Here is a 55,162-nt window from a genome sequence, read left to right as displayed (position 1 = left end):
ACCAAAAAGACCAAATTTTGACATTATCTCCCTTTGAAATTCTTGAACATTACCTTTGTCTTTTTGATACACCCACACCTTTCTTTGAGTCAATAAGATCACACCATTGTCTTTTTAGACTCAAAATTGACATTTTTACACCATTAAAGCCCACAGCATCGAGTTGTTCATTTAAACATGAGCATTCTTCTAAGACATAACTTGAGGCATCTCGCAGGGAGCTTGAACATTAAGACATCTGGGGGGAAAAAGGAGAAGAATTCATCCGAAATAATTCTATCATGCATTAATTACACTGTTTTCATGTAAATAGAATTAATCCTGAAAATCTATCCCCCTGGGGATACCTCTTCTGTGAGGACTTCTATGTATGAAATGATGAACGACTTTCTTTCTTTATCCCTTCACAATAGGAGAAAAAATATATCCCTTGTGTCCCCTTTTGAGCCTATAGTATTTTTCTTTTGATTCAACCCTAACCAAGGATCACCCTCCACACTGGGGGGCAAGGTGGAAGAAATCTGCTCACATGAGTGAAGACATCAATCCAAAGGAAATACCAAAAGGTGGGCCAAATACTAAGTGCGAAGATTCAATCAAGAATAAAAAAGAAAAGAAGAAAAAAAAAGAAAAAACAAGAACAAAAAAGAAAAGAAGCAAAAATCAAAAGGAAAAGGGACAAAAAGCACATGCAAAGATTCCCTAAAGACAAATGGCACATCAAGCTTTAAACTATGAGATTGATCAAGCACAATCATTCTTGAATCACTGAATCACTTCACTCGAAGATCATAGAGCATCAGAAGAAAGAGACATTTTGAGCAAGACAAGATCGAGGGCATCAGAATGAATTGATCCTTGGTTCAATACCCTGAAACACTTATTTGGGTCTATTTATCATTTTCTTTCATAACCATGAGCCCTGGCCTACATTACGTGCCTTAAAAGTCCATTCTAATCATACATGGATTTCTAAACAGAAGAGATTATCTTCAGATTTTATCCCGCCCATCAGGATTAATTTGCAAAAAAACAATGTAATTAATATATGGTAGAGAAAAATGACAAAGGGGGTTCAAGACGTAAATCCTGAATAACGTCTTGAAACCAAAGGAGGGTTCGAATTGAAAACCTAAAAAGGCGGCTCGAATTAAAAATTATGCAACTGAGGCGATCACACAAATTCCTTGATAAGGCATCGCACAATCCGAGTGTGACAACGAAGGTTGGGAGTCAGAGAACACTTCCAGCAGAGAAACATGCAAGCTACCCCATCAATCCTTTGATCATAAAATGCCAAACCTTTGACCAAACACGATAATCTGAGACTTTTTTATCCGTTCCTTACTTAACCATTTCCCAAAGATAGCTTTGATCTTGACACTTGTCAAATAGCTATAATTTATTGAAGGATTAACATTGTAATTAATTCTTTGATATCCGATGAACTCTAGTTTTATGATTCGTCTCAATTGTAAAACCGTGAAAGTGACAATATTTTCAAAACTTTTGGTTAAACATTTTTCGAAACTCTTTTATTTGATATTTTTCATAACTTTGAAAATAAAAGAGAAAGAAAAACATTTTTTTTCAAACAAGACAGTCTCTCTAGAGTGGATCTTGGTAAATGACATATGACTCTTAGACACAAAGCTCTTGCTCAGAATCAATGCTGAAGCAAGAAATGAGGAACATTTGGGGCATCTTTGAAGATTCAACATCAAATATTGGTGCATTTTTGGATATTGGGGCATCTTTGGGGATTCAACATCCTAATGCGAATTATCAGACCTTCTGAAGGCATTTCCTCCACATGCAGGAACAAGCAGGCAGAAATGAGGCTCTATCCAAGAGATAAATGACATTAATTCATGTTGCATGCATCTTAGACATGCATACATAATTTTTGCAGCTTTAGAGTCAAGTTTCAACTTCAATGCGAAAGATACCTGATTCAAAAGAGTTTGTAAAAATCGATAGTAGTTGCTTAACTCGGTAGCAAGGAGCTACACCTCAACTAATTTGATATATTGAAAGATTGACAGATTTTAGAATCAACTTCAGACGAGTTCGAGAGCTAATTCAGAACCGATCCAGTTCGCATTTTTAAGTTGGATTTCAACTTCACGACGAAGGATATCCAATTTCTGGCTCAACTTCACGGCGAAGGGGCCACCCACGGTTTCAACTTCACGACGAAGGGAATCGTGCTCACCATTGTCTCTCTTGAGACAGTTTCCTTTGAAACAAACTTTGTCTCTCTTGAGACAGTTTCCCTTGGAAAAAAACCTTTGAAATTGTTTCTCTTGAAACACAAAAACCTTTGAAACATAAACATTGAAAACATTTCCCTTGAAATAAATTTTGTCTCTCTTGAGACAGTTTCCCTTGAAACAAAATCTTTGAATATGTTTTCCTTGGAACTAATTTCATCTCCCCGTGAGACAATTTCTTTTGGAACTAAGTTTTGTCTCTCTTGAGACAGTTTTTCTTTAAAAAAAATTTTGTCTCCTTTGAGACCGTTTCTCATGAAACAACAGATATCTTTGAGATCGTTTCCCTTGAAACGAATTATGCCTCTTTTGAGACAATTTCTCTTGAAGCATCATCTGAACCGTTACACTCAGCTCAGGCACATACTTGGGATGGTCGAAAGCATTTCTCAAATCAAAAAAATAGAATGTGCACATCAGATTTGAACATTTGAAGAATTCGAGATCAGGGATCAAAACTTGAAGATTCCAGAACTAAGATTCCAGAAAAGCAACCGGAGATCGAGATTTCTCTCCTGAGCCCAAAAATAACATATGTTGAATATGCATTTTAGGCATACCTAAGAGTATTGCATCCATCTCATCACATATATGCATAACTTTTTCAGGTTTTAGCTAGAGTCAATTTCAACTTCGCAGCGAAGGATATTGAGCTCAAAGCTACGCAATCAACTCGAGAGTAGATTTTAACTTCACGACGGATGATATTCAAGTTAAGGCTCAACTTCACGACGAATGGGTCATCCACGATTTCAACTCCATGACGGAGGATATCATTCCCACACATCCACGATTTCAACTCCACAACGGAGGATATTGCGCCACCTGAGACAACACAAGTTCAACTTCACAACGAAGGGACGGCTGGTTGTCAACAAACAACTTCCTAATTTCAGAGCCAATTTCAACTTCACAGCGAAGGATATTGGACTCAAGACAACACAAGTTTAACTTCACAATGAAGGGACGGCTGGTCGTCAACAAATAATTTCCCAATTTTAGAGCCAATTTTAACTTCACAGCGAAGAGAATTGGACTCGAGACAGCACAAGTTCAACTTCACAATGAAGGGATGGCTGGATGTGAACAAACAATTTCCCAATTTCAGAACCAATTTCAACTTCACACGATGAATATTGGACTCGAGGCAACACAAGTTCAACTTCACAACGAAGTGACGACTGGCTGTCAACAAATAATTTCCCAATTTCAGAGCCAATTTCAAACTTCACAGCGAAAGATATTAGACTCGAGTTCACACAAGCAGCATCCAACTCTAGATTGGATTTCAACTTCACGACGAAGGATATCCAACTCAAAGAAGGAGTATCTGTCAATAAAATTTCCAGTTTCAGAGTCAATTTCAGCTTCATAGCGAAGGATATTGGCCGGGAAAACCACGCAACTTGCATTGGATTTCAACTTCACAACGAAGGATATCTAATTCCCACGCTCAACTTCACGACGAAGGGGCCACATATAATTTCAACTTCACCAACAGATTGACCCAACTTCATGACGAATGAATCATCTGTGACACAACAATACTGAAGCCTTCAGGACAAGTTTCACCTTCACGACGAAGTATCTTGAGCCAAAAAACGATTCAGAGGCCACTTGCCAAAAGTTTTGAGCTCGTTTTCAACTTCACGACGAAGGACTTCGTGCTCAGAATTTTCCAGTTTTGACTCAACCTCACTATGAGGGAATCATTTCAAGATTGACAAACCAATCAAATATCGAGTTTCAACTCTACGGCAGAGGATAGTCGATATGGACGAAATCTGTGTCTTTTAATCTTTGCTCTATTTTCGTTATACGACAATGAGCAAAGAGGGGCATCTTAAGACACTGAATTTCGACCAATTGATATTTTATTATATAATATTATTCTTCCATATTATATAATAAATGAACTTTTTATTAATTTGGGTTTGTTTTACATTTACAGGCCCGTTACACGAGGCCCACCCACACATGACCCAAACACGTGAGTTCAAATACATAGGGTTTCTAAAAACCCTAAACTTATACTTCCAGCCACCAAGCACCTTAATCGTTGGATCAAGTTGTGATCCAACGGTCCACGACAGCATGTGACCTAGGGTTCCCAGAACTCTAGCATCCCTCCTCAGCGCCGCAATCTTCAACTGGGAAGAGTCCCCATACTTCACGCTGTCGTTGCCTCTAACAACCCGAGCTCCACGCCGTTTTCCTCAGAACAGTCCAACACGCCAACAAAATACGAAGCATTAGTGTTTTATTAGGATTAAAATACCCAAAAATAGGAGGAGATGAACACTATAAATACGATATAATATATACGTTTTTACACACGATTTTGAGACACGAGTACTGGGCATAGACATTCGGATTATAGAGGGAAATAAGGAGAGAGATTACACACCAGTTATACGCAAAAAATACTAGAAGAAGATGAGCAAATAGTCAGTGATTTCAAAGCAGTTGTAACAAGCTTGAAAAGAAATAAAAAGGTAGCATTTTTTTCTTTTTTACCTTCGTTCGTTTTCTTGTTGTTGCATGTTGAATATTGCTTGAGATTTGGCTTCGAAATCACAAGAAAGAACGTTTTGGCCGATGAACAAAGTGAGGCCTTTATTTTTCGAAACCCATTTCTTAGATATGCGCTTCTTCGAGTTGATTTTTGAAAAACCGCTTGGATTTTCGGACTGTGTGAGAAGGATGCTCTTTAAAAAGACGGGTTTCGTGGTGGATCACCGTCGATGAGCGGCGGCGAGGCGGTGGCCACCATTTTTAGGTGGCGGCGCACGACCCTTGTTCTTGAATATCAAGAACAATCAGGAGAGAAACTAGAGAAAGAATGAGAGCTCTCGTGGGTTTGATAAGAGAAATGAGAAATTATATATATATATATTTTTTAAAAAAAGTTTATAATAAACCCATTTAAACGCCGCCCGACCTGTGTGAAGCTCGTAAAGCCGCGTGTTTTATTGGTCTCGGGAAACAATGTGTTAATTCCTTCCATGCTTAGAATAAATTCAATTTGATATCGTAATTAGCCTTAATTTAAGTCATGTTTCCGTGTAATATAAGGCTTAATGCCTTTAATCCTTGAATTTGCTGAATGTGATTGAATCCATGTATCAGACTTCTTAATAAACTGATTTGATGCATTTTATTTCTTTGTTTGATTTGAAAAGACGTGGCCTCCATTTTGCTTGGTTATGGTAGTTGAATTCCTTTTCTTAAGCTTTGGTTTATATGGCAATAATTAGTATGGTTAAAGATCACCATAAATTCATAATTAGATGCTGCATGAATCCTAATTTACTAACTTGGAGTAAATTTGGTCGTTAATCACCATGGTATTTGACTAATTCGAATATTAATTGTTTTAATAGAGATAGTAATTAAGGGAATTATTTTTAATGTTTGATTAATAAATTGATTCGAATTATTCAAATAATTTGTTATTTGATTAATTCATTTGTTAGGTTAAACAATTAGTATTATTATTTCTTTTATTTTATTAATATTATTTTTAATTAATTTTTACTCGATATTTTTTATTTACAATCTAACATCTTACTTGATTTTTTTAAAGGCACGATTTAAATCTGTTAGAGGTAAATAATTTGGATCACATGTTACCTTTTAAATTTAACTTATAATTTTCTTAATTTAAGACAACTGGAAATTACGTAGTACCGAAAGGGTAGTTCAAGGGTGCTAACCCTTCCTTGACTGTAACCGACTCCCGAATCTGACACATTACTGGTAAGACGCAGATCAGGTAAGAAATATGATATCCGATCAACCCGTTTATTTTTAAATAAATGGTCGGTGGCGACTCCAATCCATATTTTTCAAGTCGAAGCCCAATTCTGTGGCCCAACCGAAAGACGGTTGCGACACATACGATTAAACATAAAAATGCAAGCAACAAAATGGGTTCGGACAACCTCGAACGATTAAGATTTTTGCAACTTTGATGTACAATATTTCATGTGAACTTTCTGATTAAATCCCCCATGCACAATTTTATTTTTAATATGAACTGATGAAAATAAAATCAAATATTACGAATTTAATGAGAAATAAATATTATTTACGTTAGTGTAATGATATGCTTACCTTGAATTACAAATAGCGAGCTGAATTAAAAAAAATCCAAGTAATTATGTGGATTCCCACATCGGTAAATGACTAACATGGCAGTCCGTGCATCAGTTATAAAAAGCGAGCGAATACGGTGAAATGATTATCTTTGCGCTTGGGGCAATGACGCAGCTAGTGAGGTACTAACCGAGGCGCGTCTATTGCTGGTTGAAAACTATTTCCAAACCCCCTCTTAGGCCTGGGTTCAGCCTTGTGCCCTTGAGAATTTTTGGAAGGGCTCCCTTTGGGGTAAAGCCCTACATTCCTTAGTTTCAAAATTTACGACATACTTTATATACTAGCGACTGCTTGTAGTTGTTTGTGTGTGTACTTGATGTTCATGCAACAACAGTTTGAAACAAATAAAGTAAGTTTCCTCGCAAACTTAGTTTTCAAGCTAGGAGTTGCAGCTCACGATTAGGTGAAAGCTTATTATGCATTGATTTTAGTTAATGAAATGATTTGGTGTTCACCTTTTTATTATGCATGAACAATTGATTTTAGTTAATGAAATGATTTGATGAAAGCTTTTAATCTTATATGGTATATTGACAGTTACTTAGATATGAGCTTGTGCTTGTTTCGCTAATGATTAATGTTATCTTCAAGTATGCAACTTTGTGAGGTTATTGCGGGTGGTAGATCATTTGAACGTGATTTGGATTGGAGAATCGGGATGAAGTGCTTGGGTTATCATCTCATTTCCAGTTTAAAGATTCGGTGTTGAGTCAAGACTACGGAGTTAAAAAATAGAGAGACCTGCAAAAAGAGAGGAATTTCGAAAAAAAAAGAAAAAGAAAAAGAGGAGAAAACGAAGAAAAAATCAAAAGAAAATATGAGAAGAAAAATAAGCGCTTGAAGAAAAAAAAGAGTAAGTGACACAAAAGGAGAGGAAAATAAAACTTACACTCTACCAATCGTTTATCAGGAGAAAACTAAAATTGGCTTGATTTCGTCTTATAAGCAAATAGGGATATAAAAGGTTGACCCAACCTGTAAAACTGATTGAAACTGACTCGAGTCAAAACTGTTTGTAATCTGAGTGGTGGTAATCTGAAACCGACTCGAGTCTGAACTTACGTTTACCTGAACCTGTGTTTACCTGAACCTGAGTTGGACCTGGAAATTGTGGATCTGAACCCGACCTGCACTCGATCTGAGAATGATCTAAACCCGTTAAACTGATAATATAACTGAACCCGACCTGCATCTGACTGAAATGAACCCGAAATAGAGATTAACTTGCTAAATAACTATTATTACCCTACCTGTTATCAACCTGACTTTTAATTGACTTAACCTGTAAATGATCTGACTTGTTATTGAACTAATATGATATTTACCTGACTTATAAGTTCCAATTGATGAAGTTGTGAGATTTTGAATTTATAATAAACATGATAACTAATATGATTGCATTTTAAAAGATAAAACAAATTGTTAGTTATGATAATTAAATTAATAAATTTACTTTCTATATTAATTATAATCCTTATATTATAAATCTTAATAATAATAAGTTCTTTAATTTCATTAAATAATTTAATTTTTGAACATGATTTTATTAGATTATATAAAATTAATTTAAATATTTATAAGTTTAATTTATTTTTTATGTAATAATTAAGACTGTTATATTTCTACTAAGAGGAACTTGGGTGTCCTGAATGTTTCCCGAGCGTCAAACAAAGTTAGTTTATGTAATCCTAATTGTTATGTTTCTAATATCCTATGAATTTGGGGTACCTCGGGTCTGATCTAATATCCCTTGGGTTATTTATCCAAAAATTCCTGTCAGTACCGATACTAACCCCCGAGTATCGATGTTGAACCCTTGGTATCGATACCCATATGTTGGTATCGATACCCTTTGTTTGACATAGGCTATCTGGGTAAGGTAGTATCGATACTCCTGGCTGAGTATCGATACTCTGGCTCTGGGGTATCGATACTGAACTGAGTATCGATACCAAATTTAGGTTCGATGTTTCTGAAAAATACCCTCATTATCAATATTACCCTTGGAATATTGATACCCCTGCCTTGGTATCGATACTCTATGTGAGTATCAATACATAAATTGTAATATGGAATGTTAGTCTCGATACCAACCTAATTTGTATCGAAATCGGGACCCTAGATGTTCTATGAGTGAGTATCGATACTACCCTTTGAAAATTGCCTATTTCTAGGCTTGACTGATGAATAACATCGATATTGTTCTTACAGTATAGATACCCTACTACGAAAAGCCCTATTTTGGCTCGAAAGATCCTACCTTTCCACCACAAAATCCCTAATGAGGTCCCCAACTGATGTTTAAGTGTTTTATTTGATATTTGGGATTCAAAAAATACTAAAACACCCACATTATGAAACTATCATGGAAAATGATTCAAGCTTATGCAACCTACCAATTTTCATTTAAATGGCCTACACATTATAGATACGAGTTAGAAATGAGTTACATGAGTATCTAGGCTACTAGAAAAGTTAATGGCTTAACCCAAGGTGAGCTTTTCTTTCCCATAGCTTTGGATATCTCACCAACTTCTCTCTCTAACAAGAAGCAAATCAAGGGTTACTAACTGAATTTAGGGGTTAAGGAAGGTTAAAAAACACTTCTGAATGTCTAAGTTTCTTGAAAATCGGATTGAAACTCAAAGGTTTCTTACATCCTCGCAAAACCCAATTTCTAAAACCATGACCAAACCTTGTGTTTGGGAGCTTGAGATGAAGCTAAAGGTGAAAGAGTGTTGGCTTTTACCTTAACTGGACCCTAAAACACTTGAAAATCTATAAAGTTCCTAGCTTTTAACTTGGTTGAAGAAAGAAGATAAAGAGAGAAAAGAATTAAGCAAGAGTTAGTAAGAAAGGAGAGATAAGGGTTTCAGACGTGAGATAATCCATTTTTAATGGTTTTTAACTTTTAATTGGAATAATGGTGAAATTGTTTCCTTGATCCCTCCAATTCTGACTATAATCTAAAAATATTCTTTTTAATTCTTGTTGGCCTTAAACCAAGCCCAATTCCTCTTATACTTGGGACAAAGCTTTCTACAAGCTGAAGAATTAATCCAAGGCCCATCTCCGGTTATCCCAAAACTCCTAATCTGGGATCCGGGGCGTTACATTATCATCGATATTGGTGTTGAGCACTAGGGTTTTCGCGTGGTTAATGGGGTACGAGAGTTGAGAGAGGGGTGAGGCGGCTGAAGAGTGATTAAAAGGAGGTTTAGTTTAGGTAAAGATAAATTAGATATTTTTATTTATTTTTAGGTCTAATTTTATTTTAGTCCCTATACTTTTAGAACTAATTTACGTTTGGTCACCTGGTTTGTGCTTTTTTTTAAAAAAAAAAATTATTGCGATTTTACTGTCCCAACTATGCAATTTTACATTTTTATATGCTAGTACATTCTAGGTTTATTGAAAATGAAAAAATCATGCTTTAGTCCCTCTAGTTTAGGCTCATTTTTGCACTTATGTCACCGACACAATTCCATTTTTGTTTGTTTAATTTACATTTATTTCAATTTAGCCACTATGCTAGAATTTGCTTGATTTAGTTTAAATTAGACCTTGAACTATTCTGTTTTTTTAAATTTAATCCTTAGATTAATTAACCTTAATTAAGTTGGTATAGTTTTTTCTTTTTTTTTTATTGTTTTAAATTCATGTTTGTTTTATTTTTATCTATTCTCTTTTTAAAAATTGTTAGATTTTAGGGTTACTCTTTTGGTTTAGGTTCCTTTAATATAGTTCATATCAGGGCCTTAGATTTTAGATTTAAACCTTAGATTTAGACTTCTCATATTTAGTCTTTAAATTTAAGGAGTAATTCGATTTGTCTTTCACATTTAGATGCCCAAAGGCTCATTTCCATTACTAGATTCAATAATTGGTTAATTTTAATTAGGTTAATAATTAGAGCATTGACTTTAGATCCTTTTCAATTTAGTCCTTGAACATTTTAATTAGATATTCTTTTAACATAATTAATTAGGTCATTAATTAGAGCATCCATTTAAGGTTAAATTTCAATATAGTCCTTTAATTTAGGGAGTAAACTGAGTTGGCCCTCGCCTAAATGCCCAAGGGACCATCTCGATTATTCGATTTAATAATTGATTAAATTCAACTAAGATTAATATTAGAGACCTAACTTTAGGATTAGTCCTTTAAGATCTTTAATTTTCATAAATGGACACCTTAGGTTAGGAAATCCTTTAATAATCTCACTCATTATAATTAGGTTCGTAAACATATTGATTGATTGCATTTATTTTTTAAACACAAGGCAATGTTGACTTATTAAGGAATTAATGGAATATTTCATGCACTCATGCTATGGGGGCGACTACTGGTAATTCCTGAAGTAGGTCAATATTCTTTTTAAAAACCCTTTCATTTTTGAAATCTCAAGGCAATGTCTGGTTATTGGACACAATAATTGATCTTCCACATTCATGCTAGAGGTGAATATTATTGGCTTTAATAAACGAGCACCCTCTTCAGCTTTGCATCCATAATGATTTCTAAATTAAATATAAATTCGGACTCCAAATTTCCAAAATTTAAAGTAGGGTAATCAACTAGGTATCAATTTCTAGGCGCTGTGGGGGTGCTAACCCTTCATCATTCGTAATCGACTCTCGAACCTATTTTTTGGTTTTCGTAGACCCCAAACTTGATATTTTATTAAAATAATTTTTTTATTAAATTATCCTGTTTTTATGGTGTTCCAATTCCACTTTAAAATGATTGGTAACGACTTCCAACATTTCATAAAATCATTTCAAAAACACTTCAAAACTCCCACCGATACAATTAGTCAGCCTTTTTCCCAAAGGGCCGGTTGCAACACATGTCAAATATTTAGATTTTAGTAACCTTTAAATTATTAACATATGTCAACATATTAATCATTTAACATTACAAATATCTAAATTCTTCACATAAATAATCATCTTCGGTAGAAATTACTTTGAATAAACGAAATAAACGGAAGAAAAGGACAAAACGGGTGAGAAATGAAGTGGTGTTTGGATGGAAATTTAGGGTCTGTTTGTTTGGCTGTAATTGGTTTTCCAGAAAACCAATTCCAGAAAACCAATTACATTTCTGGAAAACCAATTCCAGAAAACCAATTACGCTGTTTGGATGCTGCATTGTAAAATGTTTTACGCTGTTTGGTTAGTTTTCCTGAAAACAATTTATGAAATCTGTTTTTTTGTAAAAAAGTATATATTTTTATATTTTTGTTGTTATTTACATTTTAATTTTTTTAAGTTATTTTATAAAATTGTATTTTATAAAATTTTGAAATGAAATATTTTATTTGTATAAATACATGAAATTAAACTTGTAGAAAACATACTAATTATGTTGATTGTGTTATAAATACACAATTTTATTAGGTTATTTGGTCACTGCCCTCATCCTTTATGGTTATTTAATTCCTATTTCACTTTATGTTTCAATTGAGGTGGTGAAGGTTTCGCAAGCATCCTTTATTAATCAAGACTTTTACTAATGTATGATGAAGATACTACTAAAGCATTTGAGTAATTACGGAGAAGCTGGATTGCATACATTGGCACTGGCTTATAGAAAGCTTGAGGAGTTTGAGCATTCTGCTTGGAACAATGAATTTCAAAAGACAAAAACTACTATTGGATCCGATAGAGACATAATCCTCGAAAGGTGGCAGATATGATGGAGAAAGATTTGATTACAAACATTAAGATAACAATATTATCCAACCATAATAATACAAAGATATTGTCTAATTCATAATTAGTGCTACAACACATCAAACCGACATATGATTAAAGTCTATAAATAGTACAACAACATATTAAAGTTTAAATATTGTCTAAGTCATAATTAGTAGTACTCTACATTAAAAGTTCACATCCTAACTTTGAGGAAACTTTTGAAGCCAAAGTTTCCTATGTTTTGGTTTTTTTGCTAAGAAAACTTTGGCCTCCAACTCATTTTTACCCAAATAATCGAACACCTCACAAAGAAATTCGTCATCAAAGCCTTCTTTCTCCATCGACATAACTTCTTCATACATATGTGGTGTTTGATCCTGTGTAAATTTTTTTAGTGCTTCTGCAATCTCTCCAAGTTTCTCACTTACCAATTTAATATGATCATCCTCGACATTGTCTTGGACATTCTTCCTTTTACGTTTTGATGTACCAGATGAAGATAATTTTGTTTTTTCCTCTTCGATATCTTGAGTATCGATATTTAACGGCATTGAACCTTCATTAACATCATCCAATTCTATATCAGCAAAGGTTTTAGCAAAACTCCCTGTTGCCATATCTTGACCAACAACAAGAGCCATCTCATCATAGAAATCAATTTTTTTGTTCAAATATGGTCCATATTTTGGGTGTGCCTGTTAAATATCATACACAGTTAGCATAAAAAGTAAAATTCAAAAATCATTTATTAAAATAAGTATATAAAGATTACCGTCACTATAGCATCATATGTCACTTCATCGCAAGTTATCATTCTCAGGTTCTCGTCCCACCCTAATCCACTTTCTTCACGAATTGTACATATGGTTTTCCATGTATTTTTTATTGTCCTCAAATGATTTTCCACGTGTTTGGTGGCACATTGGACTTGAAATTTTTCGGAAATAGTTGTAGCAACTCGATTTATAGAAACTGATCTAAATGTATTAGATGGCTTGTTACCTTTTTGGGTCTCCTCTGCAAGTATATCGAGAAATAGACGTTCCATTGGTTTTGTCCACCTAAAATGTTTTGATGTACTCATTTCTACATTAATAATCATAAAAAGTAAGTAATTAGACTACTAACAAACATAAATTATCCAACAATTATGTAGTAATTTGCAATATCAACCCTCAAATATACACCAAGCACCTAATACATAAGACGCCAAGAACTCAACTCCCAAGCATATGTAAATGTCCAACAAACATAAAACATAAAATTTATAAAACCAACAAACTTTAAAATAATAATTTCAACATTCAACAAATTATATATTCAATGTCCAACAATCTAAAAACATTTTCAACTTCAATATCCAACAAACTAAAAACAACAATATCCAACATACGTAACAAAGAAATACTAAACAAAATGTTCTAAATAAAATTAAATGTTTCTATGTATATAATCACTCCACATAGCTTCTGCAATTTCTTCTCTCTTAGTAGCCTATTCTCTAGCTTCTTCCCTCTCTTCTCGTTGTGTAAGAGTTGATGTTATCGAATGAGGATCGTATTCCTCATATAATTCTTCGTTAATTAAATCATTAGGATCAATTCTCATTATATGATTATGGATGATAGTACAAGCCAACACTACATCTACTTGTGTTTGAAAATCCCAAAATGGTTCAGCATCCAACACACGAAAACGTTTCTTTAAAATTCCAAATACTCGCTCAACAGTGGTTCGCAATGATGAATGACGAAGATTAAACAATTCCTTTGCATTTTCTGGACGATGATTGGTGAACTCTTTTAAATGATATCTAACACCACGATATGGAGAAATAATTCCATTTCGGATGCCATATCCAGCATCAGCAAGATAATATTTACCTACAATTTGACAAAATGTTATTATTACTAAATATATTATGAAATTAAGTGAATTATTTTTTATTTTAAAGCTAAGTATTACCTTCTGGAATACTAAATCCTCTTCGACGTGTAAGTGCATCAGTTAAAACACGAGAATCATGTGCACTACCTTCCCAACCAGCTAGAACATAAGTAAATTTCAAATCAAAAGTAATGGCAGCCAATACATTCTGTGTCGTTCCCCCTTTACGACTACGAAATCTTCCTTGAATGTTAGGTGGAACAGATGCACGAATATGAGTTCCATCTAATGCTCCGACACAATCTTTAAAATATGGGTAAAACCTAGAATTGTTTCTTATCTCAAGAGGAGTTGACTCATCGGGTAATCTAATGGCTAATTGATATAATTTCAAAATAGCTTTCAACACAATCCTAAAGTAACGGTGAATTGTTTCAATTGATCTATAATATCTTGATCCAATCACTCGAAATCTTACATTATGACCAATTATATGTAAAAATATGAGAACTTGCTCTTTAACATTCACCGCTCTTGTCGACTGCAACAAATTGTTCCTAGTAAGGATATCACACAGATTAAAAAATGTAACCGGTCGCATCCGTATTATGTCGATACAATTCTGGTCACCTCTATATAAAATACTATTGATGTAGTTTTCTCTTTCACAATCTCGATTCACATGACGTTCATGACTTATTTGTTTTCTAGATTTTAGTCTGTGAATCCAAAGAGCCCCAAAAGCCAATACTGAAGCAGCGACTCCCACTATTGTTTTATGAATAGAATTACGTTCCATCTACAAAAAAATATTGAACATAATATTTATGAATTTGTGAACTTTATAATAAATTATAACCACTATTGTTTTATGAATAAAATTATGTTCAATATTATGTATAATGTTTTTATTTGTTCAAAACAAGTTGGAAAATCAAAATCAGTTATGTGTAACCTACATGATGCCCAAGAGTAACTAATAAGAAACCTCAAAGGTTAATTCGACTGTAAGTTGGGCTGATTATTGCACCACCATATGAGTGGAATTCGATCCTGCAACTTGCATTCAAACTTGCCTAATTTCGCTTGTTGGACTCATCTAGGCTACATATTTAATTGGTTTGATATTCCAACATGTGTCCAATTTTTATGAATATTTATTAATTTTAAGACAAACTTGAACAAATTAATTAAATTTTGATTAGAAACTTGAAGATATTTTACGCTTAAAATTGATATACTACATGCCAAAACTTGATAAAATATCCTAGTTCATAAGTTCAATTCTAAACAATTTTATTTTTCAATTTTATTTCATAAGTATTAAGCTTTTACCTAAAGCTAGAGTTCATATTACCTTTAAGCTTTTACCTAAGCTACAGTGGATGTAATTTATGTCGATATACTTGGATGTATATCTTTAGTTTACCTATTTCAACTTGTATGTTTATTTCAACTTGAGTTTTAATGCCAAATATAGGACATCACAAGATCTTATATTCCTTCTTTTTTTAAAAACAGTTTCACATCTCCATTGTCTCATCCTAAATGTTCCAAATGATAGTTTTATTAGAATTTAGTTAACCTAAAGCTAAAGTTCATATTACGTTTTAGCTTTTACCTAAAGCTAAAGTTCATATTATGTTTAAGCTTTTACCTAAAGCTAAAGTTCATATTACGTTTAAGCTTTTACCTAAGCTAAAGTGGATGTAATTTATGTCGATATACTATTAAGAATTTATGTCATATATCATATATTGAAAAACATACCTCGTTTCCCTTTTGTTATCAATGATATGTCAGGTTCAATGGTCGATCCTCGTAATGGAGAAAATTTTAACCAAATGTACAGGTGGACTCTAGTAAGAAGAACCTGTTAGAAATATTACAACTAATAAGATAAGAACATCATATAATAGAAATATTAATCGATGAGAACAAATTGACAATACGAAATATTAATCGATGAGAACAAATTGACAATACGAAATATTAATTTTTGCGAAAAATCCTGATAACATCAACTTAGCAGAAAATCCAGTGATTCAGAATGTCAAGAACATCGTTCTCGTTTAGTTCTAAACTCAAAAGTCACTTAACATTGTGTTATTCTGTTAGTCAGAGTATAAAACCAAACTCAAAAGCCGAGAGTTAGTAGTTATATATGTGTGTTATGCTTGATTCTAACACGTTGCACTTGCTTTGTTTTTTCCGAAAAGAAATTGTTCATGGAGAGCTAATTTTTATTTAATATTCCTCTTGTTCGAAATGTCTCTGTGGAGTCTTCTTATTTATCTCTGTTCATTGTTTGTGGTGTTTTCCTATCTTTTTCTTTTAATTTCTCATTATGTGGCTACTAATTATTATAAATTTTAACGGTGTTTGATGAGATCACACTATTTTTTACCATCATGTGACATGGGTTCACAGAGTGCTAGTATTTAGCTGTTGAAATGCTTGTGTCTTTAACTCAATCACAGTCAATATTATTGTATATTGTTTTTGGCTTTAGTTTTCAGTAGGACCTTGTATCACTCGTTTGTTTTTGTTTTGTGTGTGTGGGGGGAGGGGGTTGTACTGGTCTATGGGATGTGACCAGGGAAAGTAATTATGGAACTCGTTACATTGTTGAGAGAGTTTACAAACTATAGTTCAGAGCACAAGATGAAACCAACAAAACTAGGGCTTGGTAAAAAAGGAAAAAATAACAACTCCAAGAGTTGTCATGGAAGACTATATAAATCGGCTGCCATGGCCAAAGCCCATGAAAGCTAGACATCAAACTTACTTTGAACTGTCAAAAGCAAAACCACAACTACGATGACTAAAGATTTTCAATCCGCCATTGAAGAATAGGAAAAAAAGACCCAACCATCACTGAACGTACCCATAAACATAGTAGAATTAACAGAAACACATAACTTACAAGTCAGTGATAACAATCGGACTCCGCTTTGCGAGCGAGAAGAAACCGACGAATGGTAATCTGGAAATGGTAATCAGGAAAAGTTGAGTTCGACCTCCTAAATGGTAATATGGAAAGCATATGGACAGTAAACAACGAAAAAGACAAAAAATTCATAAGCATGAATTCTATTATGTTTATGGGTTATAAAAATGGGTTTTAAGAACAAAAAAGATCCGACATGAAATTTCGACCTCTGTGGTTACCGAATCTATCACCACATACAGAGGGAAAATGACAGTGCGATTGGTGCATTTTAAAGAGATTTACCTTTGGAAATCAAAGAGAAAAGCAAAAGGGGAGGAATAACATTAGGGATTCGAAATATTACCTTGGAATCCTAGAGCTCCTCCCTTGATTTTGCTGGAAAAATCTGCTGATTTTGTTGTTGGTGAGAAGGAAGATAGTGATAGTTGATCGGAGAATGAAGGAGATCAAAGGCAAAGAAAAATGGGAGGCAGGTTCGTAAAATGAATTCCCGATTTTTCCATGGTAAGTTGTTTTACGGGCAAAAGGAGTTTATTTTACGTTGACTGTAATTGTTTTTACATTGACCACAAGCTTTTACGGCAACCAAACACGGGAATTGAAGGAAAACCAATTCCCGTAATTGGTTTTCCTGAAAACAAACAGACCCTTATACGCAAAAGAAACTGCTTTGAATAAGACACTTGCATGTCACGCACCGTATTTTGTGATCAGAATTCACCATGTGGCTAAATCATCTTCTTTCTGAATTTTACTTTGTCGACTGTTTTTTTAAACGTCGTCAACTCCGATGGAAAAGCAAAGAGCTAATATAAATAAAATATATATTTACCAAAGACTGATGTCTGAGGTGTGGTATAATGATGTTTGGGGTAGTTCTGCGGTGCGGCGTCTCAAAAACGGTTAATATACGACGTGACCGATTAAATAAGTGACCGGTTAAAATTTAGTCCGGTTATGTTATATTATTTAACCAGAAATATTATCAAGTACAATAACATATTAGGTAACGCTTATATAATGTAATAGATAGCGCTTATATAATAAAATAGGTATTTAACAGGAAATATTATCAAGTACAATAACATATTAGGTAGCGCTTATATAATGTAATAGGTAGCGCTTATATTGACCTATTTTATAAGTAAATCGGTATATTTATAGCGGTAACATTACAAATTTACCTATTACATTATAATTATCGGTTTCGATATTTCATAAAGTGTCGAAACTTTTTATAAAAGTATCGACACTTTATGCTTGCACCTCGTTGGGCATTAATATTTCATTCTGGACAAAAATATCGACACAAACTAAAAAAGTGTCGATACATGATTTAGACCTATTCTCTCATAAAACCGGTATAATTATACCGGTTTCATTGACCATTTACCTATTACATTATACTTATGGGTTTCGATGTTTTAGGGATCGATATTTTTTTAATCAATATATCGACACTTTTTAAGGGTACACCTTTTTTGGCATTCATTCTAGACCGTTTGTATCGACACTTTATGCTTGCACCTCGTTGGTTTTAATATTTCATTATGGACAAAAATATCGACACAAACTAAAAAAGTGTCGATACATGATTTAGACCTATTCTCTCATAAAACCGGTATAATTATACCAGTTTCATTGAACATTATACTTATGGGTTTCGATATTTTAGGGATCGATACTTTTTTAATAAATGTATCGACACTTTAAGGGTACACCTTTTTTGGCATTCATTCTAGACTGTAAGTATCGACACAACTTTAACAAGTGTCGATACTATATGCTGACCTATTTTAGCATAAAATCGGTATATTTATATCGGTTACATTGTAAATTTACCTAATACATTATAATTATTAGTTTCGATGTTTTCGGGATCGATACTTTTAATAAGTGTCGATACTTTATGTTGACCTAATATATTATGCGTGCACCTCGTTTGGGTCGATACTTGTTACATTGTTAATTTACCTATTACATTATAATTATTGGTTTTGATGTTTTTTGGGTCGATACTTGTAGTTATTGTACATACCTAAATATGTACTGCGAATTTAATGTTGTACCCACCCTTTAACTACCACTACTAATACCACATCCTATTCAAAGCAGCACGACTGAAACATGTTCAAAATGAACCTTTGCTTACATCTCCATCAACTCCTGGACCACTGAACTTGCACAACAAAATTTTTTCCATGGATAATACTGATGTAGACAATGTTAAGCCAACCGAGGAATGCCATGAAGTACATAATGTTGATGAATCTGACAGATTGGTTGGTCAGCTCTTCTGTTCACGTGATCAAGCTTGGTACTTTTACAAGGGATTCGCACGGGAACATGGGTTTAGTGCACGTAAGGGAACAACACGGCTTGACGTGGAAGGGAATGTGAAGACATAAGAATTTTGTTGTTCCAAAGAAGGGTTTCGAGTATCAAAAGTCAATACTGTTGATCGTCAACGTGCTCATACGCCAGTCACAAGAACAAGATGTAAGGCTAGAGTCGTAGTTACAACAACAAATACAAACGATCAGTGGGTTATAAGTAAGTCTGATCAGAAACATAATCATGCATTGTGCACACCTACTATGACACCATTTATGCGTTCTAATAGAGCTGTAAGTAAGGCTGATATTGATGAGGCAACAACATTGAAAGAGGTCGGTGTTGGCACGTCACAAGTAATGAACTATTTAACGCAGCAGGCAGGGGGCTATCATAATGTTGGATTTACACATAAAGACCTCTACAATGCACTTCAAAGAGGTAAAACAAAGGAAATCGTCGACGGGGATGTGAATGCGCTTATTGCCTACTTTGATTATAATAAACATGATGATCCCTGGTTTTTTATGACATACTCGGTACACGAGTCGGGGGCATTGTATAATCTTATTTGGTCGGATTCTACATCGAGATCGGATTACATATGCTTCGGTGATGTAATTGCGTTCGACACAACGTACAAAGATAATTTGTATGGTCGACCAATTATGCCTATTGTTGGTGTCAATCATCACCATAACACAATTGTGTTTGCCACTGCCATAATCGCTGACGAGATGTCTCAATCTTTCGAGTGGGTGCTACAGAATTTTTTAGAAGCCATGATGAATAAATCACCTATTTCAGTTGTCACCGATGGGGATAGGGCAATGCAGAGGGCTATCAAATATGTTATCCCTTATGCTAAGCACAGATTATGTTCTTGGCATCTTTCTCGCAATGCACAAGCTAACATTGGTGACCCAAAGTTTACAACAGCATTCTCAAAATGCATGTCTTCCTGGTGGACAACCGAGGAATTTGATATTCAATGGCGTTCGGTTGTTTCAGAATTCAACGTCCAAAAGCATCCATGGGTGATTGAGAAGGGAAATACACGACACTTATGGGCACAAACATATCTAACCGGTCATTTCTTTGCCAATATTCGCTCAACACAAAGGTGCGAGTCTATGAATGCTTCACTAGCTATTGTACTGAAACACAAGAAGACATATTTAGATGTTGTTCGTGTAATTGAAAATGGAATAAGTAGAATGCGTATGAACGAGTTGAAAGCGGATTACTTAAGTTCCCATACGAAGCCCTTCCAGATCACAAAACTGGTCGACCTTGAAAGCCATGCCGCTGCGATTTTTACCCGCGAATCTTTTCGTGTGTTCCAAGATGAACTTATACGGGAGACATTGTACCGGATTGAGGCAGAGATTAAGTCCTTATCAGATGAATGTCAACATTATATTTTGTCAAAGTACGCAGAAAAAAATAGGAAATTTGAAATTAATTTTGATTCTCGTACGAAAACTCTAATTTGCTCCTGCAAAAAATTCGAGACAGTTGGACTTCCGTGTCACCATCAACTTCACATTTTGAAGCACTTGGACTACACATATTTTCCCGGGACTTTGATTCAAAGTAGGTGGACTAATGATGCGAAGGCTTCTGCACCAGTTATGTTGATTTGAATGTGTCTCCAGAAGTGATGCAAATGGCAAGGTTCGCTGCTCTACGTTCAACGTCAAGTAGGTTATGCTACATTGCATCAAAGACATACGAGTCTTTCAAAACCGCAAGAGATGAGATGAAAAAACTAATAGAAGAATTAGAAAACTCGTTTGGTTTGAATGATTCAGTCAACCAGAGTATTGTAGTAAACAACGTTCGTGACCCTCAACGAAAACAGCGCAAGCGAAAAGAAGTGCCGAAGAACAAGGTCGAAAAGAAAATAAGGCGATGTGGGTACTGCAACGGTGAGGGACATAACAAACTAACATGTCCTCAAGTCAAGCTCAGTTTGAGTACAAGCACACAGCCTACATCAACTGATTTTTTCGAAGACGGAATGGAATGACAACGATCTCCATATATCGTAAGTATCAACATGACTCCTATTGTGTATAAGAAACATGTACATATAAATATTTTGAATGAAGGAAGAAAAACCGCGTTACTTAAAATTAGCGACACAGTATTAAAAAGTGTCGATATAGGTTGTAGACCTATTCGCTCATAAAACCGGTATATTTATACCGGTTATATTACAAAATTATCTATTACATTATAATTCTGGGTTCCGATGTGTAAATGGCGACACTTTTTGACAAGGTATCGACACATTTTTCTTCCATTCTGGACATAAAGTACCGACACAATATTAAAAAGTGTCGATATAGGTTGTAGACCTATTCGCTCATAAAACCGGTATATTTATACCGGTTATATTACAAAATTATCTATTACATTATAATTCTGGGTTTCGATGTGTAAACGTCGACACTTTTTGACAAGGTATCGACACATTTTTCTTCCATTCTGAACATAAAGTACCGACACAATATTAAAAAGTGTCGATATAGGTTGTAGACCTATTCGCTCATAAAACCGATATATTTAGACCGATTATATTACAAAATTATCTATTACATTATAATTATGGGTTCCGATGTTTTTTCAATCGACACTTTTTGAAAAGGTATCGACACATTTTTCTTCCATTATGGACATAAAGTACCGACACAATATTAAAAAGTGTGAAAACTTTGTTGTGGATATCATGGAAAACAATGATATAGTAATGTGTTTCGATACATTTGCAAGCAGATGTAAAATACATTAATAACTAGTATTGATATTTCAACAATCCTCAAATGTATATGTATACAAAGAAGCAAATATGGAATAATTAATGAAAAGATACACACAATATAATCATACCAAAATATACATACACAAGAATGTTCAAATAATGTACCGACAAACGAAATTAATCCGATGAAAAAGGGTTATTTCTAAAGAAGTCTGGAACATTAGAGGCCTTTAACAAATTTTCCAAAAACTCTCGTATGTTTCCGTCTTTTTCTGAGGACATACATAAATAATTTCAATTATCAAACTAATGAGGTGCAATTTTACTAACAATAAACTAAATTCGCATAAGCATGAATAAATTTGTGTCATACCTAGAGCATTGTCGTTCGAATGGGTTGAGAAGAGCTTTGAGAAAGACCGCACTTTTGACGCTGACGTTTTAGAGCCATTTTGGTTGAATGCTATTACAATGGAACACAAACACATTCAGGAAAAAAACTCCAATATAGAAATCAATGAAACCCATAAAATATCGATAAATTTACCTGAATATCTGATCGTCACTGTTATGATAACGCTAGTATTCTTCGGAGAGGAAGAGTTATCTTCTGCCTGCTTGCCTTTATGTTTAGGGTTTTTCGATTTAGAGTACTATATATAATGAACGGTGGAAAAAACTTGATATTTAAATTAGTATCGACAAAACATTAAACAGTGTCGATACATATTATATACCAATTCTCCCATAAAACCGGTATACTTATACCGGTTAGATTGAAAAATTACCTAATACATTATACTTTTGGGTTTCGATGTTTATGGGATCGACACTTTTTATATATGGATCGACACTTTATGGTTGCACCCTGTTTCCCATTCATTCTGGACCAAAAATATCGACACAAACTACAAAAGTGTCGACACATTATTTAGACCTATTCTATCATAAAACCGGTATACTTGTATCGGTTAGATTGAAAAATTACCTATTGTATTATACTTATGGGTTTCGATGTTTATGGGATCGACACTTTTTATATATGGATCGACACTTTATTGTTGCACCCTGTTTGCCATTCATTCTGGACCAAAAATATCGACACAAACTACAAAAGTGTCGATACATTATTTAGACCTATTCTCTCATAAAACCGGTATACTTGTACCGGTTAGATTGAAAAATTACCTATTACATTATACTTATGGGTTTCGATGTTTATCGGATCGACACTTTTTATATATGGATCGACACTTTATTGTTGCACCCTGTTTGCCATTCATTCTGGACCAAAAATATCGACACAAACTACAAAAGTGTCGATACATTATTTAGACCTATTCTCTCATAAAACCGGTATACTTGTACCGATTAGATTGAAAAATTACCTATTACATTATACTTTTGGGTTTCGATGTTTATGGGATCGACACTTTTTATATATGGATCGACACTTTATGGTTGCACCATGTTTGCCATATTGTAAATTTGCCTTTTACTTTAAAGTGAATTTTGTAGTTATTGTACATACCCTCAATATATATGGAATGGCCATTCATTCTCGCACATGATGACAATTATGATGACATTTGGTATAATACAGACAACAATCTCCATATATCGTAAGTATCAACATGACCCTTAATGTGTATAAGAAACATGTACAACAACATACTGCTAACTTTTCTCATCTCATTCATAATTATATTCACATACAAAATTATAAATCGTATACAAAATTATAAATCTTATACAAAATTAACCCTACATTTACATCATTGCATCCTTTTGTTATTCTTATGTATCAATGCAGCTTTTGTTATCTCTTGTCTTCATTGATTTTGATTGTGGCTTACGAGATCGTTTAATATTCACGATCGATCCCACTCTCCAACAACCTATATTCAAATTGTCAGAACGTTAAGTATTGTAAACTACATCATTCAATCTACGACTTTTAATAATTTTACCACAAACGAAATTTTCTTTCCACTTACAAAATCACCAGTTGCCCCTGTAGAACCGATCGATTCCATCCACATCATCACATACATGCCGCAATCATGTCTGTTACAAAATTTAAAAACCACACATGTCAATTATGATGAATACTGCATAAATTAAGCTTTCTATTTGTGATAACATCTCATACCCATTCAATTGCTTATTCTTCTTATGCTCCACAAATTTGAAATTTTTCAAGGGATACTTTCCTAGAGATCCACATGATTCAACCCAAATGCGTTTCTTATTATAAAAATCTAATATTTTAATCTGCATTAAAATAGAAGAAGTTATGATCCAAAAAAATTATGCATTATAATTTACATAATGTCCTTTCATACATACATACATACCAATCTCTTAGCATCCTTCACTCTCTGTTTAGCTGCTTCAGTTGTAAACATACTATCATATATTGTTGCAACATGATCTACCATATCCAACACCAACATATACCAATGTGAATTATGGTAGTTTATTGTGATCATGATCTGCAACAAATTTCACACCCAATTTGACAAAATTCAACATTCTATATCCGAAAACATCATTTGTAATTGGTATGGTGTCTTACCTTCTCACAGTCGGTGAATTTCACATAGTTATTCAATATGGGACCCCAGAAGGTAGCAATACTCTCAACACTTTCTTTGTTGTTGGCATCCAACGCCTGCTGCTGCAATTACGCAACAAACATTATTAATTTACCGCCTATAACACTACTTATCTCCATTTATTAATTTAACTCACCGCTAAGTGGTATGGAAGGTAGCCAATCCTCCGGAGTGACTTCTGAGAATCGTAGCATACTGTCCAGGTGAGCAAATCAATAACCTAACAAAATTAATTACACAATCAGAACATATTCAATAAGTTTTAACATTTTCTACTTTCTACTTACCACACCGCCAACCCATTCCGTAGGCTTCAACGTTGCAACGTCGTATACACTAGCGAATTTATTTCCCATTGAGATTACAGAATATCTGTATGAATAATTAGGATTAATATATTGTCATGAAATATTTAAATATAACTCACAAAGCAATATATTTCACTTACTCCGATTCTAACTCACTATTCCATAAATAATCACAAATTGCAGCTTCGATGTCATCAATTCCGCTTGGAATATCCGCTTTTTCAACCTACAATTTTGCATACAAATTTTTGTCACAACAACATAATAAAAATCAAATTAAGTTTTCTTTTATTCAACTTACCTTCTGCTTCTTCTTCTAGGGTGCAGGACATTCCGAATCCAAATCTGCTGCTATAACACTCTCCGGTGTATAAATGACATCGACTTTCTTCCTCCTCATTTCTTCCATCTCTTCTTCTTCCTCCTCCCTCTTTTCTTCTTCATATTTTTTCAGTTCATCGTATTTTTTTTCTAGATAGCTCTTCATCTCTTTTATTTCACCATTCAATTGATCTCCTTCATCCAAGTATTTATCAACCACCCCCTTCACCCCCGTAAGTTCACTCCTCAATTCCACAACCTCCTTCACCACTCCCTCAAATTTTTCACCCGCCACCATCTTAATATCACCCCTTAACACCCCAACTTCTTTCACCACTTCACCCCTCAACACCTCTACTTCTTTCACCACTCCATCTATTTTTCCTTTCACTACCCCCTTATGCCTTTCAAGTGTATCTTCGACTCTCTCAAGTTTCTCTTCGACTCTATCAAGTTTCTCTTCGACTATTGATTGTCTTTGCATGATATCAAATTGGATTTTTTTGATATCAGCCAATTCAGACATCAAAATGTCGAAGTTACTATGTTTTCCCTCACCGTCGTCCCACTCACCGTCATCCCCCAATACAACCATCTCTCCTTTCTTCTCCTCTGCCTCCTCTACATCCTTGCCAATAACCTTCAAAATTAAATTACAATATTAAGACAATGATTATATTCTTAATATTATTTAATTACATTTATTACCCTTTCTTGCTTCTTCGCTCTATCCAACTTCAACTTCATCATCACTCTAACCACCTCTTCCTTCCCCCATGCACAGATGCGTGCCACTCCGGTTCTTTCATAAGCCGGCACTACCTCACAGCCCGACCAAAAATAGAACAGTGCAACCTGCATTTATAATAAAATTTATATTTTTATATAAAAACACAAAAAAGTTCTTCAACTCATTTACCTCTAAGATTGCTATGCACCCTTTGAGGTATCTTTGGCTGCCCTTTTTAAAGGTGATTATTGATTCAATCAATCTCGAATGGATATATTCATCCCAATTGAATTCACCCTTCAAGCCTTCATCGCAAATGAGCTTCATATGTTCCTTGTTCGTTGACGTATGACCCGTTGGACAAAGAAAGATACCGACAAGATATAATAGAACTCTGGCCTTCAGCTCATCCCCAACGTAAGATTCACTTTTTATTTCCTCTTCAATTTCAGAATATGTCACCTTCTGCTTCAAACCATATTTGGAGGCAAGTGCTTTCCAGTCCTTACTCTTACAAACTTCTACAACACTTTTGCCTTCATTTTCTACCACCAATACGGCTGCAGCACATGGGATCCCGAGAGGAAATGAAAAATCACCATACTTAGAAATACATTATTTGACATCAAATTGCGCCATCAAGGATCGACACAATTCCCTCCGAATAGGTCGATCCCTTACTCCTACCAACGATCCAAAACCTATTTCTCCCAGCACATTCAACTGACCATTCTCCTTAAGGTGTTTAATTAATGAATTCACCCTTTTAATGCTGCATCTTTTCGACACTTCCTACATTTTTTAACAATATATAATGTTATAGTTCTTATATATTTTGTATCAACGTATTTACAAGTTTAATGAATACCTTATTTTCATGTGCTTTCCTCTGTTCTTTGTATTCTTTACTATCATTCCTTGACTGTGTGATGTAAGGTTCCTTTTCAGCATCACTCATTGAATTCCATTTGGACCTCACATCTTTTGTCACCTAATATTAAACATAAACGTTTCTTAATCAATACATTAACACTAAATACTACTCAATGTCAATTTCATTTTACACACCGAACCGCTCTGTGTGCCATCTTCCTTCATCCTTTTGCATTCGGCCATACTGTCAACATTTAAAATTTGTAATCAATTTAAAGTTTATCAATACTTTAATCCAATTACCATTTCAACAATAATAACAAAAAGGAATTGATACTTACTAGAAGTACATATATCCACCCTTTGGTTGCTTTCGAGTCTCGGCCTCAATTTCAAAGTCATCTGCGCCACCAACAATTTTCCAACCCATTGACTCCATTTTTCCTTCATATATCAGTTTACGCAAATCAAATTATTTTGTTACATACACTTTATTCAATATACAAATATAAATAACTACTCTTATGGTAAAACGGTTTTCTTCAAAAGAATTTGAATGGCCACTACAAAATGTGTCGGCACATTTATACAACCTATAATATCATTTTCTACCTATAATATTTAATAAAAGTATCGACATTTATATTTTACCTTCAATATCACTTTCTACCTGCAATCGGTCCCAAATGCTTCTTTACTCCAAAACCCCAAACAACACATAAAAACTGTATTCGCGATTACTGTAATAATAAAAAACTAGGGTTTCGACAACATACTTTTCGATTCGACTACATCAACAAACAAACAAACATCGCTTTAGAAACGCCTTCTGAAATGCATCAACAATTACGCTTCGATTTCAAAAACTCGTCCGTTCTATCGATTTTCAGATGATATTTAGATATGGCCTTTATATTTTCATCGGATATGTTATTTATATTTAATCGATACAAATACAAAAGTGTCGATACTTTTATGTCAGGTGTCGATACTTTCGAAAGGATAATTACCTATTTCTTTGAAAGTGTCGATAATTTATTATACGTACTTACGAAAGTATCGACACTTTCAATATATCCGGTATCGTTTTACCGGTTTTATCATTTTTATATCGGTTTTATCATATTTTTACCTGTTATATCATTGTGGATCGATATATTTTTTTTAAAGTATCGACACATTATAGGCACTAAAACTGCTTCTCTTTTAAATTCACAAAGTGTCGATCCTTATATAAAGTATCGACACTTTCAATATATCCGGTAACGTTTTACCGGTTTTATCATTTTGATACCGGTTTTATCATATTTTTACCTGGTATATCGTTTTGGATCGATACATTTTTTAAAAGTATCGACACTTTATAGGATTTAAAACTGCTTCTCTTTTAAATTCACGAAGTGTCGATCCTTATATTAAAGTACCGACACTTTAAATGTATCCGGTAGCGCTTTACCGGTTTTATCATTTCAATACCGGTTTTGTCATAGTTTTACCTGTTATATCGTTTTGGATCGACACATTTTTAATTTGGATCAACACGAACCGACAAGTTAAGTTTGCCGGTTGCACAATTTTTTAATATTTCTTCATGACTTAGACCTACTACATTATTATTAGTCTACATTTCCGGTAGCGCTAAACCGAATTTATTAAATATCTTTTAATGTATCTGGTAACACCGTATATTAACCGTATATTAACCCGCCTTTCCTGAGACAATCCCTGATGTTTGAAATGCCAAAAGTCACGAACGTTTTTTTTTAATCACACAAATCACATGCCATTTTCCATGCACTAGTTTTCTATATTCCACCACAACACCCTAAACTTTTCGCTAAATTTAGCATACGATCAACAAGTCCAACCTCAGGACCTCACCGACTAAAATCAATGATAGATTTAAAAATTTAAAAGTAAAATTTAAAATTTTAATATTATTTAAAATTTTTAATATATATATATTTCTTTTAATCTTCTTAATACATTAAACTAAATATAACAACTTCTCTAAAATGATAAATATATATTTATTCTTCTTGGAGGTTATATATATGAAACTCAATTTTTTCCGATTAATTATCTATTTTATTGATTAGGTCTATGCTATAACTTGAATTTTCTTCAATTAATTAATTATTTTATTGATTGTACAACTCTGCTATCTTCGATCCTAAAACCACTCGCAAACTCTATGTCACACCCCAATTGGTAGGATTAGTTTTTTTTAGTTGAATATGAGGTTTAGAGGACTCTAGAATTCACGTGAATTCTGTCCATTGTTTAGTGATGTGAATTTGTTTATTATTATTATTTTATAATATGGAAAATAGAGACCACAAGTGGGGAGAGTTATTCTTTATTTTATGATTTCAGCAGAATAATGGTGGTGGTTTCATTAAAGTAAGAAGCTCATCTCAAAGCTCATTGCTTGAGCGAAAATGACGAACATGTATGAAGCAAAGTATCCGGAGGTGGATATGGCGATGATGATACAAGTGAAGAACATCGCCGACATGGGCGTCTACGTTTTGCTCCTTGAATACAACAACATCGAAGGCATGATCTTGTTCTCGGAGCTCTCCCGTCGTCGGATTCTTAGTGTCAACAGTCTAATCAAGTTCGGCCAAACCGAGCTAGTGATTGTCCTCCACGTCGATAAAGAAAAGGGTTACATCGATTTGAGTAAAAGAAGGGTTAGCGAGGAAGATTGGATATCCTCGAGCTCTATAATGAATGGAATAAAACTGAACACCAAAATACCCTTATGGTCTATACTAAGTAAATGTCTTAGATTAATTAAGGAATCCAAATAAGCATAGGTGTTGGACTACCTTTAGAAGTTATGGAATAACTTAAGTGAACCGATCAACCGTAATGATATGTCAGTACCTGAACGACATATGTATCAGTTGAATGTGTGTTCGTCTTCTCAAGTGTGGTTCGATGATAGTTTTGAAAGTACTCAGCTCAGCTCAACTCTAGATCGCATTCAATACTAAGAATTGGACGTTTGTTCGACAAATCAACCACGAAGACCAAATTGAATGGAACGGAAGTACAACATGCATCTAAAATTCAGGAACGTTTGAATTACTCTGTAAAATCCCGAAGTAACTGGAATGGACTTGAATGCTAAATGAACTAAGTAACCTCCAGGACTAAGGATTAAGTAAGTGATTTGGATGAGTCTGAAAACGTAAGTGAACATACATGATGTAATGTTCTTATGGATCTTGAACTACAAATCAAGCACGTCAGCATTTCATGATATAGTGAAAGCGTGAACATGAAATAAAGACATTGGAAGATTTATTCAGTGATGATTCCGAAGATTATATATGGACTAGAATTTGTGGTATTAGAGTGTAAATACCCTGTAGGGACAATGAATTGACCAGTGGATAAGCATTAATTCTGGGAGATATTCATCTGAAGTTGTTTGATAATGAAATCAATCGACATAGACTGTAAATGTCATAAATCTTCATTTCTTTCTTATCAACTCAAGTCTCATTCTGAATAATTGATAATTTTGTCAGTTATTGAACTCTTCCAATAATAATTCTAAATTTTGATATTCTATCGGTATACTGAAGATCCATATTTCTCTGCCTGCTAAGATTATCCAATACCTCTGAATAATATCTGTAAACTCTGGTGTGTTCCCTAATCACATGAATATTTTATATGATTTATGATTTGAATTCTGTTATGATACCTGACATGGATTCTGATATGATACTTGACCTGGACTATGATTTGATTTTTGATATATCTATTTACGGACGGAACATGTTTTATTGGGGGTATAGTTGGAGGAAGAATACTTCCAGGTTCCTCGGCTTTGTGCTGAGAGCCTTACTGTTCGTGACGGGGAATAATACTTGCAGGTTCCTCGACTTTGTGCTGAGAGCCTTACTATTCGTGACAGGGTTGAATACTTGCAGGTTCCTCGGCTTTGTGCTGAGAGCCTTATTGTTCGTGACGGGGTTGATTACTTGAAGGTTCCTTGGCTTTGTGCTCAGGGCTTTACTGTTCGTGACGGGGTTGTATGGTTTTGGAGAACCTACATATTTTGTTCGTGACGGATGGGGAAATTACTATGGTTTTTGAATAAAAAAATATGTTTTAAAAGATCGATATCTTTTCACTGGTTTTGAGGGAACACACTAGATAACCTATTCTGATCTCCTGAACTTAGTCATCCGAAATATTTCTCTGAAATGAAAGCTCATTGTCCGTTACCCTGAAATATCTGTAGGATCTTCGCTCAGCATAAAGATCTGTAAATGTCTGAACCGATAAGGAAATATATGTTTATTTGTATCTGCATGTTCTTCAGCATCATTTGGTAGTTCTGTATTACTGAGCTTTCCAAAGCTCACTCTATTACTCACCATTGCAGGTTAAAAGGATTAAACCAGTGCATCTATCGACATCAGTAAAGGAATTATTCCGGCTTTGTTTGCAGAATATGGTAAATGTAATTAGGGGGCATGTAATTATATTTTGTTTTATATACGAGTCTGAAAATCTATTTTATTTCTGAATACTGATAAATGATTTTATAAGTTTACGTTTTGATAAAAAAAAATTAAATTTTCCGCTATTTTTACAGTGGGTCGCTGCGGTGGCCCAAATATGACACTCCAGATCGAATCGGGTTACCCGTATCGGTCTGAGGGGGTTACACTCTACGTTTGTTGTTCTTTTCACCATTTTAATCGTTTTATCTTATGCTCCGCTTGGTTTGGCTCAATGTGAAGAATGGTCCAAGACTGGATATATGGCATGACAAGGAGCAATCCATGAAACTAAAAATCGTTGCCTTTATTTCGATCCTACTCCCTAGCATGATTGGTGTGAGTTTGCCATTCACATATGTTTAGTAATATCATGAGCACATTGAAACCTTTTTGAAGGTTTGCCAGTTGAGTATAAGCCATTTCTACCAGTGATAACTGCTAGCCGGAAACCCTTTACTATTGATGGTGTGGTTGCAGTTTTGGTTTGATCCCAGGACACAACAAATAAGGTTTAATCAGTTGAATGACTTATCTATGAGTGCTATTAATGTAGCACAAATTACAACAGGAAGTACTCAAGACAATTCAGGGTAACCAAGTTGGGCACTTAATCTAGAGGCAGCGGCGGAGGTGTCCACCCTAAAATTCGAATTTCTTTATGTTAGTTGTTATATAACTAATTTTTCGAGTCACAATCAATCGGTAACAGTGGAGGGCGTGTTTAAGTTTACATGGCTACTGCAAATAACAGTATCTACTATCTAGTCTTGTTGCTTTTGCAGAAGTATACTGGGGAAGTAGTATGGTATAGATGACAGTCTATCTGTCTCAGGGCACTGCTTGTATGTTGGATGTATACGGTCTTGTCTTTTGGTGTTTGAAGAAGCAGAAATTAATTTTCGGCTCAACCACTGAAGCATAATACCGTAGTATTAAAGATGTTGTGAAAGAAGTCAAGGCATGCACTCTATGCTTGGACACATCCAGGAGCTGTGCAAAAGAAGATGGAATGTAAAATTGTAGCATACCCCCAAGGACGAGCAACAAAATAGCCGACTGGTTAGCAAAGGAAGCAACTCAGTTGCGAATCTATTCCACTTTAGAGTTATTTACTATTAATTTGAAATATATGTGAATAGAAATTTTTAAATATTTATTATTTAAATTAAGATTATTTGTGTGGATACATATCCTTGTATCTAAATTTGATCTGAATTATAAAATAGAGAATATATCTAATTTTAGGATTCACATCTTATTAACTAGAATTTTAACATATTTCATACAGAGTTCAAGCATTGAAGAGATAGAAGGATAATGAAACATCAGATAGTTAGAATGGTATCGCCAATGCCTCACTTTCACATTCATAACAATAGTAATAGACGAAAGGTTCTCCCTAGAGAAGCTTCTAATGTTTGGGAAGTCACAAAAAAGTTGGGATTTAGTGTAAGAGTTGCAAACACGATGTTATCAATGAAATGATGAGGATGAAGGGTCTATAACGTTGAATATCAGAGGAGTTGTGGAACGGATTAACCTGAGTAGATTATCTTAATGATGCTGGTGATTGTGGTTGGATTATGTTGTGCATTTCGAACTGTGGGTGTGTTTTTGTCTTCGACGTAAGATGCTGTTTTTTCACAGTATACGGCTTAAAATTAACCGAAGTTTAACCCCAACCAACCAAAAAATCAACTAGGACCAATTTTAAACCCCAAAAATATGCAGGGTTCAAGATGCAAATTTAACCAACCACAAAAGTAAATGTACATAAGAAATAACTATGAAAAATGTATTATCTATAGGGAAAACAAGAAATTCAATATATATTATAAAGAGACAAATGTAGAAGAAACGGATACATCAAACAACAATTATAGGTAAAAGGTATATATAGACAGTAATATTTGTGTTACTGAATATGACACAAAGCAATGAAACAAGAATCAATACTCATCTTTTTATTCCGTTTGCTTCATGATAAAGAAAAATAAATATGGGTATGTGTTTTTGATTTCAGTTGTCTAGGTAATACTTGTTATACAAAGTATAGGTAACATTTTCATTTGACATTATGCCATAGTCTGCAGTTGTGGTAGACAACATGGAAGAAGAAAGCGGAGGAAGTGGCGGAGCCGGCGGTGTTGGTGTTTGTGGTGCAGCAATTGTAACAACCCCAGAAGAGAACAAGGCTAAATGGGAAGATTCCCGACACTTGTATTTCATTATCTCGGTCCTCACTGCATTGATCTCGGCTTGTAAAGAATGGACTTGCTGCTGCAGAGCTGCGATTGCACCCATGCAGCCGTAAACGGGGTCTCTCAGTCTCACGTTCGCCTCGTAAACGAGGCTGCTCGCGGCGTCGGCTCTTTGGCTCTCGCGTACTTCCTGAATTTCAACCCCATGAAACTGAATAAAAGAAAATAAAATCTCATGAATGCAGATTTAGAAGATGAAGAAGAAGAATAGTATACCATTAGCATCTTAGAGACGTTGCTAGCACCAAAGACTTTGTGAACAGAAGCAAACTTGTGGGGTTCATGTGGGGAGAAATACGGAGAAAATGGACATTCTTCAGCACATCTACGCCTCAAGAGTTTGCAGGCAGCACATGGTGTAATGGTATTTAGGGTTCCTGGAGGTCCCAGTATGTGTCTTCTTCCCATCTGATGACCAAATGAAACATCTGCTTCTCTCTTTATCTTCTTCCCTATCTCCTCTAATCTCTCCCTAAATATATTACACCGAAACAAAAAACAATAGCTAATTACTATATCTTATAAAAGATGGTTCAAACTATGCACGAGATGTGTATGCGTTGTTAATGACTAACTAAGATTATGAACAAATACTACTAAAAAAATATGGTCCAAAAGGAGAATTAAGTTGATGGGGTGTTACCTTTGTGTGGACATTCAGGCATGCATGTTCTCAAGCATGGAGAACAATTTACTCAGGCTGATAGAGAGGAGAAGAGAAGGAAGAAGAAGGGAATAAGAGAAGGGGGTGAAAGAGTGCTTAAAAGGCAAGATATACAGGAGACAGGTATGTGTATATGGTCTACAGTTTAGAATGGGATTAATAATACTATCGGCAAAATCGATTTATGTAACATTATTTATACATAAAAGTCGATTCTTGGAATTATAATTTGCCTACACACTAAATAATAATAATAATAATAAGAGGAGTGCTTTGAGAGGGAGCTTCAATGGAAGCAAAGTAGAGTGGGAGAAATTGAAGAGGTGATATATATATATATATATATATATATATATATATATATATATATATATATATATATGCCAGTTCTGTCTCTGCTTGCTCACGTGCCAATCCTTAAATGTGTTGACTTTTGGAAAATCAAGCTATTCAACTAGCTTAACCATGTGATGTACGTGTACACATTAATATGAGATAATATTTAACACAAGATTGACTTTAATTAACTAATCCTATTAAAACTGTCATTCATTAATTTATTCTAGTTAAAATTATCATTTTTAAATAAAAATACACATTTAATAATTGTGTCGTTTATATTTTAATTTAATTAATATTCTAAAAGAATATTGATGATAAATCATAGGGAAATGTGGTTCCTTAGGGTTATGGGCAGGCATGTTAGTTTCTTGTCAAAATCAAGAGTCCATCTCTACTTAAATTGATGTTTGGGATACATCAATTCCCTAATCGGAATATAAATTATGATCAAAACTGCCTTGTACTACCCGCAATTTGTTGTTTCAAGATGCCCAAGCGACCTTACATACAGACTTGGAAACACCAACACCACCCTCCTTATCAAGATGTTTAATCAATACTAATTTGAATTCAAAACTACTGTATACAAAATACATCTAGCTATAAATTCTATTCATCTACTTTAATTTATTATAATTTTCCATTTAATTAATATATTTATTTAAAATATTTTTTAATTATCGACAACACGCGTATTTTATCGATACAACCGTCCGAACTTAGATTCAATAACTGAAGTTGTTCAATGGGTTTAATAACCCAATAAAATGTAAGTACATGTTGTTAGTTTAGAAAATTTGAGAGTGTGATATGACTTGAAAGAAATGTTATATCAAAGTGGGTGGTGAAATGGAGAGGGATAAAATTGCTTAGATTTGAAGGGAAAATGCACTTATTTGACCCGTATTTTCAGGCTTACTAAACTAAAGTAATCTCACACACTCAACCTACCAGTATCTCAAATCCCAGAATTTGCCCAATTTCACTGTTGTCTCATGCAATCAAAGCAACTGATAGAACGCTGTAATATTTTTCAACTTCATATACCAAACAAACACTCGTAATACCTATATATATATGTATATATATAGGTCAAGGTGCATGCATCTTATCTGGAAAATTAAAATGGAGAGGAACTTTGGCCCTATCAAGTTAGTCAAATCAGTAGATCACGAATGAACCCAACTTTGAATGTGCAGACTTTTACTTGCTGTCATTCATTCATTTGTGAGTTTGTTCATATATTTTGTTCAAAATGTTGTTTGTCGTATCTCGGTTTGTTTAAATTAAAGACCATGTTAAGAGAGATTTAATAGATTGATTTATTATGATTTCTTGTCAATAATTTAAAACTATTTTGTTAATGAACAAAATATTATGATTTAATGTGTATATATATATAGTGTTATTATTATATACAAAAGTAAAATATTAATATTATTTAGGTTAAAGGAATATTTCTGTCTTTTAGTGGTACTAAATAATAAATTAATTAGTTACTTTAAATGGAATAAAAAATATAAAAGCATCTATGTTTCCATGGTGGGTGTATACGTATTATCAATTGTAAAATATGCAAATAGACTTCTAAGTATAATATATTTTTTATAGTCCGCCAACTACGAAAAGTTATAAATGTTTATCTACCTCAAAAAACTAATAACTTGTTCCGTTGCAATTAAAATTTTAACGTCAAATGATATAGTAGTTAATAAAATTGACATAATAACATATTTAATCTTTAATTTCTATAATTTATTTTAGTTTACACTACAGCAAAATAGGATTTTAGCGGTGTATTTAGTGCCGCTAAAACAATTATGTCAAAAAAACGTCGCCAAATGCGCCGCTGAAATCAACGCTGCAAAAGGTGGAGACATTTTTAATCTAAAACGCCGCTAATGGTTATGATTTGTCGCGACGTTTCTTCCATAAATGCCGCTAAAGATTATAACTTTTAGCGGCGTTGTTAAGAAACGCCGCTATATATATTTTCCTTTTGTGCGTTTGTACAAAACTGCCGCTAAATGTTGTGACATATAGATGCCTTTGTTAAAAAAAATGACGGTAAAAGTCATGACACATAGCGGTGTTTTTATAGTAAAACGCCGCTATTGACAATTCTATAGTGGCTTTTTTGTATAAACGTCGCAAATTATCTAAAACTTTAGTGGCGTTTTTATAGTAAAACACCGCTATTGACAATTATATAATGGTTTTTTGTATAAACGACGCAAATTATCTAAAACTTTAGTGGTGTTTTTTTGTAAAACGCCGGTATTGATTACGTATTTAGCAGCGTTTTTATACAAACGCCGCTAATTAACACAGATTTTGTAACCATTGATTTCCGTTTTTTTGTTACCCAAATTTAAATTTTCAACATGTACCATTATCCAATAAACATGACATCTATAACAACAAACTTTAATTCTATAACAACCAACTTCAAATCCATTATAGTAAATCAAACTTTACATTAACGTAATATGTAATGCAATTCAACATTGTTAAGTAGAATGAACAAAACATATAACTGAAATAAGACCTAAAATGGTGGACTCTGAGGTTGACTTTTTTGTATCATCTGCATTATAGCTTCTAGTCGATTTTCAAATTCTTGACATTTCTGTTGATATGTTGTTTCTCTCTCTGCTTCACTCGCTTCATTTTCGCTTTCATGTTAGCCATTTTTTCATCCATTTCAGCCAATTGTTGTTTTAAACGACTAACTTCTAATTGGGAAGACTGAGTCTATGATGACATGAACTGAAATGAACTGGATCCAAAATATTTGGTGGGAGTAACAAATGATCATTGACAGTGAACCCAACCATATCTTTCTGGACCCAAAACGTCATTAATAACTTGATTTTCGATGTCATCCGCATTAAAAATACCATTATTTAAAGTCGTAGCTTCATACTCTGCCATTTTATCCCTCAATTTTTCCTAATAATAAAGTAAATAATTATTTCAAATAAGAATGTCATATTATAGATATAAATATAACATAATTCAAATCCTCTGTCCAATAAATGTACCATAATTTCTGCAGCTTCAGCAGTCATATGAGTGCCATTCTTTTTTGTATATGTCATGTCGAAGAGTTTGATTCGTCCAACTTTAGAACCCGATGTATTTTCCTACAATGTAGAACAATATAATTAATTTTTGTTAGTATGTACATGGGACTGTAAATCACTATGTGAATAATCTTTAATACCTCATCATTAGCTATACAAGCAAAGCTCTTCGATCCAGCTGTGTGATTAAACTTTTGTTGTTGGCTGCTAGCAACACCAACATGCTCTCAGTCCTACAATTTCAAACAACCACTTATAAAGTCAATATTATAATTCCTTAATATTATTATTGAAAAATATATCATACATGTCCTTTCTTTGAACTCCAAAACCTGATTGTATCTTCCCATTGATACTTGAGCATTCCAGGTGGGACAGTTTGTAGCTTCTCTTCAAGGCTGAGATCATTCTTGAAGTATTTCTTTTTAATAAAATCTTGTGGTCTCTCCATCTCTTCCCTAACACTTGCTTCAAATAATCGTCAGAGACCTCTAAAGAAAATTTCTCCTACACATAACATAAGTGTTCAAAGTAAGTATAAATTATTATTAAATTGTTATGAATTATCTATTATAATGACATTATTAACTTAACAAAATCCAAAGCCTGATTTTTCTTACTATTTGGCATTTCACGCCATGACTCATAATTGATCGGTAAAAGATTAGCATTACGTGCAACCATGCCTAAGTAACCGAATAGAAGACATGTTTCTGGGGCAATAGGTTGACCGAAATCGTTTCTTGAAACTTTCACACGGTGCCCAGGAGGAAGTTGGTATAATTCCTTCAACGTTATAGGCCCTATAGTCTTGCGTGTTCCAACATTTTCAACAATATAAGAAATAATTAAATGTAAATTTTCAAAATGAACAAACAATTAAAGAAATTGTCGAGCATTACCTTGAATTTCTACAGCTTCTTCAACAGTAATAGAAACTTCCGAAGAGTCAACAACATTCGATTCCTCATTATTTTTTTGTTCATACTCTTGAGAAGCTTGAACAATCCGCAAATCATATATTTTTCTCCTGTGCATGATATATGTATTAAACAAACAACAATTTTAGTAAGAAAATGATTTCATTAATGAATATATTGAAGGACAACATGTTATAAGTTATAATATTATAATTAATAAATTAAGATATAAAATCTTACTACATTCTTATGTCATATCAATTGTCATAAATATCTTCACCAACGTCCTCCCGAACCCATTGAAATTGTGTAGTATTAGTGATATTTTCATCTAAGTTTTGTGCTATAAAAGGTAAATATTTTGATCTTGTTTCAATGTCATCTCTACTTCCATCCCCGATGTCTATCAAGTCTCTGGGGGTATTACGAAGCACAATATACCAACCCTCATCCATTGGATCGTGACAGTAAAAACTTGTTTCACTTGATAAGAAAATACATATGGCTCATCCATCAATCATTGACCAGTGTGAATTAATCGAGAGAAATTCACCATTGTAAAACTGAATTTATCTCTTTTTATGCCTCGAGTAGTGTTTATATCAACCCAGTCACACCGAAACAACACAACCTTTCGTTTTCCATAATAATCTAACTCAATAATGTCCGTAAGAATTCCATAATAATCTACATCTCCCTCCAAAAAATGATTGTCCCTGGCACTAGCATAACTTGTAGTTGAAGAAGTAACTACTACTCCACAATTTTGTGTCTTCCTTAATCTTTCACGAGATTTTGTGTGGAACCTGAACCTATTAATGAGGAAGGCATTATATATTTTAACAATTCTATTCGAACCTTGAGAAAGCCATTTTAACAAGTATAACAGGCCAAGTACTATACGAAGTACTCATGATTTTGAAAGGATTAAACGCATCAATTGCAAGACCGAGCCTGACATTTTGAGGATCTCTAGCAAAACTTGGAAACTTGTTGTCAAATGACTTCCAAGTTAAAGAATCCGCAGAATGTCATAATAATCCGTCATCGGTTCTTCCATCATGATGCCACCTCATAGACTCAACAGTCTTGGAGGACATAAAAAGTCTTTAAAACCTATGTATGAGAGAAAAATACCACAAAATCTTTATCGGTTTCTTTCTTGATCGTGCTTCAACTTCATCCTCACTCACATTTTCTACGTCTCTATTCATCCATCGAGATTTTCCGCATACATGACAAGACTCCTGATTTTTTCGATCACCCCAATACAACATACAATCATTCGGAAAACTATGAATTTTCTCATATCCAAGACCCAAATATTTTATCATTTTTTTCATATATTTGCATGATTGAGGGATTTTTGCAAAAGGAAACATTTCTCCTAGAAACTCTAACAATTGCATAAAAGAGTTATCAGTCCACCCTCCCAAGCATTTTAAGTTGAAAAGAATAATACAGAAAGATAGCTTTGAATATTTTGATCCCTCATAAAGTTGTTCATTCATTTCATTAAGCAACTTGTAAAACTTTGCCGCTTCTCCATTTGGCTCTTCAGCACATCCACTTCTTCCCATCTCAGTGAAATCATTAACATCATTGTCACAATCATTTTCTGTAACAGATTGATGATGATTATGTATATTAAATACATCTCGAAACATACATTCCATTTCATATTCTCTAACAGATCGATGGTGAGAACTAGCAGGATAAGTCGAATAACTCGTGGAAGAAGATCTATCAGATATAAACTCTCCATGAAATATCCATTTTCTATACCCCCGAACAAATCCAAAAACAACTAGATGCTCATACACAACTTCACGAATGTGCCAATTAATATTAGCACACTTCTTACAAGGGCATAGAATCATATTCTCTTGGCTTGCATTCACAAAAACTAAATTTAGAAAAGTTTCGACTCCATTTCGATATTCGTCACTTACCCTTGAGAAATCCATCCAACTCTTATCCATTTCATATTTCTGGAATTTTAATTTCAAATGTTAATTGCTAATATTATAGAGAAAGTTAGAACTTAAACATAAGCATTACATTTAATTGCACAATTTATATTATTATTAAATTGGAAATGAAAAAAGGCATTGCGACTACTATGTACATGGGACCAAGGGTCAATCCCTAAAATACTTTTATGGGGAGTTAAATTTAATTTCTTAAATTTTGAAACATTAATAATATAATTTAATTTATTATCATTATTGTTATAATTGTATATTTAAAAAAATTATAATTTTAGTTCTTAAATTTAAGGTTTTTAAAGGACCAAAGTTATATTTATACAATCTATTTTTTATAGTTGCATATTGGTATAAATATGATCTATAATTTATTATCATTATAGTTGTATATTGGTATAGATATTATCTATAATTTATTTATAAACCTTATAGCATAAAATGTGTCTATGAAAGGGGGGGGCTGCTGAAACAAAGCGCCTTGTTCCTAGAGTCCATGAACCCTATACGTTTAGGTGTGCCTTTTAAAACTAAGCTCTAAGTGAGACAAAAGATAAGAGATATCTGAGTGGCCAAAAATCGAGTGATTTAATTAAATTATCATTGCACTGTAAAGTGGTCAGTTTGGTTCACTCACATGTAGATTGTGGTTATCGCCAAGAACAACGAGACATTTTGCTATGTTAATTAGGACAAATGAAGGGGTCTTCAATCCAGTTCCTGATATTCAGCAAAAAAGAATGAAAAAATAAAGTGAGAACTATGCAGTGGATATAAATGTTTACAAGAAACCATGAGGAGATGATCCACAAGGAAATACAAACATGAAACTCATATAAGAAAAACAACTTTTATGAATTTATGATACTTGTGTTTTGTTAAAAATCAATAAAGGTGAAAGTAAGGCATTGAAGATTAATATGTTGGCTAATAGTGCAATATAAGAATCACAAAGATGATGGAGGTTCATAAGAAGCGTACAAGTTGAGAAAAAGACAATAACCATTACAAAAATTTGCTACAAAAGTGTATTCATAGACCTCTCCAAGAAGTGCAGCCGATAGCATTTAGAAATTAGAATCACCGTTGTTCAATAAACTACAAATCAAAAACTGGATACGAACAATAACCATAAACTACAAATCCTTATTATATTAATCACCTTGTAGCAGTGAGAGAGTGTTGTATGGTATGTAGGGATGTAAATGTGACATTTGTACTCCTAAGTTAATAGTCGTGAGAGAGTGTTGTATGGTATGTAGGGATGTAAATGTGACATTTGTACTCCTAAGTTAAAACCCATACTAACTTTCAAAAATAAATATCAAAGGCAAAAGTATTGTAACCCCCAGACCGATATGGGTAACCCGATCCAATATGGGTTGTCACATTAGGGCCACCGGAGCGACCCACTGTAAAAACAGCGGAAATTTTAAAACTTTTCTTAGAACTTGTAAACTCATAAAATCATTTATGAGTACAAAATAAAAGTTATCAATATTCAAAATAAAACAGATTTTCAGACTCGTATATAAAACAAAATACAATTACATGCCCCCTAATCACATGTACCATACTCTGCAAGCAACACCGGAAGAGCTTCCTTACTGATGTCGATAGATGCACTGGTATGATTCTTTTAACCTGAAAAGGTGAGTAACATAGTGAGCTTTAGAAAGCTCAGTAATACAGAACTACCAGATGATGCTGAAGAACGTGCATATACAGATAAACATATATTCCCTTATTGGTTCAGATATCTACAGATTTCTTTAGTTGAGCTGAGGTCTCATTGATATTTCAAGTATTAACAGATAGTATTCTGTTCTGATGGAAAATATTTGGGATGTTTAGGTTCAAGAGATCAGAATAGGTTTTCTAGTGTGTTCCCAAAAATCATGTAACTTTTCAGATCTTTTTAAAACACACATATATATATATATATATACCCCCATCCGTCAAGTCCAAAATATGTAGGTTCCCCATAACCATACACCCACCGTCAAGTCCAGTAAAGCCCTGAGCACACAGCTGAGGAGCCGATAAGTAAGGCCTTGAGCACACAACCGAGGAGCCTCCAGGTATACTTCCTCCAACATTACCCCCAAGTAAAATATGTCCATCCGTAAACGGATATATCAAAAATCAAAACATAAATCAGATCAAGTATCATATCAAAATCTAGATCAAGTATCAGATCATAATCCAAGTCAAGTATCAGATCAGAATCCATGTCAAATATCATATCAGAATCCATGTTAAGTATCAGATCAGAATTCAAATCGAAAATCAGATAAAATATTCATGTGAGTAGGGAACACACCAGAGTTTATAGATATTATTTAGAGATACTGGATAATCTTATCGGGTAGAGAAATATGAATCTTCAGTTTACCGATAGAATGTCGGAAGTTAGAATCACTATTTGAAAAGTTCATTAACTGACAGAATCATCAGTTATTCATGATATGATTTATCGGGATCATCTTATTCGGACATTTTTCTGAAGCTCTATGAAATCTGAAGGTATTCAGAATCTTTACAATCTATGACGATTAATCCGATTGTCGAACAACTCCATATGAATAGCTCCCATAACCAATACTTATCAACTTGTCAATTCATTAACCTTCCATGGTATTTACTCTTTAATACAAATATTCTTATCCACAGATCATCTTCTGAGTCATCACTGAATAGATCTTAAGGAGACAAACAAATATTCTAATGGTCTTTATTTCATTTTCATGTTTCAAGTATACCAGGAAATGCTGACGTACTTGATTTATGGTTCATAATTCATAGAGACGATACATCATATAAGTTCATCCGAGTTTCCAAACTTATTCCAATCTCTTACTTAATCCTCAGTCTTTGAGTTACTTAGTTCATTTAGCAGTCAAGTCCTTTACAGTTACTTCAGGGTTTTCCATAGTAATTCAGTCTTCTGAATTTTAGATACATATTGCACTTCCGTTCAATTCAATTTGGTAGTCGTAGTTGATTTGTCTAATGAATATCCACTTCTTAATATTGAATGCGATCTAGAGTTTAGATGAGCTGAATACTTTCAAAATTATCATCAAGCCACACTTGAGAACATGAACACACATTCAAGTAATATCTATGTCGTCCAGGTACTGACATATCATTACGATTGATCAACTCACTTAAGTTGTGTTCCATAACCTTTAAAGGTAGTCCAACACCTATGCTTATTTGGATTACTAAATTAATCCAAGACATTTACTTATTCTAGGTCATAAGGGTTTTTTGGTCATTTTGATGCTCAGTCTTATTCCATTCATTTCAGAGCTCGAGGATATCCAATCATTCATGAGCTTGGTGATATTCTTGGGTCATTTTTATTGTAGGGGTATTTTTGTCATTTTATAGATCTACGGTATTTCAATCTTTTGCCTCCATCCGGTCTTATTATTTAATTCCAATTTATCATCTATTCCAGTCCCTTCGAACAATTCTGATAAAAGAGCACCCTCCGATAAATTGTTCTTCAGGTATTTACTCATAACTTGGATATTTTCGGGTCAAGTGCTTTCTCAGATTTTTACCAACGGAATATCAAGAAATTTTCTGCACTAAGTCATGATCTTAACAATCAAATTCGTACTTAATCAAGTTAAGTACAAGTCGTCAAAGTACTTTCTTATTCAGGGTCAACTCGGACTATTTTACCTATCAAGGGCATTTTCGTAATTTCTTAACCAGATAATTTTGATATTAGCTCTTAACGAAAATAATTATAATTTAAAGATCATATGGTCAATTGCTTTCCCGAACATTCTCTGATCTTTATTCCTTAACACACTTCTAGCATCTTGCGCAGACCCTTTTTGATGTTAAAAACCAGTTATCCAAATTTTCTAAACAAAGCTATTATTTCTTATGCACATATGTAATTATATCGGATCAATATGTCTTTTCAGAGTTATTAACCAACTTCCAGAGACAATTCTTATCATCTTACAATATAAGGGTATTTTCATAATTTTACCCTACCAGAGTATTCTCATAATTTCCCATCCAAGTACCTTTAACATTTAACCTTTGATGATATAAAATATAATTTACAAGTCCATGGCTGATTTCTTTATCACTAATCACAAACTTGTAATTCAATTATAACAATCTTTCAATCTCTTATATTAGACATTGGTTCCGTATTCAGTTACAGAATTTTACCATATTCATATCGAGTGAATAAATTATTCAACTCCACAAAAGTGACCAACATTATCTTATTCATGCATTTACCAATATCAACTTGCTCCATAAAGCATAAAGAGGTAGTAAAGTATTACCTCGATTTTCGTGAAATACTGATCGACCATATAAATTCCATTCGAACGTCCTTGATCTTGAAATCATCTTCCAATAATTCCTCATATACATATCAACATAAATTATATAAAAAACGGAGCTTAATTATGAAAAACAGATCAAATCGGATGATAAATCAGTGCAAAACAGCTTACTGGGTTCGAATTTGGCAAAACGGACTTTAGATTCAGGACGTCGAAATCATAAAATGACTTTTTGAAAATTTAGAATTTTCGATCAAAATCAAGGTCAACGGGTTTGACTGCCAATTTCGAGGCATTCGGGTCTGAATTTCGAAAAAAGAAACTGCAGAATCGGATTCGGAACGTCAGAAAATGTCAGGATAGGTGTACTCAGTCAAAGTCAAAGGTCGTTTAATGCCCGGTCAAAGCCCGTTAAAGTTTTGGTCAACTTCGGTAAACAGTCAACGGGTCGGGTCGGGTTGGAACCGATCAAAACAGTGCACGTGGGAACATTTCCGGCGGCTTATAAATCACGGAAAAATTTCTAAAAATTATTTTGAATGATTTCGAGGTACTTACAAAGCTCGGTTCAAATTTTTGAATGGCGGAGTGCTCGATTTCAACAAATCAAAAACTTTGACCTCTTCACCTCCTCACGCGCCGTCGTTGATGGAGACCAAGGATGACACTGGCAGACTCGGAACGATGCAAGGAACACGATGGTGCGAGAGCTGTCGTAAACGGATGATCGGATCGTCGTGAATCGACGAAAAACCAATTGAAATCGAGTTATTACCGACGATACTTCCGACTGAAATTAACGACGAACGGCGATAATTCACGACAAAAGGTTTGAGGGGTTTTGTTCCTCGGTCGACAACGAACACGATGATAGTTTCGGTTCATCGATCAGAGGTCGGACGACGATTAGATCGGAGTTGAAAGGAGGGTTGTTAGATAGAAAAACTGAGAAATATTTCTGCTGAACATAAAGGGAGAGATTTATAATTATCTCTAAAATAAAAATGGTTAAATCATGGGTTTAGTCACTGAATTTCTGGCATTTATCAAAACGGACTGCCAACTTTGAAATTTTATAATTTAATCCACCATTTCTTTCAAAATACTAGTTAAATCTAATATTTTATAATTTCTAAAATTTAACCCCTAAATTGGGGTGTTACAAGTATGATGTAAGCGTACAGATGGACGGAAAAGCTCCTCTGATGGCCTGTGGTTGTCTAAAGTGCATTGGGAATTAAAATTTCTAAACAACTTAAAATTTCTAAAAAAAGAACACAAGAAAATCTGAATCAAACATACTTGGATTTGAGAATTTTGTTGTGATGTAGATTATTTAATAAGTACATAGACCGAAGAAAACAAAACGCAGAGGTATTTAAGATGGTTTAACAACAATTTTCATATAAATAGCTCAACGATATACCTAGACCACTAGAAGTCAGTGAAAGATAATGTTTTGCTCTTGCAATTGCATCTGCGGGAAATAGACATCCTACATTATAATCATCTAGCAGAAATGGAGCTTGGCACAGAGCAACCACCTGCAGTAGCACATATTTATTGGATCAAATACATGCTATTAACAACTGAATGAGCAAAACACAGATTAATCCCAATAGCTGAAAACTGAACTACATAGAACTTAAATATACCTGGAGAGGGAAAGACTGATTTTTGTCCAAGAGCATAAGGGTTGCCAACATTTGTGAAAATAATCTGTAGATACAAAAATAAAGCCACGAAACAAATTAACATATACACGTCAGTTTTGTAACTGAAAATATAATGGCTCCATGTTTTTCGAGCCCAATTCACTAATCACATGCAAAATCCTTAGCCATATTTCCAAAAACACCAAAAGTCTAAAATTATGGAAAAAAACATACTTCCCAGCACATAGGGGACTCTTGTAAACTATAGGGATAACATATACTGCATAGAGGTTTATGCAGACATTTTAATTTGCGTTCGACGATAAGAATTCCCTCGAGAAAAGTTCAGACAAACAATGAATATGGAATCAACTCATCAAGGCAGGCATTTAACTAGTAAACTCTTAAAACACTAAATATCCTACAATTCCAAAAAGAACAGAAAATCACAAGAACAAGTTCTGGGCTGTAAATAAGAACTATACTAATAATGATAATTTCTGAAAAATGTATAAGAACAATTTGGAATTTACACATTCTCAGTTGACAACAAAGAGCGTGCCTTGAAGTTTTGACAACACAACTAATAAACAAACATCACTTTCCTACATTAATAACAACACTTCTGGTTATCCAATATCTCAATTCAAACTCGGAATCGTTTCTAAACCCTAATCCCAACTTTCTAATCAGATATTTCATAGTGATAGAACCAAGCAGAGGAAAATAATTTAAGGGCACCAAAAGTTTTGACCCATAGGGGAAAAAATTTATTCTCACTTTCCCATAAACACAAGATCATTTCGGTTTCATATCTTGTACATGGAATGAAAAATCAACAATGACGAAACCTAATCAAATTTGAACCTTTACAACCCTAACAACTGAGATCAATAAACGGATTTATTACTCTAATATGGAAGGGAAAAAATCGACGACATACCTGATGGTCGGCAGTTGGTGACCAGACTGGCAACGACGGCGTGATGCACAGTCAGATTTCTGATAAGAGTTAAAAGGAAGAAGAACGTTCGAATAACATTAGGGATTTGAATCCCTGTATGTTAAAGTACTGATCAGTAGCGGTATTTTTTTACGTAAACGCCACTAGGTTATATGACAATCATTGCGTTTGGTATTAAAACGCCACTAAAATACAGGGCGATCGTGGCCCTTACCGACAAACACAACCTTATACTATTCAATAACGGCGTTTTTGTTTAAAACACCGCTAATGTACCTACCTATTGTGACGCTACTCCGCAAACGCCACTAAAGTAAGAGTCTTTTGCGGCGTTTCATCAGAAAAACGCCACGAGTGTCTATCAAAAACAAAATTTTCCTCAGCATCAAAGTACAATATTTAGCGTCGTTTGTTCTTAAAAAGCCAATAAAGTACGAGTATTTACCGACATTTGTTCAAAAAATGCCATTAAAGTATAATATTTAGCTGCATTTGTGCTTAAAACGCCACTAAAGAACGAGTATTTAGTGGCATTTATATACAAACGCCACTAAAGTACGAGTTTTTAACGGCGTTTATACAAAAATGCCACTAAAGTACGAGTATTTACCAACATTTATTCAAAAAATGTCACTAAAATACGAGTCTTTAGATGCGTTTGTACAAAAATGCCACTAAAGTACAATATTTAGCGGCGTTTATATAAAAACGCTACTAAAGTACGCGTATTTACTGGCATTTGTTCTAAAACGCCGATAAAAACCCATTTTATTGTAGTGTTAGTCGCAATTTAAAAAACTAACTCTCGTTATTTTAATATTCAACCAATCTAATTCCTATAAAAATTTGAATTCAATTGATCATATCATCAATAAGTTTATTTTGTAACTTTTCAGTAATTCGTTTGAACCATTAGTCAACTAATAGTTTTAATCTAAACAAAAGCTATTTTGATCAAAATTAAGATATTGAGTCTTATTGAAAGGTGAAAATATTCAAAATTACAATAATACATTTATCATTGTAAATTAAATATATAATTTGGATATTTTCCTCTAACATTCAAACTAATCACTTTAGATCATACAATGACCATACATGAAAAAGTTTAAAACTCAACCAAAAGACTCGAACAAAAATATATATGAATAAATATGACTGTATCGACAAACGAACCACAAAAGAAGATTAAGCTACTAAAACACCATCGAGAACCAAAAATCAGAGCCAATCATCGTGAGAAACTATCTACGAATTCAAAGTCACGTATCCAAATTCAATCTGAGGGTATTAGGAAAGATCAATTGGATTACAAATAAACATCATCTTGATCAGTCGTGACATTGTCAAATCCAACATTGAGAAAACATAATAAAAAGAACGACCAAACGACTGAAAAAGAAGACGGAAAATGTGTCACAAAGGTAGAGAAAATCGTGCCACAAAGAAAAAAAAAATTTATTAAAAAATTAAAAACAAAAAAAAAACAATGGTAAACAATCAATATCAAAATCAATACAAATTCCAGCTAAATAAAATCAAAGAAAAAAATTGATTAATTTATAGAAAGTGACACAAACACTAAAGAGAAAAAAGAGATAGCCGTTAAGAATTTTCAAATATATATAAATTAAATGTTACTAAGATTAATCGATTGTATAAAATAATCCATTATTAACATACCAAATAACTATTGGGTAAAGTGTTAGGTATGACTCATAAATATACCGGTAAAGAGGACAAAGGATAGAGCGGAGTGAGCGAAGCAGCAGCCTGAAGGTTTCACTTAACCTGGAAACGAGCATTTAGTTTGCAGATTGAAGAAATATTTGTACGAGTTGAAACAGTCTCCGAGACAATGGTACAAACGGTTTGACTCCTATATGATCAAGATTAGCTACAAGCGATGTGAGTATGATTGTTGTGTCTATGTTAAGAGCCTTGATGATGGTTCTTTTATTTTTATGTTATTGTATGTTGATGATATGTTAATTGCTGCGAAAACATGGATGATGTTATCGGTTTGAAAACTTTATTGAGTCAGGAATTTGATATGAAAGATTTAGGTGTTACAAAGAAAATTCTTGGAATGAAAATTTACAGGGACAGAGACTCAAGGAAACAGTGGCTATCTCAACGGGGTTATGTTGAGAAAATGCTATAAATGTTTGCGATGAGTATCGTAAAACCAATGAGCACTCCATTGGCGAATCACTTTAAGCTTTCATCATAACAGTGCCGTAAGACATATAATGAAGCTAAAGATATGGCAAATGTTCTGTATTCTAATGATGTTGGATGCTTGATGTATGCAATGGTATGTACTCGTCCTAATTTAGCTCGTGTTGTTAGTCAAGTTTGTAAGTACATGTCTAAACCTGGTAAGTAACATTGGGAAGCAGTCAAGTGGATCTTTAGGTACTTAAAGGGTAATGTGGGACATGGAATTGATTTTTTTAGTCAGCGGGATAATCCTTTGGTTGTAGGATATGTGGATTCAGACTATGCGGGTGATTTGGATAATAGAAGATCTACGACATGGTATGTCTTTACTCTTGGTGGAGGGCCTATTTGTTGGAAGTCTATTGTTCAGTCTGTTGTGGCATTATCTACAACTGAAGCTGAATACAAGGCAGCAGCTGAAGCTGCAAAAGAAGCTTTATGGCTTACCGGTTTAGTGAAGGAGTTGGGTGTTCAGCAAGGTGGAGTTCACTTGGCTAAGAATCAGATATATCGTGCTATAACTAAACATATTGATGTAAGTTTTAACAAGATCAGAGAGTTGGTTGCATCTGGAGAGATTTTGTTTCAGAAGGTACATATTGATGAGAATGCCACTGATATGTTCACCAAGCTAGTTATGATAGACAAGTTTATGCATTGCTTGGACTTGTTGAATGTTTCGAGTTGTTAAATAAGTAAGGTAACCCAACCCACATTGAATGTCTCCTAAAGGGCAGGATATTAGCCAAGGTGGAGATTTGTTATGTATGGCTCATAAATATACCGGTAAACCCCTCGGTACGGTATAGGGTTATTTTTATAAATATGTACCAAGGTTTATTTATTATAAAAGGAGATGTAACCAAAACCTATGAAACATTGAATAAATATTCTAGCGCCGCCTAGGGCACCGAGGACGTAAACACATTGCTGAACCTCGTTAAAATTCTTGTGTTCTTTATGTTTTTTTTACCTGATTATTCAACATAAAGTATACAATTGGTCTTTAATTATAGGGTACTATTTTATTAAGTTATTAGACTACTAAAAGTTACAAAATAGCCTTTCGATTAAAGAGTGTTGCTCTGTTGACTCTCTAGTTAGACTATTAAAAATTACATAATGATCATTTGACTGTTTATTATGTTCTAAACTCGTCATTTTCCTTTAAAATGTGGACGGTATTCTAAGCTGAATGTTAACATGCTTATTGTGATATGATAAAATTTGATCATAGAATCTCAAACAACTATCAAATTCCAATCATTATATTAACATATAGCTCAGACGACCACTAATTTCTTAATAGAGAAGGACGAGTTTGGAACATAATGAATATTCGGGTGATCATTTTTGTAAATTTTAATAGTCAATGGACTCAACAAAGCAACATTCTATAATTAAATCATTTTGTAACTTTTAATAGTCGAGGGACTTAATTGAACAATATTTTATAGTCGAGAGATTATTTGTATACTTTACGCATAATTATTCTAAAATCCTTAAAGATGACGTTATTAATTAGACTATTTTTGTTTATTCGGAGATTGCTTTAATTTCCTTTACCCAAGAGTCCAATTACCAATAACTAGGGGTGTTCATTTTCAGATTCGGATATTATCCGATCCGAAATTTCTGATATTCCAAAAATAAGGATCATTAAAATCATGATCCGTATTCGATTCGAAAAATCAGATATATCTGAAAATTTGGGTATGATATCCGGATATCCAAATCCGAATATAAATTTTAATTAAAAAATAATTTAAATTTAATATATTGTGACTTTATGTAATATATTTTATACTACTATTAACTAAAATATGTTTTAACAATTTCATGATAAATTCTTAATATTTCATTCAATTTGAAAAAAAAATAAGATAAAAAGTACGAAAAAAAATTAATAATTCATATTGATGAACACCAGAACTTATTGGATTAAATCTGCAAGGCATTAAGGCTTTGTGACTAGTGGCTGGGCGTTCGGCATTTTAATTTTCACGTTGGATGACTAGTGGCCGGAGCATTAGGATTTTACAGGCTAGGGACGGGTTGGTTGGCTAGGATAGCTGGGCCTGGGTAAAATATTTTAAAGGCCCAATTTTATCTGATTTTCGGATAATCAGAAATTAATCTTTAGCCAATCCTTATTCGAATTTTTCTGAATATACGATCTGAACTATCCTAAAATTAAAAAAAATTTGATAAAATATCTAAAATTTTAGATCAAATCGACGAATCAATAGATCAGATCGATCAAATCGGATTTTTTTACACATCCCAACCTATAACCATGCAAGTACCAAGTAGGTGACACAATACAACCTTATTAATTTGCTGGTATCCTATTAGGTTAGGTCAGGTTGAAGTTGAAGAGGGACAAAACCAACTCCTTGTACTCGCCCATAAATATTCCCCCTCACCGTACCAATGGGTCTAAAAATTAAACAAAGATGGCGGTATCAATTGATTCCTTCGAGTGAAGTTTTATAGTGCGACACTTTAATATAAGGTTAAAATAAGATGTTATCGATTTTGTTATTATTTAAATAATAAAATAGGTAAAAAAATACTTAAAACATTATTATTTTTATCTAAAACATCAATTTTTTAATATTTTCGGTAAAAGTGCCCAACAATAACAAAACTGGTAGAAAAATAACAAAACGAGTAGCGTTTTATCAAATCTGGTAAAGCGCCCAATAACAACAAAACCGATAGAAATAATAATGTTTCCGGTCATTTTTTACCGGTTTTGTTATTTAAATAATAACAAAACCGGTAACATATTTTTTAATCGTATATTAAGGCTGCCGGACGTGAACATTTACATTCCTTTGATGGTATTTGTGAGAAGTTGAACCCAATGAATGGTTTTGATAGTAAAATTAATAATATTATTCCTTTTAGATTATTTAAATTCGAATAGTTTTATTTATAGATATATACATTTTTGTTAAATTTAACATTGGATATAAATATTATTTTATAATCAGATTTCTTAGAGAAATATGTGAAATGTAGACCCTCAAAAGGCAAGGGTATGTTGAATTGATTCATCCTACATGATTATTTAATGCCATTTACCAAAGAAAATGGAAGCATGGACTAGAGTGGAGGAATATTTTACTTTACAGAAAAATTCCCAAAATAATAAAGTAAAAGTAAATAATAAAAAAGATAAAGGGTTTTATTTTTTTCTCTTTTTACGGTTAACAAGGCAAACTTGTTGAGTAGGGTTGTAAAATCAAGTAATCGTTCAGGTTTTAGTCGAGTCTTATTAAATCAGGTCAAATCAAATACATGTCGTGTTAGGTCAATTTGATGGTTTGACTCGGATTAGATCGGGTCAAAGTCAAATCAGTTCGAGTCATTTTCATGTTGATTTTACCATCAGATTCAGTTCGGGTTCAGATAAGGTTAATTTCAGTTCGGGTTCAGATAAGGTTAATTTCAGCTCAGGTCAAAACGGTTCAGGTCCAAATTAGTTAAATTCCAGATTAATTCAAGTTCAGATGAAATTCATGTTGGATCTTATTCAGATTGATTCACATCATTGAAAGACAAAATTCATGTTGGATCTTACCGGGTACGAATTGACTTCAGGTCGGGTCATTTTCGAGTTAATTATTTTTCGCCTTTCATGAACGACGAATTATAATTTTTAATTCCATATGATTTGTTGTAAATTACAAAAAAATATAAATAATCGTGAGTCAATTTTAATAAAAAAATATAATTTTAAGGACTAAATTGAAAAACAAGAAATTACATAAAAAAAATTAAATAAATTAACAACACGAATGTATGAGGCATCAAATCGAAATATAAATAAGTATGGGTCAATTTCATATACAAATATAATTTTAATGACTAGATTGAAGTAAATTACAAAATATAAATAAGTATGGGCCGATTTCATATACAAATATAATTTTAAGGACTAAATTGAACAAATGTGAAATTATAAATTAAAATTTAAATAAATTACACAACATATAGGGACCAAATCCAAAATAATTGTAACTAAAATTAATATAAAAATAGATTGAATTGCATTTATTTTAAAAGTTAAGGAAAAAACTAAATCAATTTTTATATATATATATATATATATATATATATATTATAATACGTATGATGAATGTTATGATAATATGATAATGAATGTATATATAATGTACACTATACTTATATCATAAGTGTATATATACATATATAATGTTATGCATACATTATAAATATATACTTTTATATATATATATATATATATACTTATACATATGTATACTATACCTATATGTATAATTACACATACATACACACATATATAAAAGTATCTATATATAGGTATGTATATAAATATATATAAGTATAAAGTATAATATATAAGTATATGTATATATAAGTATATATATATATATATATATCATTAAAAATAAGTGACTAAAATAAAAGATACTAAAATTAATATTCATATTTTATAATTGTGCACATTAAAGAAAGAAGGGAAAATTAAAAGTAATTAGAATGTATATGGTTATAAATTGCATTGAATTGTAAAATTCAAGGAAAGATTTATAATTAGACCATGACTAAAATGAAAGAAATTAAAAACAAAATTACAAAACATAAAACTACTAATTATTAGAGGATCACATTTCTAATTGACCCAAAAATTGGGAATTGAAAAAAGCACCAACATTTGTCCCAAAAAAAATTGTCTTTCCTTTTCTAAATTCTCAAAAAAAAAATCAAATTTTCCTTCTTCCCTCTTCTAAATTCTCAAAAAATCAAATTTTCTCTCTTCTAAATTTTGACCCAAAAAAATTCAATTTGTCAGAATTACTCAAAAGCAAGCTTTCTTTTAAAAAGTTCTCACATCTTTCATGTGAATATATATATATATATATATATAAAAGTTTTTTAATTGATGATTAAATTTAAATTTTCATTCCCAACTAAATTGATCTATATATTTTAAAATTTTAAGTTAAATTATATTTAAATTATTAATTAATTAAAATATATAAATAAATTCAACTTCTATAATGTAATAAAATCATGTTCAATAAATAATAGAAAGTAAAGTTATTAATTTAATTATCATAACTAACCATTTATATTAACTTTTAAAAAACAATCATATTAATTATTATAGTTTATTATAAATTCAAAATTTCACAACTATATCAATTGTAACTTATAAGTTAAGTAAATATCAGTTCAATTTAATAATAGGTCGGATCATTTACAGGTTGAGTCAATTACAGATCAGGTT

At 33.2% G+C, this 55,162-nt stretch overlaps 4 protein-coding genes and 1 non-coding gene across 5 annotated transcripts; 2 read left to right on the top strand and 3 right to left on the bottom strand.

The window, feature by feature from the left end:
• The first annotated feature begins 6,518 nt into the window (after positions 1-6,518).
• On the top strand, positions 6,519-6,670 carry LOC120151395. Its single transcript, XR_005518609.1, has one exon. It is a non-coding gene; the product is annotated as a U4 spliceosomal RNA (small nuclear RNA).
• A 5,663-nt stretch (positions 6,671-12,333) lies between these two features.
• Positions 12,334-13,181, bottom strand: LOC120151333 (L10-interacting MYB domain-containing protein-like). Its single transcript, XM_039163835.1, has 2 exons — positions 12,906-13,181; positions 12,334-12,828 (listed from the first exon to the last, which is right to left on the bottom strand). Exons 1-2 carry the CDS (start codon positions 13,179-13,181, stop codon positions 12,334-12,336), a joined length of 771 nt encoding a protein of 256 aa, XP_039019766.1.
• A 446-nt stretch (positions 13,182-13,627) lies between these two features.
• LOC120151332 (putative nuclease HARBI1) lies at positions 13,628-14,621 on the bottom strand. The gene is made up of 2 exons (XM_039163834.1): positions 14,099-14,621; positions 13,628-14,016 (listed from the first exon to the last, which is right to left on the bottom strand). The coding sequence occupies exons 1-2, from the start codon at positions 14,619-14,621 to the stop codon at positions 13,628-13,630; spliced, it is 912 nt and encodes a 303-aa protein (XP_039019765.1).
• Positions 14,622-29,365: 14,744 nt separating this feature from the next.
• On the top strand, positions 29,366-31,941 carry LOC120151331 (eukaryotic translation initiation factor 2 subunit alpha homolog). Its single transcript, XM_039163833.1, has 3 exons — positions 29,366-29,620; positions 30,818-30,944; positions 31,850-31,941. The coding sequence occupies exons 1-3, from the start codon at positions 29,366-29,368 to the stop codon at positions 31,939-31,941; spliced, it is 474 nt and encodes a 157-aa protein (XP_039019764.1).
• Positions 31,942-33,458: 1,517 nt separating this feature from the next.
• Positions 33,459-34,475, bottom strand: LOC120151360 (LOB domain-containing protein 15-like). The gene is made up of 3 exons (XM_039163847.1): positions 34,358-34,475; positions 33,931-34,186; positions 33,459-33,844 (listed from the first exon to the last, which is right to left on the bottom strand). Exons 1-3 carry the CDS (start codon positions 34,369-34,371, stop codon positions 33,473-33,475), a joined length of 642 nt encoding a protein of 213 aa, XP_039019778.1. The 5' UTR covers positions 34,372-34,475; the 3' UTR covers positions 33,459-33,472.
• Positions 34,476-55,162: the final 20,687 nt, after the last annotated feature.

The sequence above is a fragment of the Hibiscus syriacus genome, unplaced genomic scaffold (genome assembly GCF_006381635.1).
Source record: "Hibiscus syriacus cultivar Baekdansim isolate YM2019G1 unplaced genomic scaffold, ASM638163v2 tig00111053_pilon, whole genome shotgun sequence".
In the NCBI taxonomy this organism is placed as follows: Eukaryota; Viridiplantae; Streptophyta; class Magnoliopsida; order Malvales; family Malvaceae; genus Hibiscus; species Hibiscus syriacus.
This window is presented reverse-complemented; position numbering and strand designations above follow the sequence as displayed.

What these genes read in the sequence shown, in the direction of transcription:
- LOC120151332 (XM_039163834.1), bottom strand. Translation starts at nt 14,621, where the DNA reads ATGCGACCGGTTACATTTTTTAATCTGTGTGATATCCTTACTAGGAAC. An exon ending in AGGATTTAGTATTCCAGAAG is followed by an intron (nt 14,017 to 14,098) that starts GTAATACTTAGC and finishes GTCAAATTGTAG; the next exon opens with GTAAATATTATCTTGCTGAT.
- LOC120151360 (XM_039163847.1), bottom strand. An exon ending in ACGTCTCTAAGATGCTAATG is followed by an intron (nt 33,845 to 33,930) that starts GTATACTATTCT and finishes GTTGAAATTCAG; the next exon opens with GAAGTACGCGAGAGCCAAAG.
- LOC120151333 (XM_039163835.1), bottom strand. Translation starts at nt 13,181, where the DNA reads ATGGAACGTCTATTTCTCGATATACTTGCAGAGGAGACCCAAAAAGGT. An exon ending in CATATGATGCTATAGTGACG is followed by an intron (nt 12,829 to 12,905) that starts GTAATCTTTATA and finishes GATATTTAACAG; the next exon opens with GCACACCCAAAATATGGACC.
- LOC120151331 (XM_039163833.1), top strand. Translation starts at nt 29,366, where the DNA reads ATGACGAACATGTATGAAGCAAAGTATCCGGAGGTGGATATGGCGATG. An exon ending in TCGATTTGAGTAAAAGAAGG is followed by an intron (nt 29,621 to 30,817) that starts GTTAGCGAGGAA and finishes TAATACTTGCAG; the next exon opens with GTTCCTCGACTTTGTGCTGA. An exon ending in CTTGAAGGTTCCTTGGCTTT is followed by an intron (nt 30,945 to 31,849) that starts GTGCTCAGGGCT and finishes ACCTTTTTGAAG; the next exon opens with GTTTGCCAGTTGAGTATAAG.